The 72089-nt window shown below is 32.0% G+C and overlaps 3 protein-coding genes and 1 long non-coding RNA gene across 7 annotated transcripts; 1 reads left to right on the forward strand and 3 right to left on the reverse strand.

Moving 5' to 3' along the window:
• The first annotated feature begins 963 nt into the window (after nucleotides 1–963).
• On the forward strand, nucleotides 964–6437 carry LOC149495530 (uncharacterized). Of its 2 annotated transcripts, XR_016321125.1 has the most exons (3): nucleotides 964–1442; nucleotides 3003–3260; nucleotides 3506–6437. It is a non-coding gene; the product is annotated as an uncharacterized LOC149495530 (long non-coding RNA). The 2 variants fall into 2 exon arrangements; XR_016321124.1 differs by having other exon boundaries at nucleotides 3003–6437.
• Nucleotides 6438–8289: 1852 nt separating this feature from the next.
• On the reverse strand, nucleotides 8290–14277 carry LOC105629855 (peptide methionine sulfoxide reductase (Protein of unknown function DUF829, transmembrane 53)). Of its 2 annotated transcripts, XM_020677679.3 has the most exons (8): nucleotides 13972–14277; nucleotides 12431–12488; nucleotides 12304–12339; nucleotides 12074–12154; nucleotides 11645–11683; nucleotides 11299–11538; nucleotides 11060–11201; nucleotides 8290–9216 (listed from the first exon to the last, which is right to left on the reverse strand). In XM_020677679.3, the coding sequence occupies exons 1-8, from the start codon at nucleotides 14151–14153 to the stop codon at nucleotides 8735–8737; spliced, it is 1260 nt and encodes a 419-aa protein (XP_020533338.1). In that variant the 5' UTR covers nucleotides 14154–14277; the 3' UTR covers nucleotides 8290–8734. The 2 variants fall into 2 exon arrangements, with proteins under 2 accessions (XP_020533338.1, XP_012066893.1); XM_012211503.4 differs by lacking the exon at nucleotides 12304–12339 and having other exon boundaries at nucleotides 13972–14276.
• A 7129-nt stretch (nucleotides 14278–21406) lies between these two features.
• Nucleotides 21407–23815, reverse strand: EXO70C1 (exocyst subunit exo70 family protein C1). The gene has a single exon (XM_012211525.3). The coding sequence runs from the start codon at nucleotides 23596–23598 to the stop codon at nucleotides 21604–21606; it is 1995 nt and encodes a 664-aa protein (XP_012066915.1). The 5' UTR covers nucleotides 23599–23815; the 3' UTR covers nucleotides 21407–21603.
• Nucleotides 23816–46902: 23087 nt separating this feature from the next.
• Nucleotides 46903–48416, reverse strand: LOC105629856 (cyclin-dependent kinase inhibitor 7). Of its 2 annotated transcripts, none has more exons than XM_020677670.3 (4): nucleotides 48007–48416; nucleotides 47540–47589; nucleotides 47262–47435; nucleotides 46903–47155 (listed from the first exon to the last, which is right to left on the reverse strand). In XM_020677670.3, exons 1-4 carry the CDS (start codon nucleotides 48322–48324, stop codon nucleotides 47086–47088), a joined length of 612 nt encoding a protein of 203 aa, XP_020533329.1. In that variant the 5' UTR covers nucleotides 48325–48416; the 3' UTR covers nucleotides 46903–47085. The 2 variants fall into 2 exon arrangements, with proteins under 2 accessions (XP_020533329.1, XP_012066894.1); XM_012211504.4 differs by having other exon boundaries at nucleotides 47262–47438; nucleotides 48007–48415.
• Between the last annotated feature and the right edge of the window lie 23673 nt (nucleotides 48417–72089).

Raw genomic sequence — 72089 nt, forward strand, 5'->3', positions numbered from 1 at the left:
TATTAATTACTTTTATTTTATCTATGTGGAAATATTAAAATAAAATCTATCTTTATGGGACAATAAGAGTATTAATTAATGCCAATATAAATAAATTAATTATTAATACCAATTACTCATTAAATAAAAAGCATTACTAGAATGATAAAAATATAACCAGAACATAAAAAAAAATGGTCAAGATGATAATGCTTTTATACAACGTAGTCATACTTAAAAAAAAAAAAAAGATGTGGCTTGTTGCCATTCATTAAGCATAAATTTTTTTGTGAATTAAATCAAAACCAGACCTTTGATTTACCCAAACCAATTGTTTGTTAAAAAGATTATTGAAGCCTAATAACCTCGGTAAGGAAAGACTTTTAGGTAAAAAAAAGCATGTACAGTTATTGGGTTTAAAAGTGTTTGGATCAGGTTCGTTGGGTCTTGCGTCTATTAGGTTCCTTTTTAGTATGCAAGGGGTTAGTATATGATAGTAAGCAGATTAACGGGTCACGGGCAATTAGTCCAAAAAAGAAAGCGAAAGAGGTAGAGAGAGACAGGAGAGAGAAAACAACTAGGAGAAGAGGCAGAGAAAAAAAAAACATAAAGAAATGGGGGTTGGAAAAGAAAAGAGAGAAAGATAGAGTAAATGCTAGTGCATTTAAATTTTCATGTCTTGAATTTCGTATCATTTATAATAGTGTCACCCTTATTTATAGGAGTTTTAGGAGAGCACTCCATGTAAAGTGAATATTCTAGAATATCTATAGTATTATGTCATATTTATAGTTGTAAACACCTATTTTTTTACTCTCATGTCATGGTAAATCAGTTACAATAGGTTTTGTTCAAACTGGTAGCAAATCAATTAAGAATTGAAGGTTAACATATAAGTCAAAGATGACCTTTATTCACTCTTATAATCATAATTCTTTCCATATCAGTACCATCAGAAGCTAGACAGAAAGAGGTTTGTAACAGTATATGGCATGTTGAAATTCAAGTTGAAATGGCTATGAACTAGATACAAAAGTCTTTTTGAATTATTGCTCCTTGCAAAGTACACTCTAGAAGTCTTAGTTGAAATGTTCCTTTGTCTTTCTAGCTCTCTTCTCATCTCTTCCACTCTTCTTGAGTGTATAAAGTGAGTGGGCAATATTTCCTCTGAACTCACTTTCTCCCTAAACTCTTTTCTTAGCCTAGATTTTAGGTTTTCCTCCATTTAGTTTAGAGCCTCCTTGGTTTACTAAACCATCACAAAAAGCCTTGGCGAATTTGAAGCTTTATTGTTCATCCAAACCTCTAACCTTGGCTTATTTCTCCTTGAAATATAAATCAAGCTAAAGCTGAGAGACGGTAAAGCTCTCACCTTGACCGTCTTCCTAAGAAGAAGGTGCTGAAATAGTCAACTTTTCGGTCCACCTTATGGTCAACCTCGTGGTACATGCCCAAAGGCTAAGGTAAGTCCATTATGGCTTTTATGATTCCATATCGATTCTCTTCTTCTAAATAGGCGATTGAAGCATTTCTTTTTTCTTTTTTAAAAATTAGCAAATTGAAGCCAAAATCCATTTTGAACTCCGAAACTCGCAAATTAACTCAAAATTCAACCTTTTTCCATGAAACTAACCAATTAATGTCTAAAACATGATAATTGAAAGTTAATAATGCACCTTTCAAAAAATAAAATTAACTAACCCCCATCTTAACAATGTAAAAGAACTGTTTGGTCTTGATTTTAATTCAAAAGGATAAGCAGGTAGCCTTTACTCTTTAAATTGGTTTTCGACCTAAAAAACTAATCCAATAATCTTTGGTGGCATTCCTAGTGAGACGCTATAGTGCATCCCTATAATCTTTCTCTTGAGTTTTAAGAGGAGTCCATCATGCCTCATAAAGCTTATTCTATTGTTAAAAATAAAATTGCTAATTAGTCTCTATATTCAAAAGGAGAATCTATGTAAGTAAGCAATGTAAGTCTTGAAAGAGGATCCACTCCTTGATTCTTTTTGCAATCAAGAGTTGATTCTTCATCAGATTCTTTTTTTATCGGCTTAGTAAACTAAAACCATACATGATGTCAAGTCTAAAAGTTAGATACATTAGACTTCCAACCACCAGCTTGTAAAAAGTAACATTTATCTTCTTTCCTCCATTATCTTTGATCAACTTTAGATACATCAAACTTCTAACCACCTGTTTTGTTATCTGGTATAAGAGAGTGGGGTGATAATAATCCTGCTTTCTGATATAACCATAGTCTCTCCTCTTGACTTGGACACTTTCCCTAAGGAAGATGACCAACTTCAACACAGTGTTCATAAAAAGAGAAAGGATGTTTCTATTTCTGATGATGTTGTTGTTAAACATGAAATTTCTTTTAGGGATACCTTAGTTGGTGGTGCTTTAAGAGATGTGGAGATGTTTGAGGTTAGTGAGTCTGACTCTTCTTTTGAAATCAGATAGTGATGAGTCTGATCTTGATTTAGAGGAGAAGGATATGGATGACCCTTATCATAACATCCATGTGACTAAGGATGAAAAAAAGACATCTTTGAAGTCCATGGCGGTAATCTCTTTTTGCCAAGCTTATTGAAAGTCTATTGGATATAACTTTCTAGTTAAGTGCATTAAGGAATTAAGGCATCTTGTTTCACCTATTGAAACCCTTGCTTTGGAGAATAACATTTTTCTAATTAAATTCAATTCTGTTAATGACTGTGATCATGCACTTTATGAGGGTCCTCCAATGATATTTAAACATTATTTGTCTGTGCGTTAATGCTATATAAATTTTGACCCCCTATACTGCTACATTTGAATGCCTAACAATTTGGGTATATTTTCCTTGTCTCTTAATTGAGTATTATGATGAAAAGTTTCTTATGAGGATTGGAGCCAAGTTAGGATGTTCTATTTGTGTTGATCACAATACGAGTCTTGCTAGTAGGGGTAAGTTTGCCCACATGTATATCAAGGTTAATCTTAATAAGCCTTTAATTGTAAAATTTTGGTTGCAGAGGAAGATTAGATGAGTTGAATATGAGGGACTGTATCTGTTTTATTTTTCCTGCGGCCGTTATGGTTATGCCATAGACAAATGTCCTTCGTCAGTCTTTGAGTAGCAAATTATGGCGGAGGAGGGCTTCAAATACCCATCCTATATGATGCAAAATTATTATGATTTTTCTTCGAATATTTTTTTTGATTAAGCTTGAGGTGGTTGAAGATTACAACGATTGGATGTCAACGAAGAAGGATGAGCATCATAATTCTAGGTAAGGAGATTGTGGAGGGAAATCCTTTAAATATTGGAAGGCTAAGGCTAACGGTGTTCATACTGGAAGTGGGGCCAAACAGGCTCATTTTGATATTTTGGCTTTTGAGGTTGTACGTCTAGAAGACAGTCTTGAGTCATCATCAGGGTGTTATTAATTAAGTGTTGCTTTGTTGCCTTTTCGACTTTTGGTTTTTTCTTTCCCTCGTCATATTTTTTATGATAATTTTTTCATGGAATTTTCAGGGAACAGAGTCCTTTAATTTTGATAGAGCTTTTAGAGAGTATAAAAGGACATTTCCGCTGAATATTGTTTGTCTACTTGAACCTAGAACTAATGGTGCTCAAGCTAGTAAGATTTGTCCTCGTTGGGGTATGATTATTGGGTTCATGTTGAAGCTTTTGGATTTAGCAGCGGCATCTGGTTACTTTTTTGAGATAGTAGCTTCTATGTCCAAATCATTCAAACTCATGCCGAGTTCATTATATGTCGCGTTGTTGAAGCCTAGGGTCTTGTTTGGAACTTGTTTATCAAGGGATGGAGAATCTTTGTCGCAACTCCATTTGATCTCAGGATGAGAGCCACAAAATGTAGACCTTGTTAATTGGGAATGTTTGCAGCATTCGAAAGAGGAAACTGGCCTTGGTATCCATAATCTGCGTTTGATGAATCGTGCTTTATTGGGCAAGTTATGTTAAAGGATGATGTATAATTAGGATTTTCTTTGGGCTAAATGCCTTATTAACAAATACATGGCTGGGTATTTTACTTGGAAACATTCAATTAAGGCTCGCTCTTCCCATATTTGGCGTGCTCTGGCTGTGGGTTTGGAGGTAATTAAGAAGGGTATCAAGTTTAATGTTAGTAATGGTAGAGTTACTAGATCCTGGTTAGAAAGCTGGCTTTCTTGTGTACCTCTTTGGAGTCATGTTCAGGTGGGTAACAACGAGTTATTTAAGTCTGTTGTGGATTATTGGATGCCTTTGCAAGGATGGGACTAGTCTCACCTTCAAGGAGTTCTTTCTCGTCTAGCATTGAATATGTTAGGCTCCTACTTTCTCACTTCAAGTATGGATGATTGAGATTCTTTGATAGAAAATTATAATCGTAACCCTATATTTTATAAAAAAAAAAAAAAAAAATTATACTTGTCTTTTTAAACATGGATTGTTATACTCTCGCATTTTAAACCTGTTATACTATATTATCATTTCGTCTAATATTTGTGATTTTAGAATATAAGTAAAAAAAAAAAAAAACTTTGACGGTCTAAGGAGAGAGAATGAAATTTTTCATCAAAATACCCTTTTCCTTTTCTTCTCTTTTTCTTTTTGTCTAATTGCGTTAAAAAAAATCCTTTGAACATCAATCTTGTACTTGTAGCCACATGGACATCAAATGAAGAACCCATCTATTTCATAAAGCAATCCTCGACTATTACCTCCATCAATTATTTTTACCCTAGGAAGGACTTCTGCAAGGCTCTTTGCATCCAATATCTTAGCGAATGAAGCATAATGATGAACATCCTGCAACTTAATGAAGAAATTAGTATAAAATCAAGTTATGAAAAGAAACATTGCAAGTTCCAATGGAAGTATTATCACCTAAACTTGAAGCATGAGACATTTATTAAAAGGAAGCCATGCTCTTGATCCAATTTTGAGAGAAAAAAAGAGAATACATAAAAGAAACTAATTAAAAAATAAAAGCAAAACAAATAATAGATCATACCGATTATAATCACCAACAGCACACCAATTGGATCTTGATGATTTTGTGGATTTAATGAAGAGCCAATTGAGATTTAGGGTTTTGAGGAAGTTTTGAAGGAGAAGAGAAATTAAAGATTTAAATAGATGGAATTGGGGCTAATCATATCATTTTACACATATTTAACATCTAAAATTGCAAATATTGGGTGGAAACAAATTCAAAATACGATAGTATAACAATCTATTTTTAAAAAGACAAAGATAAAGTATTCTTTTTTTTTACAAGATTATAATTTTGCCTTTTTTGATTTGGGTCCTTCTAAATCTGGTGAATATATTGTGGCTTCGACTTATGGTTTTCTTAAAGGCCATATCTCTAGTCAAATGTCTTCTTTATGGAAGTTGATTTGGAAACTTCAGGTGCCCCAAAAGTTTCATTTGTTTTTGTGGCAGGTAGTTCATGATAGATATATCCAATGCGGATAAAGGTCGAGCTTTGCAGATAATATCTTCTGCAATTTCTTGCCCTAATATCGTTGAGACATCTATACATATTCTATCTGATTGTTGCTTTATTAGAGCAAAATTTGGTTTCCATATTTGCTCCATGGTGCTCAGTTTTATATTTTGGATATTAATAGTTGGCTCAGGGCTAATCTCTTTCGGTGTGTAATTACTGACTAGGGTCGTCAGTGGAATATGCTCGTTTTAGTCACAAGTTGGTGGTTATGGAGGACTAAAAATAATAGGATTTTTGAAGTTGAGAATGGTCCTACTCAGCTCTCTCTTCTATTTTTGAGAATCGAAGTTGTTGAAATTCAACAGGCTTGGACTTGTTACCAGTTGCAAGGGCAAGGAAGTTTGAGGAAGCAATTCCATCTGATGTATTGGCAACATGCTTATGGGGATTGGATTACTATTAATTCCGATGGTAGTTCTCGAGGTAATCCAGGTCTTTCAAATTGTGGTGGATGCTTTCAAGATTCTAATGGTCTTTGGTTGCTTGACTTTATGTCAGCCTTAGAAATGTGGGAAGCTCTTGAAGTAGAGTTGTGGGGTGTTTTCTTTGCTTTAACAGTAGCTTGGGACAGAGGAGGGCATAAGGTGGAGCTGCAGGTTGATTCTCAAATTGTGGCTTATACGTTATGCAATAAAAGTACTCAAGCCTCGAAGTTCAAAAATCTAGTTCATGGCTGCCTTAATATGCTTTCTTGGTCCTGGGAAGTTAAGATTGTTCACGTCTTTCACGAAACCAACGACGTTATGAATGTTATTTCGTTTGAGGCTATTTTTGCAGTTAGAGGCCTTCAATTGCTAGATCTTCCTTCACCTAATGTACAATTGTTATTAACAGTTCATTTAATAGGTGCTGTTTGGCAAATGGTCTATTAGTTTTTTTTGGGTATCCCTCTTTTTTATTGAGAGAAAAAGATAATCATGCTTTCTTAATTGATGTTTTAAATTATGATTTGAGATTTCAATAAATTTTATTTAAAAACATGTAAGGGTTTCTAAACATAAACATATACTTTGAGATTATGTTTTAATTATTTTAAATATACTTAAAAAAATATCTTTTATTTTCTATGAAATATATGATTGTAAAAATTTATATTTTTCATTAACTTAAATAGATCATGAGTCATATATATATATATATATATATATATATATATATATATATATATATATATATATATATATATATATATATATATATATATATATATATATATAATCAAATTGAAATCAAAACCTCGAGCAATAGTCCTAGTTCCAATCTCTTAAACCAAATTAGAAACTAAATTGACAATTTAAACCATTAACTCCATTCCAAATTCTAGCTCTAATTAGGTTTCATCTTTAAAAAATTGAAAAGATCGATTTTTTAAATTTATACTTTTCCCTGAATTCCATTTAATGCAGAACTTATGGTTCTACCATAGTGAAAACCTAGCTCCCCATTATTAACGAGGCAGTGATGGAGCTAGGAATTAAAATTAGGAGACTAAATTAAATTTTAAGAGTTCAGGGAGGCAAAATTGAAAAATTAATATTATAGGGGTAAAAATAATTCAATATCTTATGGGTTTTTCTTTAAAAGAAATTTTTGTTGGGGAGATGGGGCCACCGCTGATCCCTAGCTCCGTCAGTGCAATGAGGGTTAGTCTAAGTAGAAAGGATTCGAGTATCTTAAGTAAGAGGATAAGTGTTTAATGTTTCGTTAAGCTAGGCATAAGAACTGGTTTGGTTTGAATTATAAATCAACCAAAATCAAACTGTGTTGTATATGAGTCAGAATTAGACCAAAATCGTCAGTTAAAAATTTCAAACTGAAATTGACAGTTTAAAGGCCAATTAAAATTCATGTTAATCTTAGAAAATGAACCTGAACCTGTCCAAAATCGGCTATTCTAGTTTTCGGTTCAAATCGAAAATTCTATTTTTATTTTGAAACATTTATAATCCCCTGTATATTCTATGCACCTCTAAAAACCTAAATAAATTTGATAATATGTTATACACTTGACTCAAAAAGTTATAAGTGTAAAGTAAATTTGAATACATACTCTAAAATTATATTGCCTGATACAAATAGGAACTTGACAATGTTCTTTTCCATCTAAATTTTTTACTTAATCCAAAATTACATTATTTCAAATATTTTTCTATTTTTTCTAATAATTTATTTAATAATAATATTTAAACAAGTTAAAATCAAATGTTTGATTATTTGTCTTTCTTGTAAGTCAATAAATTTTATTTCTTATATGAATATAAGCATTTTAAAAATTATTTAAAACAAATTTTACTAATATTTTTTAGATTCACATTAATTGTTTTCGAAAAAGACGTAATCTCCATTTTTTTGTGCAAAAAGAATGAGTCACGTGAACTATAAGAATAGTTAGTTTATTGGAACCATGTTGTGACTAAAATCAAACAGGAACATCGGTTCAAGAGTGAGATCAAATTCAACATTTTAAAAATTTCAAGAATCAATTCAAATTCAACATTTTAAAAATTTTAAACCGTTGCGAGAATTCAGGCAGTTCAACGAGCCAACCATGCCTCTGGCACAAATTGAATCAAGCCTAGTTCATGACTAAGGTCACCTATAAACACCCCACCCCACACCCCACCCCACCCCCCCCCCCCCCCCCCCGCACAAAAAAAAAAAAAAATACTTAGTACTCCTAGGAACCAATTCCGGCAAGTTTAATGTCCGGTTGGTTTCAGTTTCAAACCAATTCAGTTCCAATTTCGTATCAGTTCCAAACTGAAACCCTGGCCACCTCTACATGCATCTGATATATGATAATCCATTGTTCTACCATCAGAATCCCATACGAAAAGGATATGTTTCACATACATTCTGTATTTACATTTTGTGCAGAAAGCTCCTCGTAACCATTTTTATGAGATTATCTGTTAATACTCCACTAAGAAACCCCACTTCTAAGTGAGTACCCGACCACAATGGGCATTACATACGAAGCAAACTCTTGTCAAACGTGTGTTTCTCTATATACATGCCATCATCCACTTCTTCAACCTGTACACTATATGCCAAAGGAACGGGCAAGAAGCTTAAAGCAAAAGGTATACCTAGTTTTCACGTCAACTGTCAAAACCACCTCATCTTCACAACTCATTGCTCACCATTTGCACAGAATTCAGAGGAATCAATCTTCCTTTAGAACTCAAGGCTCTTGATGCAAATGGTAGAATTTCTGATTATATTTAATCAATATATAACTATAATTTTGAGCGACGAGTGAATTTGATAGGTGAATGCCTTCTAGCAGAGGCAATTGGTTGCCCATTCACAGAACCTGAAAATCTAATATCCCAACCTTCAACGTTCTTGGGAACACAAACGTCAAAGAGCATTTTCCCAAGAACACTATTTGCACTCATGCTGGGAGAGGTTGGTAGATAAATAGATGTTTCTTTCCTTTCATCTAGTAAAGGCTGTGACTCTCCAGTATTGCGATTTTCTCCTGAAGTCGGCACAAAGAAATGGTCACTTGGTTCAACCGCAACCCTTCTTAAGCTTTGGTTTGAGTTAACTGCTGCTTTCTGGAGGTTGCAGATCAGTTCAGGCATCTCATCATAAATACCATCCAGGCCAGCTCCCTCTCTAAGTTGTTGGATTCTTCGAGAATAAACTGAACCAGCCTTCTCAAGCAAATCAGTCACAGCAGCCCTATATTGGATTGGATAATGCTTGTAATGACCTGAATACCATAGTATGACAACAGTTCAGGTTTATAATGTCAAAAGACAAAGTAAAGTGTATGCAGAGCAGCTAGATGTAAAAAAGAAACTATGATTTATATCTAAATTTAGTGATGATACAAGAACAAAATCTAAAAGTAATTCATGATCGAGAATAAATTTTCTTAATCTTTTGTCATTGAAAATAACTGAGAATTCAAAGGTGACAACAGGGCAGGATTATGGAAATGCTTTGTATTTGTTCATTCTCAGCCAAATGCATGAATAGGAATGACTATGGTCATGGTCTATTTGTTGATCTTATTTCATTTTGTAAGAGTTCCCTTGTAAGAGTCCCCTCTTGATTGTTTCAGATTCTTGCAATTGACATAGATCAAACATAAGATAGCAGCCGTGTCAACCCTAATTCTAATAACTACTCAGTAATTCCTCTTTTTTAACTTCAAAAACACCCTACCCTGTCCATCCACAGGATTAAGAAAAACTAAAATAATTTTAAGAAACTAGTTAGTCAATAATAGAAAGAAACCATCAGATAGAATATCATAAAACACTTCAGATTTGACGACCCCAGAGGCCAAAAGTGTAGTAACTAACAAACAGATGCTAAGCCTCCTCTAGAATACTCTTACACTCATCATTCAGATTCATCAAACTTTGAACTAAATTAATCTTAAGGTGCAGCCCATAATTTTTCCAAGATAATATATAGCATGCAAATCCATACATCAACAGTAAAATAAAGGTACTAAATAGAGATCATCTGATTGGATTTGAAGATCCCATTAATTCTCATTCAGCAAATGTTAACATGTCCAGTTCTTGCCTGACAGCATGAGCTTTAGGTACACATCTATATTCAATAGCTCCATGACTATTATGGCCTTAACTTGGAACTGATAAGAAAACCTATTGCCCGCTATGATTCTAATAGAAATATATATATATATATATATATAAAGAGTATTCAAGCATTCTACTCCATTTACTAGTAGGGATATTTGTCTTCAAGTTTTTGAGGTACCATGTTAACTGAGAGTCAAAACATAATCATAAGATTTGCAAAATACTTGCTTTTAAAGAATAAGCAGAAATGCAACTAGATTTTCAAATGGATGGAACAGAAAAATTAAGGTGCACACATAACCAATAAAAATATTATAAAGAAAAAAAAAAACCCTATTTGCTAGAGCATTCTCCAATATGGTAAAATATTTTCAGATTTAAATAATCATTAACTACAATGTAATGTGAAAATATATTTTTCAGATTTGAAGTTATTATTTAGCTAAAATCATTAGTCTATACATCATACGTACTAGTTATTAAATTTAAAAATTCTGTTGTTTCAAAAAAAAAAAAAAATCAATATTTAACATCAAATTGGAGAATGCACAAACTATTAAATGATACGAACGCATCTAGTGGGGTGAATGAAAAGAAGAAGAAGAAGAAGAAGAACGAAAGAAAGATGATGTTTGATAGTCAAAAGAAAGTTGAAAAATCCAAATAAATAATGAAGCATAAGAATTTTGTATAAGAGAAAATTACACAACGAAAACATAACACTAAAAAATATCAATTGAATTCACTAATCTCTAATCTATAGAAAATTTGAATTTCTTATGAGAATATACTAATTTTTTTCTGCATTATCTATGAGTTTGCATTTTTCATCTATCATATATATACGAATTATATTAGTTAATATAAGGGGAAAAAATAAAGGGCGCAGTTGCATCCCCTTTTGATCTGACGACTTTGCCAGTTAGAATAAGCAGCAATTGTACTTTACATTAATACACAACAGTATTCAAACACAAAAATAGATCTGGTACGAACCAATATGAGGTGAAACATTCCACTTCACAAACTTAACATCTCCGCCAAGATCTTGTAGACGTTGAGCGAATCGGCAAATACTTTTACAAGGTGCAAGGTGATCACTTTCTGAGCATAAAATCAGATAAGGTGCCTCCAAGTCCTAAGTAAGAGAAAGCATTAGCAAAAAGATATCACATCAACTGGTTCAAAATAGCAATATTAGAAACAGGGGAACTAATGGCCACTTAGAAACTTACAACTGAAGAGTATAGAGTCTGCCAATACTCAACACGCTGGGATTCAAACCTGGTAAGATATAAACCATCTAGACCAGAAGCAACACCTTTTGCAAACCAAGATACAAGTTTTGATGGACCAGGCATCTTTCGAATAGTAGATGGTAGAGCAAATTGGGCACCCAAATCACTTGTAAAATCAACTGGGCTTGAGTCATAGATATGCCCAGAAACACAATTTCTGAGCAATCGACTCTCATACTTCACAACATAAAAGAAAACAGGAAGAGAAGTTAAAAAGTGTACAGTTTGATTGGCCAAAAAAAAAAAAAAAAAACACAGAAGAAGAAAAAGGGACAGCGCATACCACATTAATATGACTATCATATGATGATTCTTGAATAATCTGCATTGCAAATAATAAAATTAGCCTTATCGCCAGTATTGGAGAGAGGAATAAAAGAGAGAAAAGTTAGGTTTCTGGTGGAACTTGATGCTTCCAGCCTATCAGGCCTATGCAGGGGGAAAGAGAGGCGGAACAAGAAGCAGTTCCACTTCAATTTGTTTTCAACAAGTAAATTAGCCTTATTGCCAGTCCGTGTGTTCGTGTTTGTGTGTGCATGTGTGTGTCTGAGAGAGAGAGTTTAGTGTGGCGCCAGGGGTGGGGGCGAACCTGCTGCTTCCAGCCATCAGCGTTGCATTGGGGGGGGAGGGTGGGGGGGATAAGAAGTTGTTCCACTTCATTTTCTTTTCAGTAAGTTAGAATTGGCTCTCTAAAAGTTCATACAAAATTTACCTGTAAAACCTTGTACATGCAAGCTTTTGGAGCACCAGAAAAAGCACCAAAGACAATTGGACATGGTCTAGTCCTTAATTCCTGCATATAAAAAAAAAATAGGTATTTAACCCATGAATCAATTCAAACAATATTCAAAAATTATAATAGCCTGATGCACCTCACTGTGCTCACAATTATTTTGTATGGGATCCCACACGATATCAAGTAGATTTAGGATTTTAATGAACCTTAATTTGACCAATATGGGCACCCACACAAAGCCCCTGCATCAGATTGGAATTTCCACAAAATAAACAGAATTGTAAATTTAAATCAAGCTACACATTTGACATACAAAACATCAATGTAATTCACCTCAACAAGCTCATTGAGAAGAACAAATGCCAGTGACAAGGCCCTTTCAGGATCAAACCTGCAAAAATTTTTACCAATAAACAGAAAACATGGACAAAATCAAAATTCTGAAGAATATCAAATAAAGAATTTAACCACTAACACCCTCCCTACACCAAACAAAACTCAGGGAAAAAGATAAACACGAGCATCCTTTTATTTCTCCATTCATTATTTGTTGAGTTTCTCAAGCAATTAAAGATGACCCCAAAATGATTAACAACAATAGTAAATATTGGACTAGTCCCATTAAAAAAGCCTTTAGATACTCAATTCAATGAAATCTTTATCACTATTGTATATTCTTGAAGACCATTTGCTTCTTTTACATGATAAATCAGGGTTTTGTTTTTCATATCCTCAACTCAACAAATATACTTTCGGTCTTAATCTCTTTACCATCCAACCTGAACCAAATCACTCCTTGCAATGGTAATACATGCATTTCATCTTTTATTAAATTACACTCAATTCCTCAAGAATGCATTTTTCAATAATGTTAAACGTTTATATGGTCATCTCTAGTTGTCCTGCCACTTATCCAACTTCCCATCACCCAAATACATGGATATACCAGTTATTAAAATTTTTGCTTCATAAAGTAACATTTTTGATAGTTCTCTAAATTCAATCATATGGCTCCAGTCCAATTCATAAAAAAACAAAACTAAATAAGATGAGAAGATTATGTTATATTCAATCTCTCCTTTGAAGGTTGATATAACAAAAAGGGTAATAACATCTTAAAAACTCCATGTGTTATAATGTTAAATAAAGACCTTAAACCAAACCCCGCTTATAGGGGACTTATACTGCGACCTGAGTGCTAGCACCAGGTATTTATAAAAGATGGGAAACAACAAAAGCAGAAGGTACTTAATTGATGAAAGAAGGGGTAAGGGACTCAAAACCCACTCCCTTACCCAGAATATCCACCTTATAGCAGTGACTATAAATTCAAAACAGAACCATGCCAATGACTCAAGATATAGAAATGCATACTACATCAAGAGATAATAACATTAGAACAGCCGAAAGGGTATCCTTTGCAAGTAATATTTTAAGCATTCCACACTACAGAACTAGCATAATTCATCTCATTGTAACTCAAATTTGTGCTTCAAATATGCTTAACAAATACAATTTCCCAGTCTGTTCACTTAAATTGTACATACTTATCCAAAAATCATAAACCCTAAACGAAAGGAACACAAAAGAAATAAAAAGCCCCTAACCCTTAAAAAAGTAAAGAAAGCCAAAAAAAAAAAAGGGTTTACATCTCACAATCGCATTACTTAGGCATTTTACGAAATTAAGAAAGACATGTAAATTTCACTCCTACATGATTATTAAAACTCCTACAAAAGATACACCTGGTTCATCAAATTCCCAAAGAACAGAAAGTAACAATAATAATAAAAATAATAAACAAGAGTTCCTTTTTCTTTTTCTCATTTCCTTCATTTTCTAAGGAAACAAACGGAGAGAGATGTGTTACTCACGCGCTGAGGAAATCGGCATGAGAAACAATGGAATTCCATCCAAGAGAGGAGTACAAATCCACATAGTTTTTCAAGTGGTTCTCAGGAATTGAAATCCAAGCGAAAATAACGACAATTCCCTTGAATCCGTTTTGCTTCCTTCCCCAATAGACACTACCTCCTCCTCCACCAGTACCAAACATTTTTGCTAGACTGAAACTGGAGAGTAGTTCTGGTCGACAATCGAAATCCAGAGAAAACAAAAAAATTGCTGTATGTGGACCGTGATTTTCTTTCTAGCTGAATTCAATTTTTTTTTTTTTTTCTTTTTTAAGCCACCAATCGGTAGTGGATATTTATTTATTTATTTTTAGGAAGTCCACGTCAGATTTTGACGCTTCAGGCGCATTATTTGGATAAGTTTCTTACTTTGTAAAGGATATCAGATTCATTGAAATTGCATGAAACGGCATCGTATTTGTATTGCTTATCGTAACAAAACATATAACGACTGGCATGCAACTTTCATTAATGTATTAAAAGGAGAAAATTAAAATAACCTTAAAATCTCTTTATTTCGACTCATTTATGAATTTAGGTTGGATTTGATAAGTAATAACTGAATGCAATGTAGTATAATAAAATTAAAGATACTTTTAATATAATTATGACAACATATAACTGGCAGAAAATTGAAAATAAATTAAGTTATTTTAATTTGTCCTTAGTTAACACACTTAATCACATTTGAAATTAAAGCCCATTTAGAACAAATGAATTTCATAAACTTTTGTGAAATTCATTTGAAAATCTAAAATATTGTGTTTGAAATGAAAAAAAATACAGATTTGCATTATACGAATTGAATTCTGTGCGATTGAATATATCTAACTCATTCTACTAAAATTGATGAAATTTCTAAATGAATTCCACAAAATTAACCATTGAAATTTTTGTTGACAAAATTACTCTCCACTGTAAACTCAACTATTTTTATCTTTTTTTCCTTTTTATTTATTGTCTTTGAAAAATTTCAAACTATAACAATGTTATATTTTTTTTAATCTTTTTTAATACAATAATGACGTTAGTTTATATTTTTATTTTTTTTCTTTTTACTTTTATTTTTAAAAATTTCAAATAATGATGTTTTTTTTTTTAAGTCTGGTAATAATACTATTAAACTATAAAACTGAGCACCAACAATTGTTTTCAAATACAATTAAAAACAGCAGTAACATTCTTAATATATTTTTTTAATTTTCAAATTAATTACTGAAATCAACAACATCAATTAAAAATAATTATTATGATGAATGTTAATACTTATATAATTAATTAATTAGTGTGGAATATTAGTGTACTATTTCTATGAAATTTAATATTTATATTCTAATAAAAAAAAGACAAGTTATTATATTGTACATAATAAAAATAATTGGATTTTGTTATTTATTTTTTATTAAATTATTATGTCAAGAGTGTTATAAGAAATAAAGACAAATGAATTTTTATTTAAGAATTTATTCAAAACATAATTTTGTGGAATTCAATTGAATTTTTTTATTTTAAATTGTAGCATACTAAACATGATAAATTCATTTACAAATGAATTCTACAACCATGATTCATTTGTTCCAAACGGGCTATAAGTAAAATCAAGACACCTGAATTAAAATTACATTAAGTAATTATTGATTAAGTTACACTGGAAACTAAATTTGATTAAGCTGCATTTGTAATTTTATTAAAGTGAGATGTCCTAATTAAATTAAATTTCATTGAGTCACACTTAAAACTTTATTAAATTGCAACAACCTAATTGAAATTAAATAATTTTAATATATATGTTAAGCGCGCGCACTAAATTAAATTAAAATTAAAACCAAATTACATCACATTTTATTAATGCACACTTGATATTTTATTAACTTGAAATAATACTCATTGAAATTAATTTAAATCAAATTTGATTATATTTGAAATTTTATTAAATTGCTACACTCTAATTAAAATTAAATTATATTAAATTTAATATATATATATATATATATATATATATATATATATATATATGTATGTGTGTGTGTGTGTGTGTTTGTTAAACTTTGAATCCTAATATTTCTATCTTATTGAGCTGAGATTAAGAAATGATATTAATGATTAAGATTATTTGGTAAAAAAGATAGCTGAATTATCATAATAAATACACTTTTACATTTTTTACCTTCTATTTAAACTAAACTTATTTAAATTAAATTTATTTCAACTATTTTTTTTGAAAATTATTTTGTTTAATTTATTTATATTAAAATTTAATCACTTAATTAAATAAGTGGCAAATTAAATCTTGGGTTACATCTAAAGGCCATGGTTAATAAATTAATTCGATCCCCACTAAATGCATTTGCAGGGAGGGGCAAGGAACTTTAACTATAACTAAATCCCGAATCAGATTAAGTGGTATCTGGCAATGAATTCGAATACCGATGGTTTATAAAAAAAATTAATAATTAATTTAATTTGTTATGAGTAAATTATGCAATCAACTAGCCTATTGTCACACTGGTGCTAGTTGTTTTGGAAACCACCGTCATTAAAACCATCGGATACGGCGGCAAGATGAACAGTTTCCAATCAAAATGAACAGTTTGTAAGTCTCCATAAAGTGAGTGTGCTTATTTGGATGTGAAAAAGTTTTCTTTTATGACAAAACATCTTGAGGATAAAATTGTATTTCTAACTAAACCCTAAAGTGATTTTCAATCAAAATGATGGATTTGATTCATATCATAATGATCCATTTAGCACTATCCTATTTGTTAAACCATCTAATAATAAAGTAATATTGATCGTCATAATTAGTACTTATTAGTCATTATTTATTTAATATGCGAGTACTACATTAATTATGTTAGTTGGTTAGTTTCTCGGTCATTGATTAACCATTTGATATTACTGTTTTCAGCAATATCATTAATCGAACTATAATAATCTAATATAGATATATATACTTGTCTCATCGACAGTTTGTCTTGTTCCCTTAACAAGTGTTTCCTTTTCGACAATATACAATAATAAAATATAAAAAAGATAACATGAAAATATATTAAATTTCTAAATAAATTTTAACTAACAAATAATATAGGATTCTCACAATTTTTATCTTAATACAATTATCTTTATTGCAATATACATATCCTGAGTAATCTAAAAAAGGGACTAATTCACAATTCTCCTATTTTCTCAACTCCTGAAAGTTTAACGATTAGTGCGGTTAGGGTGTAACGCACATTCAATACCCATTAACCTTAATCTCTTTCACCTTGACTACCATGGCTAATGAATTGGTTGAACACGAGGATCTGGATGACAACCACGATGAGGCGATTGAACATGTCGTAATACCTCCTCCACAAACAACCGACTTCAAGTGGCGGCGACACTAGCTCAAGTATACTTGCAGTTCGCCAATGTGCTGAAACACCTTCTTGAGGTCTCTCATCCGGATGGCGAACTGATACCCCCAGGTGGGCCAACGAACCAATGCCATAAAGAGCACGGTGCGCCTCCATTATCACTTAAGCGACAAACCAGCCAACATCTAAACAACTCCATGAGCCAGAGTCGGAAGCGAATCTCAGCATGACCAGTTCCTATAGTCAAGAATCGAGGCACACATAACCAGTTAAGGATAGTGCTAATCTCCGAAACATTGTCAAGGAACTGGTTGGGGAGTGCAGAGAAAGAGGAGAGGCAGGGAACTACGGCCTTATAGAGGACTCCCCTTATCAGCCAATATCCTGGATGTGACTTTTCCCCAAATTCAAAATTTTGACTCTCATTCTTCTGATTCCCAAAAAGATAAAAAAAAAAAAAAAATCTGCAGTTCATGCCCAACCTTCGACCTATCTCTTTATGCAACATGCTTTATATAAGGTGATAACAAAAGTCTTGGCAAACTGTCTCAAGGAGCTACTATCAGACATTAAATCTCCTTTTTATAGTGCCTTTGTCCTTGGTTATCTTATATCGAATAATGTAATAACAGCTTATGAAGTCATCCATTATCTAAAATGGAAACGTTAAGGTAAAGTGGGTATGGCAGCCATGACAATTGACATGAGCCAGGCGTAGGACCGTATTGAGTGGGATTTAAAAAGGATGATGGTTCCCATCGAGATGGATTGATATGGTTTTATTTTGTGTTTTCTATATAATTCAATATAAAATCTGACATGATGGAAGAGAGTTAGGTCCAATTAATCCATGTAGAGGCTTATGCTAAGGATGTCCCCTTTCTCCATATCTGTTCATATTATGTGCCAAAGGATTTTTTGTTACTGTTACAAGATAGAGAGAGAAGGCACCTAATCCATGGTTGTAGCATTTGCAGGGGAGCACCATTTATTAACGATTTTTTTTATTGGATGATAGTCTTTTATTTTTTAATGCCGAAGTTATTGAAAGTTTTCAGATTAAGGAGTATTTAAATTGTATGAAAAAGCTTTGGGTCAGATTACTAATTGGCAAAAGTTGACTATTGCTTTTAGCTTAAACACTGGCACAATAATGAAGAATCGAGTCTCTGCATCCTTTCGGTGGGTGAGATAGCCGAATTGGGTTTTATCTAAGCCTCTAGGCTATGGTGGGGCGTAATAGACGAGATGTCTTTGATTTTCTCAGAGAGAAAATATGGAAGAGACTTCAGAGTTGGAAAAAGCTCTTGTTGTCTAGCGCTGGCATGGAGATTTTATTAAAATCAGTGATACAAGTGATTCTAGCCTAGACTATGAGTGTTTTTCTACTTCGTTGAAATTTTTTTCAGCAAATCCAACGTCTTATGAATGGTTTCTGGTGGGGACAGAGTTCTAATCAAAATGGTGGTATTCGGTGGAGAAGTTGGGAGGCAATGTGCTGTTCTAAATTAAGGGGCAGTTTAAATTTTAGAAGATTGTATGAGTTCAATATCGCCTTATTAGGGAAGCAGGTTTGGCATTTCCTTAAATTTCTGAACTCCTTGGTTGCTAAATTGTGTAAAGCACGCACATCCCTTCGACCTCTCTATTTGATGCAGTGAGGGGCTCAAATCTGAGTTTTATTTGGAGAGCGGCGAAGCCTATATCCATCTGTTAAAAAAGTTGGAGCTTGTTTGCATGTGGAAAGGAGAGATTCCATCTCGATCTGGAACGATCCACAACTGCTTGACCCCGTAAACCCTCAAGTTAGTTCGATTATGCCTACTCCATGTAATTTCCATTTTGTTTTCTCTCTTATTGATGAGGATGGCTTATATTGGAAGAGGGATATTATCAAGAGTCTTTTTACAGAAAGCGATAGGAATCTTATTTTGTTTATCCTTCTCAGTTTGTAAAGAAGACTAGATGATTGGGGATGGAGTTTTGAGCGAAGCTGCGACTATTCGGGTAAAAAGTGCCTACAGATTTCTTATCTTCGATTTTGATCCTCTCACATCAGAAGTGATGCGCCATTTCGAGTAAAATGATGGGCTCTAGAAATTCCACCGAATATAAAGAACCTAATCTAGCGAATTTGTAATGGGCTTATTCCAATTAAGGAAAAGTTGTTTTTGCGTGGGTTGGAAATTGATGTTCTATGTCCTGTTTGCGGCAATTCCATTGAAACTTTGTTACATGTCTTCACTGAATGCAATTTTGCTAGGGAATGTTGGAATTGGGTTTTAGCAGATGTGTTAGACATTTATGAAGTTGGGCAATTTTCAGATATTCTATAATTATTTCTGAAGGTTTTCCTTGACCACTCCCTAGATTACATTCAACATTTCTATCTGATTTTGTGGGTAATATGAGACCATTGAAACTCTGTTCTCTAGAGAGGAGAAGATCAGCCTCAAGCGCATTTGTTACAGTCGGCAAATGCTTGGTTTTTCTCATGGAAATCAGCACAGAATAGTCAGCAGATCCCCACCCAGCATAAACCAGGTAATATACATTGGTGCAAGTCACCATTAGGTTTTTTCAAATGCAACACAGATGCATCTTTTCATTATTCTTCTTCAATGGTGGGTGCTGGTTGGATATTGAGGAATGACATGACCAAATTAATGAATGCATGTCAAATATCTCTTGATGGTGGCGCTAATCCTCCTACAACAGAAGCCTTGTCTTTCCGAGAAGCTTTGAGCTGGGTCAAGGGGCATAATCTACATCATGTTGTATTTGAATCTGACTGTTTACAGCTGGTCCAAGCCCTTTTAAAGATGAAAGCAGATAGCTCTTATGTTGGGAATATTGTTTTAGATTAGCAATCAATTTTAAAGGAACTTTCTCGTCATTCTTTTTGGTTTATTAAAAGGTTAGTGAATAGAGTGGCTCATAAAAAAAAAAACTATCCCCTCTCTCTCTCCCTCTTTCTCTGAAAATTTAAAACCTCTTTTCTCTTCTTCCATGGGCGGCCACCGGTGAGCTCTCACTGGTGGTCACCTCTTTCCCTTTTTTGTTTGATTTTTTTCAAATAATCCTTGAACCTATTTACAGATCTGAGTTATTATCGCCTATATATTGAGATTTATTATTGTCATATATTGAGATTTTGTCATCAGATCTAGTTCTGAGTTATTGTTATCACCATTATGATGATTTTATCTAGCGTCTTTTATTATTTGGATAGTTATGCAGAAAGAAGTGCAGATTTCCTTTCCAATTGAATGAAGAAATTTGAAGGAAACCAGATCGGACTTGTAGAAAGATCATAGAGTCGAACAGTGGCCATGAAAAGCCACTAAGTGGAGCAAGTGATCGCCTATAGCACAAATATTATGCTCTATCAATTCGATCAAATACTTCAAATCAAGATGGTGTTTTTTTATTTTTTGTATAAGTGGTTTATTATTAGACTTCTTATACAAAAATATAGAAACATATTGATCTGTATCTCATATCTGTATACAGTTTCCAATTAACAAAATTAAAGTTTGATTTTTTCTAAAAATTAATTTTTTCTAAAAAAAAAAAAAAAAAAAAAAAAAAGAGAATCGCTCAGCTTTTAGCAACGACCGCCTATTCTATGCCTGATCTTAGGGAGTGGAGCCTGTCCAACCCTATTTCTCTTGTTGTATTGAATGATTTAAGTTAATAATAATTTTGATATTTACCTTAATATATATATAAAATATCAAACTACCCTATAACTACTTTATATACAACAGGGATTGTTGTATATAAAAATAGTTAGCAAAGAAATACATATAGGTAAAATTACCCAAATCCTCTTGACCGATCGGATAATCATCTTAGCTATAGATGAATTACCACATGACCCAATTATATAGTTCATACATGATTATATACTGCTTTAGAAATTGAAAGGAGTTATCAGTACCATGTTTTAAATGAATAATAAACCATTTCTAATGTTATCAATACCCAAGCAAAAGCTCGGACATACAATAATTAATTATTAGTATATTCCCTTATTTGATTATTTAGTTCATGTATACCTCAATACCTAGATCTAACTATTAGAAATACAGTACAAAATAAATTACTTCACATTCAAACAAATGAAACAATAAAATGCAGAAAAATATGGAAAAAAAAATGAATTAATGGAACAAAAAAAAAAAAAAAAAAAAAGACAATTCTTTTCTTCAAATTTACTTTCATTCAAAAATTATTTCCTCCTTGTCATGGAAGTAGGGTTTCCATCAAATAAACCATCAATCGCATTCTCAATATCTTCCGGCTGATACTTTATATACTTCTCTGATTGTCTACCAGGCGAAAAATATTGTTGAAACCTTCCTAGAAACGACCGGTAGGCCGGAATAACCACTGCTGATATCGAAACACGAAGCTCCGATTGAAGTTGCTCATCGCTAACAACCCATGTACTCTGCGTTTTATGTATTTCATCAAACATAGAATTAAACATCTTAAACCTCTCTTTCAAAACAGGTTTCGACACCTTCCCATTAACCTGCAACCCTTCATGGCTTAAACACTGCAACAATCTGCCCCAGGTTTCTCTCGTATACCCTTTATGGTATTGTCTTAAATCATAAGATCGTTTTCGACACCACTGAGCGCCCATTATGTCATTAATGTCATTAGATCCTTTAATCTTTTGAAGTATATATCTTCCATTGTTCATCAAGAACACATTTCGCAAAGCAGGATCTCTATACAATTTCGATTTCATTTCAAGATTCTCATCTAGCAAATCCATTATTTTATTAAGCTGAACAGCAAACGGTGACGTCTTTGGTGTTCCATCCTCGTTTCCGCCTTTATTAATCTCTGCATCCCACTTTTTAATATCTGACTCACCTTCGGTGGAAGTTCCTTTTGTTTTCAGTTGCTCTCGAAAGACCTGCTCTAATGTGTCTTTATATTCACATGCATATTCTAAATAATTCATGGTATAGCGTGTCAAAGGATGAACTGCACCGCTTGGAACTGGAGTTCTACCATTGTCTCTCTTTATAGAATTTTCAAGATCGCCGAAAATAGAAACAGCTGCTTCCCTAAGCCGGCCTTTAGCAGCATAGATTTCTGATTTTAAATCTTGGGAATGGATATTTTCAATTGCGGGAATCATATCTCTTAATGCTTCGTACATATCTAAGAATTTGAATAATTTCTCTGCTGATCTTTTTGATAAGGCAACAGCTTCTGCAAAATTTAGAAATCTTACAGTTACCGCTAATGCAAAATCGCCGAACAATCTTTGAGCGATTGATGGGTGATCTGTAAAGATATTGTTACAAAGCTTTTGCTCTATAGGGAAAAGGATAGAGGAGCACTGGTTAAGAATTTCAATCCATAAAGAAATTTCTCCTTCTACGGTTTCCCATTGCATTCTCTGCACATCTTCAATGCTTATATTGTGGAATCCTAACCTGTCCAATTCGCTATTGAATGCATTTCTCCTTACCATGTTATAAGCCATGCAACATTCACTTTCATAACCTAAAGAGATCATTGAAGAAGCGAGTCTGCTCATTTTGTATATGGCTTGTTGTGTATAAGCAGGGAATTCTTCTTCTTCAGGTGATTCTGATTCAGATTGGACTTTTGGATCAAATTCTTGATTATGGGAACTAAAGGATGATTGCTTCGATGCTTTGGGAGTTGTTTTGGATTCTATGTTACTGTTATTGCTTTGGTTGCAACTCTCTAGAACTTTTCGAAATTCATTATCTAATAATGACACGACGAGATGCGTAATAGTGCTTGCTCTATTTAGAGAAGATGCAATTGACGGATTGGCAGTGAATTCGTTGAATACATTCGTCAACTTTGAAACTCGAGTTAAACATTGGCAAAATAATGATTGTGCTTCTTGATTTTGGCCAACCTTTTTGTAATCAAAATTGGCCATCTCTTTTTCAAGCATTTTCAACAATGAATCCACAGAGCTTGGAATTTCCGGTGGATTAGACTTATCATTTGTTTTTGACAATGTCTCGACATATCGATCAACGTCTTCCATTGCTTGATCAATATTAAATTTTGTAAATGAGAAAACATCTTTAATGCTTTGTTCGATGTGATCGGTTTCCTCCATTTCTGGTTTTCCATCCGTGGATACTTGTTCTTGTGCTGCAGTATCGCCATTAGCGCTTCTTGGAAAGTTAGAGGATTTTCGGGATGGGTTTTTGTCCATGGAGAGATTAAAGTTAATGTTAATTGGTATTTTTGTGTAATTATCAGAGAATGTATACGGAGATTGAACAGGAAAAGAAAGCAATAGATGAAGAATCAAAGCATGACAAAGGAAGAAGAAGAAGGAAGGTTCTCCATTATTGTTTTGTTTGTTTTTGTTCTTTTTAGTTTTTGATTTTTTTTACTAAAATTTGTTTGGATGAAAAGAGGAAAAAACAAAGGATATTGTTGTTGTTGGACAGATTGTGTTTTTTTTAAAGTTCTTTTGACCATGAATTTTCGGGGGAGGTGGATATTGCTTATTGACCGTTGACCTCCGTAAGAAGGTCCTGTCTACAACAACCTATCTTGTGCACTTGAGTTTTAGCCGTCATTCACCTATGTAATATTGGGAAAAATTTCCCTATACGGTTCATGAGTCCACGTGTGTAAATTAAATTAATAAAATTAAATATTTTAATTGAAATGAGAGTATTTTTAATTATATTTAAAAATTAAAAAATTTTAATTTCATTTATTTTGGTTCATAAATGGAGCAATGAATCCAATTTGATAAATTTTTTTGATAATATATTAACTAATATACAGTGGATTAACACCAATGTGTCAATTAAAATAAGAAAATATTAATCAAGTCACAAATAGGATCACTTTTTGTGATTAATGGGTAATTCTGATGGACAAGAGACAGATTTGACAAATTTAATTTAGCTAAGCTTCGTTTGTTTTCGTAAAATAATTTGTAGGAAAATATTTTTTAAAATATTTCATTATTTTGGGGGTGTTCAGAAAAATAAGTTAACAAAAAATATTTTTCTAATCAAAAGAAAATTCTAAGTCATTTTCATTCAAAATCGTAAAACACTTTCCAGATTTTGACAAACTTATTATAACCTTATGAATATATATTTTGTTAATTTATTAATCATCGGTAGTCACTACCACCACTCACTGTTCACCACCATTGGCCACTATCAACCATCACTACTGGCCGCCACCACCACCACCGGTCACTGGCGACTTTCGTAATTTACCTTTTTTTTTTTTGCATTATTCTCATATTTGACAATAAAATTTTTAAAATACGAAAATTATATTATTATTATTTTTATTTTTATGGTCTTATGAGTTAAAAATTGTTATATTTTTAACTCGTTTTTAAATTGAAACCAAACAAAGAAAAAATAAGTCATTTCGAAAATATTTTCAAGGAAAATATTTTCCAAATATAAGTTATTTTCTGGAAACAAACAAAGCTTAAATAATATGTTAATTTTAGAGAAATTTAATTATTGCCTGAAAAGACAATTCATTTCATTAACTTTTGTATTACTAAGGTACCGTTTGTTTCCGTAAAATAACTTGTAGGAAACTATCTTCCATAATTTTTAATTGTTTGGGGCGTTCAAGAAAATAAGTCTTACTGGTCAAAGAAAAATTAAGTCATTTTTTAAGGAAAATAACTTCCTATTTTCAAAAGAGTAAAATATTTTTCGGATATTGACAAACCTTATAAATCCATACTTTTGTAATTTATTAATCATCATAGTCACTATTACCAGTCACCATTTACTACTAACCACCACCACCGACTACCACCACTTGCCACCGCAGACTTTCATGATTTATATATATATTTTTTTTATTCTTCTCATATTTAACAATAAAATTTTTAAATTATAAAATTTCTATTATTATTAATATTTTTTATGGTCTTTTGAAATAAAAACTTTAATATTTGTAACTAATTTTCAAAATTATAACCAAACAAAGGAAAATAAGTCATTTAGAAAATATTTTTCAGCAACTTATTTTTCTGCAAGTTATTTTACGGAATTAAAACGAGTATAAATCAACAACTATGACAAATATGTTGCCTAATGAAATCATACCTTATACTATTACTATAATAATAATCCCAATGAGTATTATATGGGAGTATAATATTATACTCTCATATAAATTTTTGAGTGTGATAATAATTAATAATAATAAACTGATTATAAATATAAATAAATCATAAACAATGTCTGTATATTAATTGATAACTAGGCAATAATAATAAATAATTAATAACTAGATATTAATTTGAAGTCCTTAACCTAATGAATGACTTCAGCTGTGTTGAGCATGAACGTTCTGTTGGGCAACAACGTTTTGAATAGTGTTTAGTGTTTGGACTGGATTAAAACATTATTTTAATTAATTATCATATTCAGTAATGCTAAATCTATCCTAACGTTTAAAGTTTGAAGTAGTATTTTATGAAACGTTATTCTCATTAACGTTTAGCGTTTCCTAAATCTTTTATGACGTTTGTGCTCATTCACTTATCTTTGTATTGTTTTCTATGACCTTACATTTTTTTTTTTTTTGTCGTTTTATATTGAACAACTAATCAAACACTTATTTTTACTAAACATTTTTATTTTAAACTGCTATATAAACAATTAATCACTAGTAAAATCACTGATAGCTACTATAACTGCTAAAATTATCGAACATAGCCTTCAAATTAATGCCATATAGATAGCTCACAAATTAACCCGTTAACTAACAATATATTAACTACTATTGAAGATATTTCTATATGAACTCAACCTATTTTTCAAAAAAAAAAAAAAAAAAAAAAAACCTATTTGATATATTCATTTTAACCAATAAACTGTTATTACAGCTTAATCAAAGTATGTAATATTTTTTATGTGATTATATTATCCATGTTAGTGATCATGAATAATATCTGCTGATCACAGTGATCAGCATATATTATTTTTAATTCATAGTAAAATAATAGAATTTATTTTTTTAAAAAAAATTTACATGCTGATTTCTATTTCTATAAGTCTATTCATACGAATATTCCTCAAACTATGCTAATATCATAGTTTGGGATACAATATTGTAAAAATGGCTATAATATTTCAATATTTATTCATTATGTACTTTTATTCTAATATCCCGGTATAATCGTTGCCATTAGCAATAATATGATCTCATCAATTTAAAATATTATTAATCGTATATGCATAAATATAACAATTTAAACATGATGTTGTTAATACCAAATATAGATTACATTAATATAACATTGTTGCTAATCAAGTGTGATTTGATTGGTCTTTTTATCTCTCGTAAAAGATATAGAGAGCATTCGAGTCCTCTCCACCACAAAGATAATCACCAATTTGCTGAATGTTATTCAAAGGGGAGAGCTGCCTCTGCTCTGTAGCTCGCAATATTATTCCGGCCCATTGAGCTTTCCTATGTACAAAAAAACATTATATGACACATATAATCATCCATAAGCTATAATTGTCATTATAATTCAATAATCAGTTATAGTCATAAATATTTTAATTGATTAAACAGTCATTTGCCAATGAATTAGGTGTCCCCTATGATGAATAGATAATTGGTAGCAAAATATTATTTTTTTTTGGCTATTATTATCCATAAGCATTATATATTACAGTAATTATTGGATTATTGTATGTGACATGCTTTTTTTTTTTTCGTAAGTGCATGAAATCGCAAACAATTAATAAAGAACGAGTAAAGCATCATCTAACAAGAATTATATATCAAGTACTAAAATTGTGTAAATCTATTATTATTTAAACAATAATAAGGAGAATGTATTTGAAAATAAAAAAAATAAAGGAAAACAAAAAGAATGAGATCAAGTAAGAAATTATTGTAAAGAATCAAGGTTAAAAGATACTAGGGATTTTGACTTCATTTAATTGTATCCAGTTTATTCTATTAGTTTGATAATCAATTTTAATTATTCAAGAAGGAGAAATAACCCTAAAGCCGCTAATAAGCCCTCTCGATCTTTTATTAGCTATTTAAACAAATTCAATTACTCATCTCTCAATGGCACAACTAAACATAGATCAAATCATTAAGTTCTTGTGATTATTCAGGAATCCACAAATCAAGGCCTTTAATTTTATGAAAACCTCCCACGAACCAAACCATCTAGCTCATCCATCAAGTTGTCATTCCCATGAAATTTATTACCCTATTCATATAAAAAACCTTTCTCTCGACAATGATTAATGAAATAAATCAATTTAGGAGAGAAACTCTATTTGGAAGCATTAAGATCAATAACAAATTTTACTTGAATAATGAAAATCAAATCTAATATTGTAAACTAAAATTGAATTTAAGCTACATCATATCCCTAGTAAAGAGATTTAATTCGACATAGTAAAAAAATCAAACTCAATAATATTTGTAAATTATATCATAAAGAATAATAAACAAAAGAGAGTTTAAAAGTAAAAACTAGTTAACGATTGGCTTGAATGACTTCCTTGAAACTTCACATCAACTTGAGTACTTAAAATCTTAAAGAGGGAGAAAACTAACTAGAGAACAAGAGAATCCGAGATCAAAAGATACCCCATAACGTAGCTAAGCTCTCTCTTTATATAGACTCATTGGGAAATCTCCGACTTTGTTTAGGAAATAGAATATTTAATAAGGAAGAAATTGTTTGGAGGTATGAGACTGATTAGACTTTGTATTTTTTTTTAAATTAAGATTCTCCCAGCGGCTTGATAGGTTTTAAGTTTGATTGGCACGTCAAAAAGCATTTCGTGCAAGTCCATGCAAGTGGCATGAGCTAGGACTGATGTTCTCAGCCTAATGCAAAATTTGGTCTTCGACACAGGCGTGCTAGCGTCTGAGTCTTCAAGGTAGTTGCAGCATGGGTCATGCTTAGGTGAGCATGCTCAGAGATCAACAGCTCCTTGTAGCACGGGTGTGCTCTCTGGCATGGTTGGAGGTAGGCATGGTCGGTTCAGTGAACCGCTGGTTCCGGTTCACTGAACCGCCGGTTCAAAATATTTAAAATTTTGAACCGGAACCGACCCTTGAATCTCCGGTTCCAGTTCCGGCACGGTTCGACACGGTTCCGGCGAACCGACGGTTTGAATTATTGTTCCAATTCAGTTCCGGCATTACGCAAATTTTTAAAAAAATAATAAAATTTTGATTTCGAATTCATAATAAATAATAATTTTAAAATGTTTCAATTTTATTAACTAAATAAATTATTATAAAATTTTAAAAGAAAAACTTCTATTAACTAACTTAGAACTATTATTACATTAAATTTACAAATTTTGCTAATTCACTAATATAGAAAACTATAAATGGAATATAAAATTATTATTTTATAATACTAAGAAAATTATTAAAAAAATTAAATGAAGTAAATTTATGAACGGAAAAAATTGAGATTAGAGAAAAAATTTGGAATTGGATGTAAGAAAATAAAAAATAAATAATAGATCATTCCAATATTAAGGAAAATAAAGCAATAGAAAAAATAATGAACTATGGAAATTTGAGAGAATTTTGATTGAGAATAAGAGAAGAGTTAGGATATAATTGGTTGTGAAATAAAAAGTCATCAACTCATCATATTTATACATGTTTTTCATTTATTAGTTTTCCAAATTGTCCCTTATAACAGAAAAATAACAGTTATATTTTTGGATAATTTAGTAAATTACAGTAAATAAATGATTAAAAAATGAATAAAATTTATTTACCAATAAATAAATAAAAACCACCTATCATATCAAAAACTATCCGTTACACTCTTTTTTTATACACTTGAAAGTATTTTTTTTTCACCACTTTTTATAACTTATGTACCATTGTACTTCTTTTCACCATAAATCAAATCAACTATAATCAAATCAAGTGATATAAATTTTTTTATAAAAATTTTAAGCTACAATTTTTGTGTGCATCCGGTTCGAACCGGACCGGAACCGTCAGTTAACCGCCGATTCTGGGCCGGTTCCGGTTCATATTTTAACATTGACATGAACCTTAACCGGCCCTTGAACCACCGGTTCTGGTTCAAAATTATGAATCGCTGATTTCGGTCTGGTTTCGATTCGTCTATAGTACGGTTCGGTTCCAGTTCGATTCCGGTTAGAACTGAACCGGTGGCCATGCCTAGTTGGAGGTGTGTTAATCTCTGAACCTTAGTTGAATTTATCTTGAATACAGCACGGGGATGCTAGATCACACGCCTTGGACATGCCAGCTTTTTTGCTTAAGTACACTCTTTTCTGTATTTTTGGTTGGTTTCCTATAAAAATCCAATAAAATTCCTTAAGATCAAGCGGAATGTGATTGAAGAAAGCTTTTAAACAAAAACATAAATAAAACTAAATAAAAACTAATTAAAGTAATTAAAAATACTAAAAAATCTTAATAAAAACTATATTTAAAATACTATAAAAATAACACCTATCAGTATGATTTAATTGCAAGACTACTTATAATATCATATTAAAAATGAATTAATATCCATTGAAATATTAATGCAATTAATATTTAATGAATAATATAACTTTAAAATTTAGCTTATAAATAATATATTTTATGTTATTTCCTGTTAACAGCATAATAAGTTAATAGCAAAAGCTAAAACTGAATATTAAATCAATGTTATTGATAAATGAAATAACATTGATTTAGTATTGACACTATATTTTGGCATTATAATAACTAATACTCACTAATGAACTAAATATGATAATACTAATGTTACAATATATTATTTATTTGGCCTTGGGTTGGTTATATTATTTCCAACACAAGTCCTTCTGAACATCATCTAGAGAGAAAATTTTCTCTCAATTCATATAAACTGGTTTGAAAATACTTTTTATTAAAAGTGAAAAAAAGAGCATGCAGCTTCCACATTAATTTCCTCTTCATCTAAAATTATAAAACACTAAAAGGGGAGGGTGAGCTGTTCAAGTTTCCATCACTGCAAATTTATGTAATGGTAGTTTTGCAATTTTAACTGAAATAGGTTGTCAATGGGTTAGTTAGTATATTGATTTTGTTGCGGAGAGGTGACAGTTCGAGTAAAATGATGTGCTTTTTAGAGTTTTTTTTTTTTCAGTGTTTTTTGGGTCTTTGCGATGCGTGGATGATTCATCTGGTTGATTGCATGTGAGCAAGCCTTTTCATTTTTCATTTTTTTGTTTACTAAAATGCAAACTTTTTATTTAATTATTGAGAACAATTGAAAACAAAACAAATAAAGTTTTTTTTAGTAATTTTTTTATTTTCTTAATTAAGGAAAGAAGAAATGGTGAATCATGTGATGTAAAAAGTGAACTCACGTGCAGGTTATATTTATAACTTGAGTAATTCTGATTTGATAGCTAATTAATTAATCACAATAACTTGGTTTCCTTAGTATTTTTTTTAGTTTTATTAATTAAGAAAAGTAAAAATGGTGAATATTGTTGCAATTTGAAGCAAAATTTGGTAGAAGTATCATGTGATATTATAACCCATGTGCAAGTTATATATATAATTGAATTAGCTAATTTTGCAATTGTTAAGCTAGAAAAAAGCAGTTCAAGAGCTAATTAATTAATCATTTTATTACTGTTTATTTACATTTTACATTTCAAAATATGTTTTGGAACATATAAAGAAGATGTTTATTCATTGTGATATTTTGAATTTGTGTGCTATCAACTAAGTGGAGAAGCTACTTATAGATATGTTTTGTATTTTCTATTTCCTTTAAGGTTTTTCCTACTATACAGAAACACTTATTTCTGTATCGATACAGAATTTACAATTTAATGACATGTGACAAGTATATAAACCTACTATATCAGGTTGATTATCTCTTTTTTTTTTTTTTTAAGTATTTTTTTTCTTCCAAATTTTTCTGGATAGACTATCCTTTTTAAATGGTACAAAATTTATTTTTTCTTTCACAGTATAAAAGAAATGGTTCAAAAACTTTTCTTTTTATTAACAAAAATATTATATGTTAAAAAATATAGAAATAACAGTATATACTATAGGAAGGGCTATGAAATTAAAAAATCTATAAAAATAATAAAAATTCATAGCATATTTCTACTAACAAAAATTATATTTCATGTATAACTATATTTTTTTAGAGAATAACTGTATTTTTTTAATTGATAATGATATAAAATTTGAAATAATTTTGATGCCCATAATTATATCTTAGTTAAAAATAATTATAAATTTAATAATAACAATATTTAAAATAAATCTAATTGTGAAAAGCATATTGACATAAAATAAATTGTCAATGCATAGTTTTTCCTAATATAAGAGTTTAAGTTACAAAATAATTTAGATCGTATTATTTTAATAGTGGTACTATTAGATTGTTTTTAATAATAGTTAGCTTATTTATGAAATTAAAGAGAAGAAAAAATTAAATCTTTTATTTGATAGGAGAACAAATGTTTTATTTTGGTGTTCGTAGAAAGACTCAAATTGAAAACTTTATTATATTTATAAAAATAATAATAAAATAAAATACTATTAGTATATTGTTAACCTAATCTACAAGTAGTAAGTAATCTTCTTTTAATCAAATCTAATGGTTTATATAGAAGTTATTGAAATCTAATGGTATAAATATACTTCTTCATAGATACAAAAATTTCCTATTATGTACTGTAGTTTTACCCTTCCTTTAATTATTGAACATAATAAACACTTGAAGCTCAACTTACTTCAAGGAAGTGGAAATTACAACTCAGTTCTATTATTTGCAAATTTTTCATTTCTATTATTTGAAAATTATGATTGTTGTTCTGTTTATGGAATTTGAACTTAATTAGCAGGTTTTGCTAGAGAGTTGAAGGATGATACAAGCATATCCTATGAGGAAAAACATGTAACATCTGCTCTTATTGTTACTGCTAAATCAACCGTAGAACACCAAATAATAGGACAATAGGAATTTAATAATGAGCATGTAACATGTTGAGGTGTAGACTGAATTTCAAATTTTAAACGTTATTTAGTTACTAACGTGAGACTCTTCTTACTGAAATAAGCCTCATTAATTAGTTATTATATTAGTGTAAGTTTAGATTTACCACATGTTGATAGGTGTTATTTTTATAGCATTTTTAATATAGTTTTTATTATGCTTTTTAGTATTTTTAATTACTTTAATTAGTTTTTATTTAGTTTTATTTATGTTTTTATTCAAAGCTTCCATGAATCATATTTCACTTGATCTTGAAAAATTTTGCAGGATTTTTTTATAAAAAAACCAGCCAAAAATCCAAAAAAGACTGTACCCAAGCCGTGCCAAATAGCAAGCTCGTGCTGAAGACCAGATTTTGCATTGGCCGAGAATGTCACTTCCAGCCCATACCGCTTGCATGGATCCGCATGAGATGTTTTTCTTATGTACCAATCAAGTTTAAATCTTATTTAGACGCTAGGAGAATCCTAATTGGGAAGAAATACAAAGCCTAAACAGTTTCCTATCTCCAAAAGATTTCTTACTTAATAAAAATTCACTTTCCTAAATGAACTCGAAGATATTCCAGAAAGTCTATATAAATAGAGAAACTAGCCATAGTCAAAGGGAGCGATTCATTGTATATATCATCTTTTGTTCTATTGTTTTCTCTCTCTCTCCAAGACTTCAAGTGTTCAAAATTTGTGTCAAGATTCAAGGAAGCCGTCCACGTTATTTGTTGACTAGTTTTTATCTCTAAACTCTTAATCTTATTTTTACTTTTCATTATTCACATTGATTATGGAATTATTTTCAAGTTTAATTGAGTTTTATTTAATTACTATGTCGAACTAAATTCTCATACTAGGGATTTGATGTAACTTAATTTCTGTTCCAATTTATAATATTAGATTTGTTTTTCCTTGTTTATGATATAATTTATTATTGAGTTTAATGCCTATAAGCATTAAATTCAAAAAGGAAATTTAGAAGAGGTAAACAAGGAAAAACAAATCTAAATTTAATTTATTTACAACTGCGTATTCAGATGTATGCATTTCTTAATAGGGGTAGTCTAAAAAGTGCCTGATTGCAATACGACATTGACAGTATACTTTAATTCTTTATGAAGAGATTAAATATTCTATTGTAAATGTATTATATAAATTTTACATTGTATAAACTATTGTAAATATATTGTAAATCTATATAATCATTTATTGCACATATATATTAACTTTGAAACGCATGCGTAAACAATAAGGCGACTGAAGATTTTCTTTTCTTACGATTAAATAATAAACTATTATTATTGTAAATGTATGTTTTTCTATAAGGCAAAGTTGGCAGCTTGCATTTAATTGGCAGATGTTAGACATTCAGGTTTGAGATACATGTGCTCGGTTGTAGACTGGCATGGCTTGGATTACCTTACGTGTGTGCAAATGTATCTTAATAATGCACTGTAAATCATTATAAATTTAATGTAAATTGCACTGTATAAATTATTGTAAATTTAGTGTAAATTTATAAAATTATTTATTATATAAATTTATTCACTGCAAAAAAGATCACCAGCAGAGGAGCCATAAACCTAGTACAATCTAAATTTTATCATTTATTGACCATTTTTATCAATAGAGCTGGCTTTGCTCTTGTATATAGCTTAATATTTTTTATTATTTCTTTTTTAATTTTATTTTGTTGTTTAATGTATAACTTTTCTACATGTCCCTATTACTTTTATTTTTTTTTAATATGTATATATACCAATATTATCAAGTTAACTATGAACATAATATGTAATGTATATGACAAGTAATTCATATAATGCATAGTAATATTCATTATACTGAATTAATAATGTACGGTATCTTAATTATATTGCTATATTACAATATAATTTATCTTTGATATCCTTTGTATTTTGACATAATTCCCATAATTAGGATCATTCAACTGTACTAAATCTTCCTATGAATTATGTTTATTAATTTTGGAGTGAGAGTTAAATTAATGGTTAGATAATACAGAAATCTTTTAATTTAATTCAGTTATTAATTTAACATCCTCAACGGGTGAGGATATTAGGATGTTAAATTTAGTATTCCTTATATACTAAATTTGACTAAGATTGTGATAGGCAAATTTTTGTTCATTTTGGCATATGTTTCTTAAATTCAGAAACAACTTCGTAGTAACACGATAATCGAAATTAGAAACTTATTAGAAACGAAATTCTTCTAAAATTAGTTCCTTATCTGATAGATTATAAAATAACAGATTGTATTTTAAATATATTTTGTATCAATGTATAGATAAGATTCCTAATCTATACAGCTAAGCTAGGATTGCATTGTATCACTATAAATAGGTATTCTTTGTAAAGCAAACACTCACGCAATATATCAGAAAGATATTTGCTTTCATGGTATCAGAGCCCTAATCTATACCCTCTTTTGTTTTCTTTTCTGCTGTTTCTCATCTCTTCTTTCAATTTCCTTCCTTTTCTTCTTCTCTCTCTTCAAATGGCTGAAAAGATTCATCCTGCTACAACTATTACCAATATCAAATTGGCTATACCTTTAACCTTGGATTATGAATCTGCCCAGTATAACAATTGGGCTACCTTATTTACGATTCATACTCAAGCTACTCTTACTCATGATCATATCACTCCGATCACGAGTTCGGTTACAAGATCAGCTGAAGAACAAGCTCAATGGGTTCGAATTGACAATATTGTCAGACAATGGATTTATGGCACGATTTCTAATGATCTTCTTAATACCATAATTAATCCAACCGATACTGCACTTGATGCCTGGAATCACCTAGCAGATTTGTTTCAGGACAACAAGACTGCCCGAGTTATTCATCTTGAAACCAAGTTTGCAAACACCCATCTACAAGATTTTCCAGATGCTAAGGCGCACACTCGTCGTCTTAAAGTGTTGGCTGACCAACTTGCTAATGTTGGTGAAAAAGTGTATGACCAAAGAATGGTTTTGCGCCTTCTAACAGGTCTTACAGATGTGTATGAAGGTTTTGTTACAGTTGTACAAAACAAGGTTCCCCTGCCAACGTTTTCTCAAGCTCGTTTGATGCTCCTTTTGGAGGAAACAACCAAAGCAGAACATGCTAAATCAGAGGCAACATCTAATTCTGCGATGCTCATGAAAGCTAACTTTACATCTGAATCCTTTGAGCAACCGAAAGTGACTGCTTCATCTCAGTTTACTGGGCACAAGGGAAAACGACACCAAGGGAAGCAGAAAGGGGTTAATTATCAACGTGGAAATCAGAATCATGGTGGCGGTAGAGGTCAGTCTCGAACCCAGCAACAACCATCCTTTTCGCAGCAACAGTCATATATGCAGCAGCCTGGTTGGAATTTTTCCCCATGGAATGGCTGGTACTCTCCTCAGCCATGGATGGCACCACCGTGTCCTTATCCCACAAATTCCTGGGCACCATGTCCACAACAAACAGCAAGGCAACAAGGAGTTTTGGGACCCCATCCAACGCAGTAATCCTTTTATACTGCTACAACTCCTTCACAGTCTACAGACTATGCCCCTACAGATATTGAACAAGCAATGCACACTATGTCCTTGAAGCAACCAGAGGAGCAGTGGTATATGGACTCAGCCGCCACATCCCACATGATTGCAAATCAAGGTACGCTCACTTCTTATTCTAATTTGAGCCAAAAACATGGTATTGTTGTGGGTAATGGAAGCATCATTCCAATTCATGGTCAAGGTAGTGTTCGTCTCCCTCATACCAACCCTCCGTTACATCTTCGTAGTGTGCTATATGCTCCTCATATGATTAAAAATCTTATATCTATTCGAAAGTTTACCACTGACAATTGGGTATCTGTTGAGTTTGATCCTTTTGGGTTTTCTGTGAAGGCTTATTCGACGGGGAACAAAATACTAAGATGTGAGAGTTCTGGGGTATTCTATCCACTCACCGTTCCTAAGTCTGCTTTAAAGTCTTCTATTCAATCCGTTTTTGCTGCTGTTTCGTTTGATCTCTGGCACACTCGCTTGGGTCATCCTAGCAAATTGGTTCTTCATTCTCTTAGGAGTAATAAACTGAATGATTGTAATCAAGACAAATTGTCATTTTGCAATTCATGCCCTCTTGGGAAGTCTATTAAGTTGCCTTTTCATGATTCTCTTAACGCTACTTCTATGCCTTTTGAGATTGTTCATAGTGATGTGTGGACCTCACCAATTTTGAGTTCTTGTGGACACAAATATTATGTTTTATTCCTAGATGATTATTCCAATTTCTTTCCATTGTCACGAAAATCTGAGGTTTTCCATGTCTTTACCAAGTTTCATACATTCATTACAAATCAATTTCATGCTTCAATCAAACAACTACAATGTGATCATGGCAAAGAATATGATAATCATCGGCTTCTTAGTTTTTGTAGTCAACAAGGAATTACAATCAGATTTTTGTGTCCCTATACATCTGCTCAAAATGGCAAAGCAGAGAGAAAAATAAGAACCATCAATAACATTGTTCGCACTCTCTTAACTCATTCTTCTGTACCAAATTATTTTTGGCATCACGCCCTTGACATGGCCACTTATATTCAGAATATTTTACCCACTAAGATCCTAGAATATAAGTCCCCAACTCATGTACTATATCACAAGATTCCATCTTACTCCAATCTATGAGTTTTTGGCTGCCTTTGCTTTCCATTACTTCCAGCCGATACGATTCATAAATTGCAGAATCGGTCGGTCCCTTGTGTTTTCTTAGGGTATCCATTAAGTCATCGGGGCTTTAAGTGTTATGATATGACATCTAAGAAAATAATCATTAGTTGCCATGTTCAATTTGATGAAACACAATTTCCATTTTCTCAACATACTACATCGAATTCACAATCCTATGATTTCTTAGATGAATCTTTATCTCCATTAGACATTCATCATTTATACTCTCAACAACTTAATCATGTCTCCCCACCTTCTCCTTTAGGGATGCAGCCACCACCCTCCCCTCCACCAAATCCACCTTCTCCTTCTATACATCGAATGGTCACTAAGAGTAGACATGGGATAGTTAAGCCTAATCCAAAATACCAACAGTCCTATCATGTTAACCATTCCACCATTTCTCCTATAGCTTGTAGTCCCATCCAAGCACTTAATGACTTGAATTGGAAAAATGCTATGATTGATGAATATGAGGCTCTAATTAAGAATAAAACGTGGGTACTAGTACCTCGCCTGCAAATGTTCGTATTATTCGGTCGATGTGGATTTTTACACATAAATTGCATTCTGATGGTTCTATTGAAAGGTACAAAGCTCGTCTTGTAGGTGATGGCCGGTCTCAAAGAGAAGGAATTGATTGCTCCGAAAAATTCAGCCCGATAGTCAAACCGGCCACCATACGGACTGTCCTCAACCTTGCTTTATCTAAATCATGGTCAATTCATCAATTAGACGTCAAGAATGCTTTCCTCCATGGTAACTTGTCCGAAACTGTGTATATGCATCAACCACTAGGATTTCGAGACACTAGAAAACCTGATCATGTGTGTTTGCTAAAGAAATCATTATATGGGCTTAAGCAAGCACCACGAGCCTGGTTCCAACGGTTTGCGAATTATGTCACTACTCTTGGCTTTTCTCATAGCAAAGTTGATCATTCTTTGTTCATTTATTGCAACAATCAAGACATTGCTTATTTATTGTTATATGTCGATGACATTATTTTGACCACATCTTCAGTAGCTCTTCGGCATCATATTTCTTCTCTCTTAAGCAAGGAGTTTGAAATGAAGGATTTAGGTCCTCTACATTATTTCCTGGGCGTTGCAGTAACCCATTCCAAGGAAGGTCTTTTCCTTTCACAAAAGAAATATGTAGAGGATATCTTAGCGAGAGTCGGCATGTCTGATTGCAAACCCAGCCTTACTCCAGTTGATACCAAAGGTAAATTAAGTGGCAAAACAGGCTCCCCATGTCACGATTCCAAGCTTTACCGACAATTGGCTGGTGCACTCCAATGTCTGACCTTCACAACACCAGACATCTCTTATGTTGTTCAACAAGTCTGCTTGTTTATGCATTCTCCAACCGAGGAGCACATGAACTCTTTGAAACGAATTCTACGTTATATTAAAGGTACGGTTGATTTTGGATTGCATTTACACCGTTCTTCCTCCCATTCCCTTATCGCATATACAGACGCTGATTGGGGTGGCTGTCTGGATACTAGGCGTTCAACATCTGGGTATTGTATTTTTCTAGGAGATAATTTGGTTTCTTGGTCCTCCAAACGGAAACCCACCATTTCAAAATCAAGTGCTGAAGCCGAGTATAGGGATGTTGCCAACGTTGTCTCTGAATCCTGTTGGCTACGAAATTTGTTACTAGAACTCAACTGTCCAATGCAAAAGGCCACTTTGGTTCATTATGATAATGTGAGTGCAGTGTGTTTAACAGGAAATCCGGTACAGCATCAACAAACAAAACATATTGAGTTAGACATTCATTTTGTTTGAGAGAAAGTCTAGAAAGGAGAAGTAAGAGTTCGACATCTGTCCTCCAAGTTTCAAATAGCTGATATTTTTACCAAAGGTTTGCCAAAGATTCTTTTTGATGATTTCAGAGCCAGTCTTAGTGTTCGCCCTTCGACCCTAGGACTGCGGGGGAGTGATAGATTATAAAATAACAGATTGTATTTTAAATATATTTTGTATCAATGTGTAGATAAGATTCCTAATCTGTACAGCTAAGCTAGGATTGCATTGTATCACTATAAATAGGTATTCTTTGTAAAGCAAACACTCACACAATATATCAGAAAGATATTTGCTTTCATTATCAATAGCTTTTTTTAAAAAGATTTCTTTCTTATTCTACCTTAAGGAATGAATTTATTTTAAATCATCAAATATTTGAAAATAGATTAAAATTAACATCAGACAATGAGAATACTTCTAAAATATAACTTTTATAGAAGTTAGACATAGAGATTAGAATACAATATCTTAAAATAGCTTTAGAAATGAATCAATACAGAATTTGAAAAGGGATTTCACATTGGAAATAAAAAAACTTTCCTTATTAGATTGAAAACTAGAAATGAAAATAAAATTCTTTAGAAACGAAATTTTCATTTTCTAAATTAGCAACGAAAATGAAACCATTTCTAAACCCATTTAGAACTCATCATATGACTATAGATATTTTTTGTTTGTTTATCTGTATTTAAAGGGAGTTAGCAAGAAATTTTCTTCATTTAGAAATGAAAAATCATTGTTAATCAACAATTTTTTCTTGTAGTTGAATTAAGATTTTTGTGTGAAAAGGAGAATGGACCGTGGCGAATTTTTTATGGGCATATGAGTTTGAGGGGCAAATCCTTTCATGTTAAAAAAAGGATATAAACAAATCTTTTTTTTAGCATGGAAATGTTCGTCTATTATTATATAATCAAATAGTTATTAATATAATCAAATAATTTATTGTATGCAAATATACAATGTAATTTGAAAAACTTATGATGGATGTGCAAATAGTATGAATATAATATGATATTTTCACATTATACCACTATTATTAAATAATACTTGAAGACGATGGGGGGTTCTTATCTTTATTTTCATTTTTCGAAATTGATTTATTTTATTTTGAAAACTCATTATCTTTAGAAAGACCAAGTTTTATAAAATGATGTTTTTAAAATTGATCGAGGGTCTCTTTTAGAAAATGGTTTCTTACTTTGGTAAGAGTTTTAAAAGAGTCACCATTCACTTTTTAGGACAAATATTTTGTTTCTTAGCACAATGAATTGAATCCCTCGTGAAAGGAAAGTGACCCATAAATCAGAGTCTAGGAAAGGAAGTAAGGTACGACCTCAGGAAGGTTTTAGGCACTTGGATAGCCCGGCTTAGGATCGACCTTTATAGTTTGTCTAGTTAACCATTTTAAAGTATTAATATTGACTTAATTGAGATAAATATGATTTTAATGCCACTTTGATTCGAACGTGACATTTATAAGGCATCATTATTCAATCATATCATATAATAAAAAATTCATCTAATGAAGGGATAGGAGAAAAGAGTTACAAACCATAGGATTCTAGTTACATTCTACCCAAATAACCTGTATTAATACCCGATAACCTATAATCAATTACATCCATAATAAGAGTTCATTATGAATTCATGGAAACCAAACAATAATAATAGTATAAAAAGCATAAAATAAAACCTTACAACATCACCATTAATGATGATAGCTCAAAGAATAAAGAATCACAACAACAATCCCATCACAAATAAACACAATCGATAGTAAATGCGTTAAAGAATAAGAGCATAAAGCACTATAAATGAAAGCATAGGAAATTAAAGCTTAAGTAAAGATTTAAAACATTAAACATAAATGATTTTAAAGCAATGAGTAATGAATCTAAATATAATGAGAAAGCATAATAGATTGAATATTGAACAAACATAGATTAAGGTTCAAGTCTTCCATATTCTTCCTTTGAAAGGTTGAATAAATGTGACTGTTACCACCAAAATCCATATTCTTATTCATTCAAATGATTCATCATTAAGGCCTTAAGACTCGATGTTAGACCCAAAAGAACCAACAGAATTAAATTAAAGCATGAAAATTTAATATATGAGTTCTTAGATAGAAACCTCGCACGCCATTACTTTGTGGAGTGCCTAGTTTCACAGACCAAGAACTCAAAATAGAGCACAAGGACCTAGAAGCTTGTTTGCCTGAGGAAAAATGGCGTGCACCATTGAGACATGGCGTGTGCCATTAAGAAACAAAGCGACATTTCTCAATAGCCAAACAGCCTTCGATGATTCTAGGTTTTTCTCACATTCAGCCTTTTAAATATTGGATTTTATCCATTGAGATAAAGAGAAATGAATGAAAAGCAAAGCTAATTTTTGAGATCTTATCTTTCTTGAAGATAAACTCAAATCTTAAGTGAGCATGCTCAAGAACACGAAATGAGCATTTCGATATTGTTCAGCAGATTGAACCTAGCGCTCGAGTTAGGGCCTCACAATCATCCAATCTCACTTTTATTCCAAATACGTTTCATTAACACTATCATATAAACCTAACGATTATCCTTTACTTTCTTGTAAAGTTTCAATTTCTTATAAGAGATTTTTGCAATTAATTTCTTTATAAAAAGCATCTCTTGAAAGACCACACTCAGTTTTTAGCTTTCTGAAAGCTTTTCTCAAACGAATATTTTTTTCGAACAAATTTTTAAAATTTGCATAAAACACCTTAAAAGTATTTTCAAGTTCTTCATAACTCATGTTTTTACATCACTTTCATTTGCTTTACGACGTTCACCTTCTTTAGCTGAAATTAGCTTACTCTTTCACTTATTTTTACATCACTTATTCAAGGGGACTTTTATTCTTCTGTAGAAGTTCTAAAGTTGCTAGATTAGAAAATGTTTGATATTAGAACTTCTACTTTGCTAGACTGCATAAACTTATGGGAAGCACTTATTCTTGCTTATGATAAATTTATTGGTTTTGTTATTGGTTTTGTCATCATTGGAAAAGGGAGATTGTTGGTTCAAAGTCAATTATTCTAAAGATTTTGATGATTAACAAACCAAATAAATTTAATATTTTGTATGTGCTAAAGTGTTTTTCTGCAGTATTTTTAATGAAGAATTCATGTTCTTACAACTCAAAGAATATCATTAAAGACCATGAAGACAAAGTGAAGATTTTTATCGATTAGTGTTTATAAGCTCTAGGAATAAAGGAAGATAAAGAGATAATATTATTATAAGCACAAAATTATCTTTATCTTTCAAAATTAATTTTGAAATATTTTGATTAAAAATTTTAGAGAGAAAGAGTCTTTAATCATTGTGTTTCACAAAAATCCAAATGAAAAGGTTTTTGGGAAAATATTTTGGACGCTGTTGAATGCACTTTCTGCAAAAAGCAATTTTGTTCTGACAAAGCTAACATATTCTGATAAAAAAGCAATCTGGTTTTCTAAAACTGTCTACCCACCTACCCAGTCTTGCGTGTGTGGACAAAAAGGAAATCTGACAACTTTTTCAAATCTATCCCATGTTAGAAGCTCACCTTGCCTTTTGAAGATATACCCAATATTTATAACGGGAATATCATTCCCTTTTGTATAAAATGTCTCTCTCTCTCAAAAACGTTTTGCAAGAGTAAGAGATAATATTTTTAAATATTCAAAAACATTCAAGCTCTTCTCTTCAGCCCCCTTATTTCTTTTTTTCACTATTCTTTCAGAAATATGTTTTAGAGAAAAGAAATGTTATCACAACTCTTTTGAAGAACAGTTCTGATCTCATTTTCTGTTTTGAAATCTGTTTTGTCTTGTGCTTATAATTGCATTTCTGTCTGTCTATATGGATTTGTTGAATCTGTTATAGGCTAAAAATTTTTAATGAAAAACACATGTATAGCTTAGTAGGCGGATTAGTACCAAAACACTATAGATACTTGTGTTAATCTTCTTTTAATTTCTAAGAACTTGGTTGATTATACTTATCCAAATTGCACATCTTTTTATGTTTTCTTAAATGCAAAGTTGTCCATAATTTTCTAATTCTGAAAGTGTACAAGCTTCATCTTTATGGATTAATAGAATTCTGGATTTCAGTACTATGATTTCTTCAAGTTCTAATTTACCCTAACACATTACGAAGAAATTAAAATCTGAGTTATAATCAGTATTTTAATCTTCTGTAAGTTTTATGAGAAAGTTTTAATTGTAATAACTGACTCTCATATAATGACTTTCTATCTCCGTTGCTTTAAAATTTTGACTTGAGTTTTAAAATTTAAATTTTATAAAGTCGAATTAACCTCTTCTTGGATTGTGTCATATAAAATGGGACCTACAATATTGTTAATCATTAAAATACAAAGATAGATAACTGTTAGCCAACACCAAAGAAGGGTATAGGCTAAAAATTTTGGCTAATGAAAAAACTAACTAACAAGTCGATAATGCATGGATTAGATGAGGTAATTTTAAAAACTTCGGTCTTTACTAATATATTTGACTAAACTTTGGAGACGGTATAGTAATTACCCCTGCTATAGTAATTACCCCTTTCTTTTTTAACCTTTAACTAAAGCAGTTGGACTCTCTATGTAAAGATATGATTGCTTAAGTTGAATTTTACTGGATTTTAATAGTCACAAATCCAATCTTCAACTGCGCTTCTGAATCTATTTCATACTCCCTTTTAACTAGTATTAAAGTTCAATGCAATATTGTCCCTAGTAAAAAAACAAAATTACAATGCAGTAGCATGCAATTGGGTTTATACGCCCACATGTCTTTTAAATCGAAATTAAAAAATTAATTTGAAAAATTTGAAACCCAAATCTAATCCCGAAATAAAAAATTTAAATAACACAAATTCAAATCTCATAAAATTAAAAACTAAACCCAAAAAGTAAAAATTATTTTGCATATGTTTATTTTATTTGAAAGAAAATTGCCAAAAATGTTTAGCATAAATTTACATGTGATATTCTTAACATAAAACACATCTATCTTTATTTTAATGTGTTATAAATATCCAAAGAAAAATCATAAGAAATACTAATTTTAATATAAATTTTTATTAACTGTCTCATTTTATTGGTATTTTGATTATGATAGTTATCTTATACCTATCGCATTTGGAATTTCGCGTCTCTTAAGAAAACTATTAAATTTATTTAAGTTACAATAAATTATTGAGTAAATTGATTATATTACTCTTAATTTAGTACATCCAAACACCAAATTTTGAAGTTTTGAAGCAATAATTGTTGGTCATAGACAAAGGGTAAATATTAAAAAAAATTTATTACTCATTAAACTACAAATATGATAAATATGTTGAAATATAATATTTTCTCAAATATGAGAAGTATTTAGGAAGGGAGGTAGTATTAGTTTGCTATATGGATTGTTCCATAGAGAATACAACACTAACATGAAAATATAAGTACCAATCAAAATTTTATTCTTATTATTTCATTGGTTTCTAAATACTTATCACATTTATGTTTTCACGTTCTTTAAGAAAATCATCAATTTGTCTAAATTACAATAAATTATTGAGTGAATTGACTATAGTACCCTTAATTTGTCTAAATTATACTCTTTCTGTTTCACTTTATTAGTAACAAATTAGTATTCTAATTTGTTCCACTTTAAATGCTCATTTAGGATTTTGAGAGTGTATTAATTATTTTTTTCAATTTTATCAATATTATTAGGAGTTTTCTAGCAAAATTAATAGAAAGTTTTTAATTTTTTAAAAAATTAATGTGTTCCAATCAAATTATGCTATTAAAGTGGAACAGAGGTAATAATAAATTATTAAAAAAGTGAAGCAATCACTATTGGTCGAATATTAAAAGCGTAAAAATGAAAAAAATAATTTATTATTTATAAAATCTACAAATATAACAAGTATTCAAATATTTGGAAACAGTAGGAGTATTATATTTTCACAAACATTTTTCATTAATAATTAAAAACTCAAAAATGTTAAAGTTGGATTCGAAAGAAGGAAACAAGAAATGTCCACTTTAAATTCCCAGCAGTACAATACAGCAAATACTGACAACTTTTGTAGAGACAAATATACAACAATTCAGAAGCATGTTTTTTACTAGTTGCGAGAAGTTAAATTAAATTATCTGGACATGAAACATACTATAGCAGATTCAACGTTACATGGAAACAGTAGAGTTATTTTGCTGAAATCTCACATTCATATGAGTTTTTTCCCATATAATTTTTGCAACCAAACACTTCACAAAAGTTGTGTGTACTTTGTTTGATGTATGTAATGCATAGGATTGATAAAATAGCAGAACAACTATTTTGTGTGATGCAGCTATTTTTATTTTTCAGTATCAATTTAGCTCAAGATATAAAAAAAAATTATATTCTTAGATTTTGATTAAAATTTTAAAAACATAGTACTTTTTATTTATAACAAGTATTTCCAAAAATTTATAAAATGCAATTTCAAAAAATGTAATATAATTAAATTAACCATAATGCATATTCAGATTTGACTGAAATAGGGCATGTAAAAGACTGGAGAATGGAGACTCTTTTGTGCTTGACCATATGTGCTAATTTGAAAATCCAGGTGCAAAACTGGAACTAGCAATTATAACTAATACTGTTCATAATATATGTGAAAGTGCAAGTTTCTCAAAACTTGATGGAAATCCATTTGGTTTGTATTTGTTGTTATTTGAAATATTAATAATTGATGCTCTCTCTTTAAATGGTCCCCATTAGGTACAGTCAAATACAAAAACGGATGGAATGCAATGGAAGGGTAATACAGTTTGTCTAAAACAATCATGACCTGATATTTGAGAGAATATTCCAAAACTGAAAAGTGAAGATAAAAAGCAAAGCATGTACATTTTGTAAGTGTAACAAACTGAAAAAAGTGACATAAGCAAAACAGCCAAAAGGCAACTCAAACAAAAACCACTTTTCAAATATATACAAAAACAAATCCCATCAATGCATTATTATGATAATCACTCCAAACAAAGCAAAATTGACACAGTTTCACTACCTGAACAGTGCATTATTATTATTATTATTATAAATTTTATTAAGATTCAATTTGTTTAGAAAAATAATTTATCGGGAAAAATATTTTTGAATTTTTAATATTTATAGAATTTTAAAAAAATAGTTGTTGAAAATACTTTTCTAGCCAAATTAAGTCATTTTAAATCAAAACATTTTTTTATATGCACATTTATAATTTCATATACACATTTAAAAAAAAATCATGGAACCGAAACCTAAAAAATGACAAATTTATTATAATTTTATATACACACTTATTTAATTTAATAATCACCACCAATTATTAGCCACCATCACACTGATCATTAATCATGTTATGATAATCGATATTTTTATTTTTTTTCATATTTAATAATAAAATTTTGAAATATGAAATTTATATAATTCTAAATATTTTTATAATCTTTGATATTTTTAACTAATTTTTAATCTTACAATATATTTTTTTGGTATAATCGAAGGTGTAAAAATAAAAATTTCTTTATCGTCTCAGTAAAATGAGATTCTTCACTGAAATTAGGGCCTCTTACTTGATGCACTTAATTCGGAAAGTCATTGTCATTCTTTAGACCGATGGTATGACACCCCCTTCCCATTGGTTATTGTTTTTGAAGGTAACAATTTACATATTATAACAGTAAACGAATGTTAAAAAAAAGTGATTATATGTATTACATAATAGGTAGTAAATTAGTTTTAGAAATAAATTAAATAGAAAGAATGAGAAAAAATATAAATGGAAAGAAAGAGTTGAACTTTCATATATATATATATAGAGAGAGAGAGAGAGAGAGAGAGAGAGAGAGAGAGAGAGAGGAAGGATAGGACGACATGGAGGGTATATATAAAATGGAATTTAATTTAGCTTCTTAAACAAATTGAGACAAATAAAAAGCTGTACTATACAAATAACAAACATCCATCCTTCTAAATTAGGAAATGTAGCATGCGTTCTAGATGTTACCTCGTGTAACTTTATCGATTCTCTTTCTCTCTCTCTCTTTCTCTTTCTTTCTCTTTCTTGCTATGGCTTCAAACGAACCCACTGGTAACGGCCTTCCAGTGGCACATCCTTCGCTACATCATAGTTATACCTAAAAATGCCAAAAAATTTGTTAGTTAGTTATCGTTCGATTCTCCGCACGCTAAAATGCGCCACCTAGTGACGTTGCATATCCTACGCATTCTTCTCCAACTTACTTCTCTGCAAATCGTTTTTGCTCTTTTTTCTCTGCTTCCGCGAAAAACTCATCGATCTCCGCCTGAGTCGGCATTTTCTCCGACTGAAAACATTTTCTACCAGACTTTCCCTTTGCCGCCGGTGCGTCCATCTCGTCTGTGTCTCCTTGAAACTCGCTTGAAGGAGTTGTCTCTCTGCTGCAAATTTATGTATATATGTAAAGATGAAGAGAGAGAATTAAAACGGTTCATTTTGGTGTATTTAGTAACTAGAAAAGAACACAATAAAGGAAATAAACCTGAATTTGCTGTGATCGAACGATGAGCTTTCAGTTTCAAAACTCTTGACCTGCAATATATGGAAACGTTCAATAAATTAATAAATAACTTTTAGGCTATGTTTGGATCGAGAGAAAAATGTAGAGGAAAGAAAATAATTAAAGAAAATAAATAAATGTGGGATTGGTTCGATTTTAAACATAAAAAACGGAAATTCAAAGAGTAAATTAGCGACTCCCTTTAATTTCTGCAAAAAAGCAAACAGTATTAAATGAAAAGCTTCACTTGAACTTATGCGTTTTCCAATTTCTTCTTAATTACGAGTTTAAAACTCTGTTTTCAGTTCATTTTCCTTCGTTATATCAGAAAACAAACAGAAGTAAATTGCAAAAATTATCATATCCTAAACTCAACCTTCGTTTGCTAACGTAGAAAACGAAAGAAAATTGTTATTAATAATATACTTAGGTTTGAAATTGGAATTCACCTTCAGATCTACAAAACTCGAGCTATCCTTCACAATCACGCTGGACTCAATGCAGAATGAGGAATGAGAAGCTTCAGAATCGACAGAGTATAAATCGTCGGCAAGAAATCCACCGGAATTGGACGAAGATAAGGTCGAAATAGTTTCATATGGAGATGATATTGAGTAAAAACGATTATCCTGAATTTCATAACTCCATGAAGGTAATTTGAATTCTTCAAAGCTAAATTCCGAATCTATTTTCATTTTCTTTGAGAAGTTTGTGGTCGAAGATTTCATAGCTTGTATCGCTGCTCTTCGCTTATTGCTGTCCCTCATTTTTCTTCTCTCTCTAATTCTTTTTCTTTCCTACCCTTTTTTTTTTTTTTCAAAAAACAAATTTCTGATTCTGTAGCTTTTGGTTTGACGAAGACTGCAGAGCAGAGAGGTTAAAAACTGAGTGGTCTGGTCTCTGGTGATGGATTGATAGCCGTGGATGTTACTTTAACGGCTGAGATTACATTCCTTGAAATTTATAAAATGGTCCCCACTCCGTCAACGGTGATCAGAAATTACAATTAGTTTGGTTTCGGAGTCCGGTGGTTGACTCTGCCTAAAAAAAGCATTGACAAATTTGTTAATTTATTTAAAAAAAAGTATAATTCATTATAAAATATATAATTAAGTTTCAAAATATTTATCTCTTCATTTTTGCAAAGTTAATGATACCATTGCCTTATATTTTGAAGATAATCGTTGTAATAAGATTTTTTTTTTTTTAAAAATATCGTTCATAAATGCTTGTTTGATAATAGGGAAAATAATTATTTCATTCTCAAGGTTTTATAAAATTAATTAACTCATCCTCGCACTTTTATATATTGGTTGTTTAGTCTTTGAGGTTTGATTCCATCACATAAAATAGTCATTCTGTCCGAAATGGTCCTTTTATCCGAAATCAATTAATTTTTCCGAGAATAAAAAATAAAAGAGATGTGAGAAAAATTTTTTAAAATAACATAAGCTATCCTTAATAAAATCCAAAGGACCCATCTTCAATAAACCATTTCACAAACAAATCATCGCGAGAATCACAAATGGCTGTAGCCACCATCGCAGCCGCCGCCACAGCCATTGCTGCCAACAAAAGAGACCTTGCAATCTTATGTGATATTAGTTTTGAGGGAAAAAAGAAAATATGAACACTGTAACACCCTCTGCACAGTCCCCTGAGACTTGACAGCGGATACCACATTCGGTGTCGGAGACACGTCTTAACTTAACATATAATATTTTTTTATAAATAATCATTTCATTTCGTTTTAATTTTTTTTTTTTGAAAAACAGATTGGGAAAAAATCCTACAGAAATACTGGAAGAATTTCCCTTTAAAAACTGAGCTTGCCAAATATGTGAATACAAAACACTCCCAATTAAATTCCAAACTCCCAACATCTCCAAATAATCATCATAACACGACAACACTTCTATATTTTCATAACTATATAAATCCTCAATAGCATTTTAATTATATCAAGTCTTAATAAATTAATCATACCAACTCTCTTCAAATATTTTATATTCAATCATTTAATGAATCTTATGCTTATCTCCAAATATATACACCAACATAATTAATAATTACATGCTTAAGTTGTAATTCAAATAACATAATCTCTGAAAATTTAATAATTATGCATGCCATAATTCTTAATTACATAAATCTTAATCTACTACTAGCACAATAGTCTCATTTAATGAATCTTATGCTTATCTCCAAATATATACACTAACACAATTGATAATTACATGTTTAAGTTGTAATTCAAATAACATAATCTCTGAAAATATAATAATTATGCATGCCATAATTCTTAATTACATAAATCTCAATCTACTACTAGCACAATAGTCTCTTTTGTTCTGATACTACTTTTCTAGTCTTTAAGCAGCAACCACGATCCTTAATCTTAAAATTCAGTAGTGCTCATAATTCACATACTTACTAAAGTTGCGATGACAATAAAACAGAAATTACATAAAATCATTTACAATTATAAAATCATTAAATTTCAACATACATTTACATTTATAGCAAAAAAAATATTAAATAAACTATTAATTAATAACATAAATAATTTAATTCTTTATACCATAAATCTTTTACTTAAACATTTAATCACCATAAATACGTTAGTTCTTTACTTAGAATATCAAATAAACTTATAATTAATAACATAAATAATTTAATTCTTTCAACTCATAAATTCATTACTTGCACATTTATTATACTAATACATATACTATTTATTTTTAAAATCATGTACCGAAATATCATGCTTTGAAATATTTGATAACATAATCATTAATTTCCAAAGTAAGGTTTACTAAAATAATATGATCTCATTCGTTTAATTGCCTTGTAAATATTTTCTAAGGGGCTCTCATACACTTAGGAGAAAGAGAAGCAGATAGGTTTTCATAACTTATTCATAATGGTCTTAGGTCGTCAACCTTTTTATAATGGCCTTAGGTCGCCATCTTATTCATAACATATAGAGCGCGTCCGCCCTAATATAAGACACCCATATACTTAGCATATGATCATAGCTTCTTATCATAATGGCATCAAATGCCGAACATGCTCATCATACATAATAAAATCAAATCTCACATCAAATTCACACCAAGTATATTAGAGCCCAAAGTCCTTGTTTTAATTCTTAATTCATAACACTTCTTATAAAACTTATTTTATTCTTTAGTCTTCTTAAATTTATAATGTAGGCTTACTTTAGAACGTAAGTAACTCATAAAAATTTCATACTTACACATAATTACTTAACATAAAAAATTTTTTATCATAGGAAATCATACATGTAAGCTTACTTTAGAATTTAAGTGACTCATGAAAAATTTATACTTAAACATAATTACTTAATATAAGAAATTTCTCATAAATTCCTTTTCTTTTACAACTTTCTTAAAGTCATAATGCAATTTATCATAAGAAATTTCTTATCATATAAAATCATATTTTCCTTATTCAAAATTCAAAGGACATACACCTTAAATACTCATTTTTTTTTTAAAAACTTTAAACATATGAAAGTTATCAAAATAATCATACTTATGTCATATATATATCTATAGCATAACATAAAAAAAAAAAAAAAAATTAAGCCTTATCACCCTAAAGTGGTTCAGCCTCTTATTGAAAACCAAGGGAAGGGATTTTCTTCTCCAATCAAGCATGCTAACATAACTCTTATGCATCAAAGTATCCATTTCAACCCTCATCATGCATTATCTAAACCAATTCCACACTTTTTCTCGAAATTTCCAACAAGTTTTCCCATTTATATCCATTTAAACATATCCACAATAACATTTTTCAAACTTGTCTTATTTTTTTTATCAAATAAATCCTAAAACATACAAATAATCAATAAAAACTTCCTCACACTTGATTCTTACATACTTTTATCTAAATAAACCTATGTTTCAAGACATAGAAATTTCTCAGCATTAGAATAAACTTGACCTTTGCTGCTGTGTTTTTAAGACATAACTTGAGTTATAGGTCTCCAAATTGAGTGATGTTAAATTCAGTAGAAAGTTAAGACAAAATGATACAAATGTTATGAGGGATCATAGCCCAGATCAATTTAAGATGATAAACAAATGCTAGGAACACAGCCCAATAGTCCAAACCTGATTCAGCAGAACCAAATCCAATGTTTATTAAATTGCTACTTATCCAAACACTCAAATTAAACCAATCCAAAACCAGAGAAGTCTTAAGATATAGGGCAAAAATTTTCATGAAGAACTCAGAATATAATCTTGCCATCATAGTGGTCAAAATGGGCACTCAATTCAAAGATGGATGTGGCCCAGCATAACAGAGTCAGTTTGGGTTTTTCAGCCATAAGTTGAGCTATATATATCCTAATTGGACACAAGATTATGAGTTGGAAAGCTAAGAAGTATACCTACAAATTTCATGAAGAGTTCAGACACAAATGGAAAACAAAAAGGATAAAAAAATAGTCCTTAATCTCACCCAATAACACAGTTTCACCAAATTTAGCTTACTTTAACCATGAAAGAGCATGAAAGGCAAAATTACATGGTAGAGATTTCTACCACATACTAAATACTCATCAAACATCACCTAAGAGCATGTTATTGCAACCAAAGTTCAACAAATCAATCATTTCATACAAAATTCCAAAATATATACATGATAGCATAAATGCACAAAATCAAAAATTAAAGTAAGGTAAGTGTGTTTATGAACACTAACCTTCAAAACAAGCTTTAATAAGCTTTAATCAAAGCTCCTTAAGCTTTGGTCTTGCCCTTAACCTTGGTAGAAGGCTCTCCACCCTTTGACCCAAGTAGAAAAATCACCAAATTCCTTAAAATTTGTCACCAAATAACACTTCTCTAGCTTCACTCTCTAAGATTAATTACTTAATCAAGATTTAATGGAGGTATTTGATGTGTTTAGTAAGTGAGAATTGAAGAAAATCAAGGAGAAGAAGAAGAAGAAGAAGAAGAAGAAGAAGAAGAAGAAGAACGCGCGTAAGGAGAAGAAGAAGAAGAAGAAGAAGAAGAAGAAGAAGAAGATGGTTGCTCAATAATTGAAGGTTGACATTTATAAAGCAACTAAAGGGTAGTTTGGTCTTTTCCCATTGGATGGCTAGGATTGAGTCAATATTAATTTAATCTAATGGCTACAAATATTCTCCAATTAAATTCCTTCAAAATATTATTTATCTCCATAAAATTCTCAAATTTACTCCATAAAAATAATTCCTCTAATTTCCTTAACTAATATAACATCATAATTCACTATTCACTAATTATACTTTCTACCCATAAAAATCATGCATACATACTTAAAAAATATTAAAGAAAATATAAAATATATATAGTAATTTTTTCGGACCAAAATAATACCGACTCCCGAATCGATAGTACTAGTCACAGATCGGTGGTACTATTCACAGATCGGTGGTACTATTCATAGACCGGTAAAAATCATTATCCATCTATAGTTAATTATATTCAAGATCTTCCTCGGATCTAAATAAAATATTATCGCTCTTTCTGTAGCACCATTCATGACCCGATGAAATAATACCATTTTAAGATTCGAAAATTTTTGGGCATTACAAACACAGACCTTGCAAATGAACATATAATCATGATAAATCTTGCAGTGTCCAATTCTTCCTCAAACTCTTTCAAAATAGATGAAATCATGATAAGTCTTGCGGTGTCCAATTTTTCCTCAAACTCTTTCAAAATAGATAATTTCTTCAATTTATCCACTAGCACTATTATACTCTTAAGCTCTGATTAAACAGCACAAATATCTGAGAGTTCAAAAGCTCATTTATTCAAGAATAGAAGCTATGGCTTTATACAAGTCTTACAAAAACAAATTGTAGAAAAAGAGCTACCATATAGCCCAGAGATATGGTAAACAGTTAAAGAAATGAATAAATCAAATCAAAACTAAAGTCCTACAAATCAGGACATTATTAATAGAAGCAATAACTAAGATGGACCAAGTCATAGCCACCAAGAAGTCAATGAACCCAAAAAACCCTCCCTTAATCTGGCTTGCAAATTTGCAATCAGTTTACCATTGGCGTTAAGCGAACTCCAAGTAATTCTCTTAATCTCATGAACACCTCAAGCCTCAAGGGCTTGGTCATAATATCTGCTAACTGATCCTTAGAACCACAATGCATTAATTTAACAACTCCATCTTTTGTTAAATCATGAAGAAAATGAAATCTAACTTCAACGTGTTTACTCCTACATGCATAATAGGATTCTTGCTCAATTTAATTGCGTAGCTATTGTCACAAAAAACATCAGTACACTTAACTTGTTCATGACTAAGTTTTTCAAGAATCCTATGCATCCATATACTTTGGCATACACAAGAGACAGCTGCTATGTACTCTGCTTCAGTTGTGGAGTGGGTGACTACTGGCTAATTTTTTATGACCATGCTACTGCACCTGAATTGAGTAAGAACACGTACCCTGATGTGCTTTTCCGATCTTCAACATCTCCAGCATAATCGCTATCTGAGTAGGCCACCAACTTCTCTTCTCCACCTCTTTCGTAAAAGATCCCTAACTCAATAGTTCCCTTTAAGTAACGAAGAACTCTTTTTACAACTTGTTGATGCAAACCGGTCAGCCTCTCCATTAATTTGCTAATTAAGCTCACCACATAAGCTAAGTCGGGTCTGGTGGCAGTCAAATACATGAGACTGCCCACCATTTGTTTGTAAGTAGTTGAATCAATACCAGCGCCACCTTCATCTTTCACAAGTTTAAAACCTGGTACAACTGGATTTTTCACTAGATTACAGTGCTTCATACCAATCCTTTTAAGAACTTCATTGGCTTATTTCCTTTGGTTGATGAAAATCCCTTTACTGCCTTGCGCCACTTTCACACCGAGAAAGTATTTCATCTTCCCATGATTAGACATGTCAAACTCTTGTTTCATAGAGTTCTTAAACTTTTTAAACATTACGTCATCATTCCCTCTAAAAATGAGATCATCAACATAACGACTTACCATAAGCAATTTTCCTCCTTCTTTTGCCTTTGTAAATAAGGTATGTTCATTCATACACCTTTCAAAACCTTCTTTCATGAAATAGGACTCAATTTTGATAAACCAAGCTCGCGAAGCTTGTTTAAGTCCGTATAGGGCTTTCTTGAGTTTGTAAACCTTGTCTTCTTCTCCCTTCACTTTATAGCCCTAAAGTTGCTCGATAAACACTGCCTTGTTCAAGTCTTTATTCAAGAAAGCACTCTGTACATCAAGTTGGTACACAGTCCAACCTTTAGAAGCAGCAAGAGCTAGAATCATTCGAATGGTGTCCCAACAAGAGACAGGTGCAAAAACTTCAGTGTAGTCTATCCTAAACTGCTGTGAGTACCCTTGGCCACAAGCCTTGCTTTGTATTTATCCACTTCTCCATTCTCATTTAGCTTGGTCTTAAATACCCATTTAACTCCTATCCTTTTTGCTCCAACTAGAAGTGTAGTTAATTCCCAAGTCCCATTCTTCTCAATGGCTTTGATTTCCAAGTCCATTACTTTTTTCCAATTTGGGCTCTTGATAGCTTCTTCGAAAGACATAGGATCACTAGAGGCAGTACACATCATCAAATTATTCTCTTCTTGTTTAGAAAATTCTGCCCCACTTACATATTCTTCCATCCAAGTTGGTGACCTTCTTATCCTCCCTTGAACAAACAGAACTTGTAGGGTTGTGTGTAGCTTCTTCACTTGAAGAAGAGCCATATGCAGTAGCAAGGTTATGTTCATCATCTTCACTTGATAACGAACTAGTAGCACCATCTTCAAACTAATCTTCTTCTTCTTCTTCTTCTTCATACCCTTGCAGCTTATCTTCATCTCCCCATTCAAGAGTCGCACAACCAGCTTTTTTAATTGTTTTATTCCAATCCCACGTCTTATCCTGTTTAAACACAACATTCTTGCTTATAATTATTTGTTTTAACATAGGATCATACATTCTATAGGCTTTATATTCCTTGCTTACGCCTAGGAAGACACATTGGATAATTTTATCATCAAGCTTCTGCCTCTTCTTATCTGAAATGTGCACATGTTTGATGCAACTAACACTTTAAAGTGCTTCACTGAGGGTTTGAAGCCACACCAAGCTTCCTTTAGGGTTTTATCCTTCACAGCAAGAGTAGGGCATCGATTGAGCAAGTGAACAGTCCAGTTGACTACTTCTGGCCAGAATTCTTTATGGTCATACTTCTCTGTCAACATGCATCATACGGACAAATGCTTTTGAACACAACAAATGCTTTTGACTTAAGATTCAAAGGATAAGTCTACAATTTTCTGCTACAATCATCAATTGATGTGATTATGTACCATTTATGATTGTTTGATTCGGGTGTGATGGGACCATAGATGTTGGCATGTACAAGTTGCAGCTTCTGATTAGCTCTCCATAAATTTTTCTTAGGAATAGTCTCCTGATGTTGCTTGCGTATCATACATATTGTGCATACTTTAGGGTAAGCATTAAGAGGAGGCATATCTTTTACCATCTGCTTGTAGGGTAAGGTTCTCGTGCCCTTGAAATTTAAGTGCCCAAATCTATAATGCTATCACTCTGTTTGATCTTCGGATGTGATCTTGAAGCATGCAGGAGCAGGGGCTTGAGCTTGCACTTGTGTTTTCATTTTAGTAAGGAGAATAAACATCCGATTAGCAGACATTTGAGTCTGCATAATTAATCCTCATTCATGATGATAAATCTTGCATACTCCATATTGTATTAGAATAGCTAGATTTCATTCTTGCAGCTGGCCAATGCTAAGTAAATTATTTTTAAGCTGAGGACAATAAAATACTTCAGTAATCACCTGACTTGATCCGTTGACTCGTAGCTTGATGCTTCCTTTCCTTGTTGCTGCCATTTTGTTGTTATTTCTCAGATTCATAACCTATCTGAAAGTCTAATCTAAATGGAGAAACCATTGCTGATTTCCAGTCACATGGTTGCTACAACCCGAGTCCAAGAACCACACTACTTCTCTCTTAGATTTGTGAAGATCCACATGAGCCATCAGCAACATCTCTTGTTCTTCATCTAATTCAGCATAATTAGCTTCCTTTCCCAAAGTAGGACACTTATATTGAAAATGCCCTAATTGATGACACTTATAACACTCAACAAGAGCCTTATTGAATGTTTGTCTTCCTCTTCCTCGGCCTCTTCCTCAAAAAATTCCACGAGCTCGACTGCCTCCTCTTCCTCCAATTCTAACATCATAGGTTAGCTTCAATGCTTGCTCGTCTTCTCTATGCTTATTCATCCTTTGCTCATGTATCAGTAAGCTGCTCTGTAACTCATCAATAGTTAAGGTGTCTAAGTTATTAGACTCCTATATTGAATACACAACATAGTCAAACTTTAAGGCATTGATCTCAGAATCTTTTTAATGATCACCACTTGCTGCATGTTTTCACCTTGAATCTTCATCTTGTTTGCTATTGTGAGTGTTCGAGCAAAGTAGACATCAACACTTTCACCCTCTTTCATATGCAGAACCTCAAACTCCTTCCAAAGAGCTTGGAGTTGTGCTCTTTTAACTCTTGTGGAACCCTAGTACTTTTGCTTCGTAGAGTCCCAAATGTGTTTAGTAGTGTCTCTATTGAGAATCGTCTCTATAATGGTTCGATCAATGGCTTGGAATAAATAATTGTTGACCTTCATGTCTTTCAGCTTTTGGTCTGCAATTGATTTCTGTTGTGCATTAGTAATCTTCACTCCTTCTGCTGCAGTCGGAACTCCAGTCTCTACTAAGCTCTAATACTCCTTTGAGCGAAGAAAATTTTCCAAAAGCATGGACCAATAATCATAATGGCCATCAAAGTTAGGTATTGTAGCTTGAACGAAGTTATTGTCAGCTCCCATATTTTAATTCTCTCTTCTCACTCTTTCTCTTCTTAAGAAACTGTGGTTTCCCTTTTTTTTTTCTCATAGTCAGGCCCTGTAATAGGGCTCTGATACTAATTTGTTATACTCTCAAGCTCTGATTAAACAGCACAAATAGACTGAGAGTTCAAAAGCTCATTTATTCAAGAATAGAAGCTATGGCTTTATACAATTCTTACAAAAACAAATTACAGAAAAATAGAGCTACCACATAGCCTAGAGATATGGTAATTAGTTAAAGAAATAAATAAATCAAATCAAAAATAAAGTCCTAGAAATTAAGACACTATTAACAGAAGCAACAACTGAGATGGACCAAGTCATAGCCACCAAGAAGTCAACGAACCCAACAAGGACGCCAGGCTTCTTAACAAATCCACTGGCCCTCTTAGTCTCATGGTTTACTTCAATCTCCATACCAAAAACCTTTTCTTCGGTAACAAAATTCTTCATGAATGGCTCCACCATAATTAATAAATTCCTTGTCACCACCACACGAACGGGTCATTGTTGTAGATATTGAACCCATTATTGAGACCTGTAGTGACGTAGCCGTAACATAGCTAGGTTCTGTGTCGAATCTTCGGTCGAGTTATGAAAATCTAGTAGAGGGGAGGGAGTAGTAGAGGTAGAGTCATTAGGTTCAGAATCGGAAACGGGTGGGATATGGTGGGTGGTGAAAGGTTGAGCTATGAAGCAACAAGGGTTTTGGGAGGAGGATACGGTGGTCATCCAAGGTTGAATAGAGGAGTGATGTGTACTTAGCTTTTTGTCTAATATTTGTTTTACTGATGGGTATGTTAGTCTTTTATGAGGATTTAACGGTAAAATGGCTAAAAATAGATGGAAGGGCTATTTTATTTGTCGGAATCAAAACTCAAAGACCAGATAACTACTATACAAAAATACAAGGACGACTTAACTAATTTTGTAAAACCTGAGCGACAAAATAATTATTTTCCCTTGAAAATATTAGCAGTAAACTATTCTAGAAGTTATCAGCTAATAAACACTATACATACACACGCATATTTACATGTTACTAATCTTTTACCACGTAAATTGCACCTTATCATTCATTTTTTACTTTTCATTTGTACTAGCTTGTTGTTACTACTTTTATAATGTGCATTACACAATAACTTTACTCGTTATATAATCATTTTTATACTCATTTAATTTTATTATTTATAAAATATTAAAGTATAAATTCTTATTTACATCAAAATAAATACAATGATTAATTTATATTTCACTTTATATATACAATTTATATATATGATGGTTTGTTTTTAAAATGTCTTATAATCTATCATCTAACTGAAAAGAAAATAATGTTTTCTTCTCCCTTTAATAAAAAAAATATAATTTTGTCATTAATTAATTATATAGAACAACTAAAAATTGACATTGATCATACTGTAAAATTTTTTATAATTTGGCGATACTATGTCATTAATCTAATAAATTAAAATTTTTTTGTGTTGCCACAATATAAAATACAATTTTGATTTTTATATCAACTATTTTTGTTATATGAAGTTAAGCTAAAATTTTGTCAACCACATGTAAATTTTAAAATCCATGTCCTTACACAGAATCCAAAACGAAATTGCTTAAAGTTATTAACTCCATATAGAGTGGAAGATTCTTTGTCATGTTTATTATAGATAGTTATAAATGAGATTAAATTCAAAAATTTTAAAGTCCTACAAATTTATTTAAAAAATATTTGAAAAAAAATTAAAATCTCAAAAGTTTAATTATCTTTATATATATTTCAAAAATTATTTTAAAAAGTATATATCTAATTAAATTATAGAAAAATTAAATAAAATTCGATAAATTTCAAGAAAAGAAGAATAAAATATTGAATAAAAGAGCTCTTGAATTTTCATTTTATTTTATCTTTAATATAGAAAAGCTGAAAATAAAAGTGATAGCAAATATGCCAATTAACTTTTTTTTTTCATTAATTCAAACTTCTATAGCCTATTTTTTTCAAAAAGATTTCATTAAACTAAAAAAGAAAAAACTTTCTTATTTGATATATTAGTCAAATATTATAATTTCATATTTCTATTATTTTTGTTAAATTAGAATGATAAAAAATTTTCAAATATAATAAATGTAAAATGATCCAAATAAGTATACACCATCATCTCCTAAAAATCAAAGAGAAAGAATATATGTAGTTAACTAATAGACTCTAATAGTAAAGTTTTTAACTATATTTTAAAAAATTTAGAACATAATAAATTAAAAATTTGAGTTTTATTTTCAATACTTGAATTAATGTTTTCAACGTGAAAACCTATAATTAAGAATATCAAAATCTAGTAATTACAAAAAATTATTGGATGCAAGATCAAATGGAGAATATAAATATACACTTTTTTCGAATTAAAATGCATATAAAATTTAACTAAAAGGATATTCAAAATGATAAATAGAATCTATTTTCTCAAATTAGAAGGCATAAAAAGATATAACTAAAAAGATTTTCAAAGGATAAACGGATCTATTTTCTCCAATTATAATACATAAAAATCTAATGAAGAGGATATATTAGGAATTCCAAATTAAACTAAAACTATTATAGAAAATCTTATTATTTTTCCCTCTTCCCATATTTATATACAGTATTGATATAGATAGATAGATAAAACTAAGTATATATAGATTATAATAAAACAAAATATAGAGGTAATATATTTCATTATCATATAATTTATTCGTTTGCTCTAATAAAACATAATGATGATATATACCTTGAATATATCTATGTATATATTATTATTACATAGAGTGAAGATTCTGTAAAGTAATAAACGTGAAGTAGTATTATACGTATAGTTGATGTGAAGTAATATTATTGTTTCTTAAAATTTTGAAATTTTCAATTTTTTTAATTGGTCATTATTAAGGTTGTTTTACAATATTTAAATTTCATTAAGAGCGCTACCGAAAACTTCATTATTTTTCATATTCCTGCATTTATCTATAGTATAGATATAGATTTTTGATAATATTAAGTGTTCTTATGATTTTCCTCCTGTATTATATAGATTTTATAATATTAGGACATATTTTGTATTCAGATTAATTTTGAATATAATAGCTAACTAATAGTATCAAAGTCAGATAATTATATTTATATTCAATTCAATTTATAATTATGCTCCAACTATGCACAATGCCACAAATATAACCTAATAAATACATTATAACTATTTCTGCCAAAAAATTTTGGTAAGTATGCACATATAGTTCAATGTAAATCCAAACTGAAGTAATCAAATCAAATTGAATTTTCAAATAAAAACTCACCCAAATTGAATAGAGTGAACCAAACTGGTTCAATCGGTTTATATGTACTTTTTAGGTTAAGGTTTTTTTTTTTTTAAATTAAAAAAAAAAAATTATCCGCAAACTAAACAACTTATTGAATGTTTTAACCGTTTTAAATTTAGGAAAGTGTATAAGCTCTCCTTCTTAAGGAGACCTTAGACCAAAATCCCAATTAAGTGTAATGTAGATTATTGATCTTGGCTTTAGACCACCTTTGCCGTAGGTCTTGTTGATCATCCATCTGCATCGATCACTTGCTATTTATACTATGTTTCTTTCTCTCTCTATTTTTACTTATCTAATGTTAGATAAAATGACTTAAAAGTTAAAAAATGTACATATAGTTATTTATAGAAATTTCACATAAATATTTCAAGATATATAAGAAAAATAAAGTTACTAATTTTCATATAAAGTTTCACATCAACTGTTAAATCAATTAAATAGCTACTATTTTTATTATTTTACAAATTTTTTTATTACATTTATTACTATAATATTAAGTTTTAAGAAGGTCACACATCTCCCAAAAAATAATTAAATAAAATTAAAAACAAAGAAGAAGGTGAATTTAAATGTTCATAAATTTGAGGTTAAGCATGTCTATTCCCTTTAAATGGGAATCAAAATCAATGCAGTTCAACTTCTGCTAATTGTATAGGCCACCTACGATTGAGTATAGGCCACCATGCGGTAAGCACAAGCCTGGTCAGTCAGTATACTTTGATTTGGTTCAATTCAATTTTTCTTTGGCCTAATTGGTTTCTAGCTCATTTTAAGTTGATTTTTGACATGTCAACTGTTGAAATACTCTTTTATTATAGTTTTCAGTGTCATTTGATGATTTGGAAATTCTATCTATAGCTAGAGTTATGTTCGAAAGAGTGTAGAAATGTCTGTCTATTTTGCACTAATTTTGGTTTGATCGGCTTGGCTTTGATTTGATCAGTTTAACATTTTAATCCATGTACTAAGGGTGAAATTTATTTATTCACAAAGGTTAATTTCTCACATGGCTAGAATCATGTGGGTGCTATAATGTGTTTTCCAAAAGAACCCATAAAACATTAAAGTGGTACTTAGGCCATGCTAGAAACAATTTATCTTAAGTCAGAAAGGGCATATATTATCTCACTTATAACATATCCAAGTTGATAAATGGAGGCCCAACAACTTTTCATCAAAGTCTCTATCTAAGATCAAGATTGGCAAAACCATGCATTTGAAAGATCAGTTCCACAGAGAAATTGTATCTTAGCTTTTATATCTCCAAATCTTTGAAATCCTTTACATTTGAAAACCTCTCATCCCACCTAATGGACCCAAGCTTGTAGTCAAGTAGAAAAGAAAGGCTTACATCTTCAGGCTCTGGTACCGGGAAACCCTAAGATCCCAAGGTTTCAACAAGTCAACCTATATCATTATTTACCATGTCTTTGAGCCGTGTCTAAATCAATACAGCCATTGGAAAAATCAAAAGAATGTCCAACCTTGAAACTAGACCTTTTGTTAAAAAGTATTTTAACATTACTAAATTCCCAAAATATGGGATAAACTATAGATAAAACCTGAAAGAATCCAATCAAATCTTTAGTAAATCTTTAACAAGGGGTGGTGTCATATTAGGTTGAATTAATTCTCTTGACCTTCTCAAGATTTCTAGACTAGAAATTCATATAGAGGATATTATAATAAAAAATAAAAAAAAAGGAGAGGCACACATGCATACAAGTTTTTCACATCCTCACATTAATACAAATCATTTGCAAGAGGTGCAGTTCAAATCGATAATGAATCGGTCAAAACCAGAGGTTAACCTAGTAAAAAAGGTTATCTTTTCCCACTTTTTTGGCCACAAATCTTTCCAAATATGGAATTTTGATACAAACTTGGTACCATTGGAAACTAGATAGGAATAGGCAATGACCACGGTTGGAAAACTGCCGATTCTAGTTATAAAAAAAATGGAACCAGAACCGAACAGCTTTTAGTCGGTTTCGAGATAGTCGGTTTTGACTTTTTTCAGTTTTGAACCGAAATTAAATAATATATTTTAAACTTTTTAAAATATTTTAAAAGATTTATAGCTTGAATAAATAACAATAATAAATATTACTGTTGAAAAGAACTAAATCAATTTCATAAAAATTTTTAAAAATTACTTTGAAAAACTATAATATAATAAAAATAAGCCGGGAGTTTCTTTAAGAATATATTTTTTACGGTTTCAAATCGAAACCGCTGGTTGTAAATCAAAACCGTCAGTTTCGGTTAAGATTTATGAATCAGATTGTTGACCACGGTTTAATGTCGATTTTGACTGGTTCGATTCCAATTTGAACCGAACTGTGATCATCCCTAGATAGGATGAGCTTTCTAACGGTATATATCACGTTAAAATATAAGTTGAAATGGGCCATGAATGAGCACAAAAACACTGCAAATCAAAAGAACTCGTAGATCATTTTAATTAATTCAAGTTGGATTAAAAACTAGATATCCACAGCTTTCTAATGGTATCATAAGCCAAAAATGAAGTTGAATCGAGCGACGAACCACTCGAAGCAAATTAGTTGAACATGACTAAAATGGGTTGACTAACCAAAGGAGGGCAATTGACCACCTGACCGGCGGTGACCGCTCAAGGGGGGCATCTGAGTGCCCTTGACCAGTGATGGCCGCCCTTAGGCTCCTTTTCTGCCCCTATCCTACATTAATTGTACCCTCAAATGAGCTCCACCCTCTTTCCCCATATATAGACCACCAAATTGCCTTTCCACACACAATGGGACATTTAATTGGGTACAAAACCCTAAAATTAAAATATAAAGGCTATGAACTCTACCAAGTGGCCATTTTGGAGATCTTCCTTTTGAAGGACTCCTAGTTTAAAGATTTTCCCCTTTCCCTTAGAGGCCCTTCTCGTTTGGGCTTCCACTCTTGGGTTAAATATTTTTACTCTGCCTTGGTTTGGCGAAATCGAGCCGATTAACCCAAGGAGGAGGAAGCGCGCCCACCATGAGAAGCACTCGTCGCGAGGTAGGGCTTCTTTTCCCCTCTTTTTTTTATTAAGCTTTAGTTTAATTAGATCCCATGCTTAAGTTTAGGAATTTAATTAGATATCATGCTTAGGTTTAGAAATTTAATTTAAATGACATGCTTAGAATTAATCACTATTAGCAGAATCTGCTATTAAGTATTTAATAATTTTGTGCCTGATTTTAAGCTTTGCATGATTTTTAGGCCTATAGCTGGTTATTTTAAAGCCTATGGATTTTATTCTATAAACATTTTATTATTGACTTAATTAATATGTAAACATAGCTATATAAAGCTATTTTAAGGGCTGAAAATTAGCTTGTAATTAGTATATATATATGTGGAATTGTCCATAAAAAAAAGACAGACTTTTTTCTCCGAAACTCTCTTACATTTGTCATGGTATTAGAGCCATAATTCTAAAATTTTTCGTGTCTCTTGTTCTCCTTAGTTCTATTTCATTGTTTGTCCTTAGTTATCTTGATCAGGTTCTTGCAACCTCATGTCCTAGACAAATATGAATCTTTCTTGATTCATTTTAATGGCAAAATTTATTTTGCCTAGGCATTCCATTTTGAGATATTTGTTAAAACGAAAGATTTATGGGGTCATGTTGATGGAAGCAACCCAGCTACCGATTAGAACAAGGACCAATGGGAGGTTAAGGATGCTCAAACCATTACATGGATTCTAAGATCTGTTGAACCCAACATATTTTGAATCTTCGACCTTTTAAAAATTGCAACTGGGATGTGGACTTACCTAAAGAAACTCTATAGTGAACATAATACTTGTATATTTCAGCTTGAACATGAATTAACCACTCTACAATAAGTCAATCTATCTATTTCTGATTTTTACTCTACTTTTATGAATCTTTGGGCTGAATATACTGATATCATCTATGCCACCTCAATTCTCCTGATAGCTCAGTTATTCATGTTTCTACCTTGGCCGAACACCATGACCGGAACGAGCCTCTCAGTTCTTAAAATGGCGACTCATGCGAGCTTGCTGCATTATAAGATTTTGCATTAGCTTTGCATATCATGCATACATATCTTGCATAGTTTTCCTTGTGGTGTTTTTATTTTAAAATTTGCAGGGTTAGGGGCATCCTCAATAGTTGCTCTTACGAGCATCACTCTTGCCATTTCTGGCTCAGCTCCTAAAGCTTTCTACCCAGATCTATGGAAGACAGTGGGTCTACAATACACCAAAATAAGTTTCAAAGAATAAAACTATGGAAAGGATCCCAAACAAAGAGGCAATAGAAGAACAAACTGGGGCAAAGCCCACGATAAGCAGCAATCGAAGAAAAGCCCGCAACAAGAAGCAATTCAGAATAAACTGGGGCAAGCCCACAGTAAGAAGAAATCAAAGAAAAATGGAGCAAAGTCTACAAGGAGAAGCAAGTGGAGAATGATTAGAGGCAGAGCCCATAAGTATAGTTCTCAAAATAAACTGGGACAAAACCCTATAAGAAGAGCTTCCAAGAATAAATAGGGGCAAACCCCATGAGAATAGCTTCTAAGAATAAATAAGGGCAAACCCCATGAGAAGAGCTTACAAGAATAAATAGGGGCAAACCCCATAATAAGAGCTTCTAAGAATAAACAGGGCCAAAGCTCGTAAAAAGGAAGCTCCAAAAAATAAATAATACCTTAGAGGTACGGGCCGAACTGCCTCCCATGAGTCACCGAATAAGAGAACCTCTCCCAATAATGACCCATGGACAAAGATCTCATAAGCATTGGCTACACAGCTAGCCCAAAAATAAAAGTGAAGCCTATAAGGTTTTTGAATCTATGGGTATGAGTTTTATGGGTCTGTTGGCCCCAGTTTAGAATTTTTAGCTCAACAGATGTGATCCAGCTCTTATGCTTAGCAGGCAATTCATCTTTGACTCACCACCGAAGCAGGGGCATTACCGCTGGTTGCAGGCTAGTAAGTAAGTTTTCTCGACTCTATTTATGCACAAGTCACATGTTTTACACATAAACACACAGTCACACACAATCACAATCACAATTACATGTTTCAAATTTTTTGCACAATTTTCAATAATTTCACAAAAAAACACACACAAATCCCCATAAGCTCATGCACACACAAGCTCACACAAATACACCCGAACTCATGCAAATTCATTTTTATGTAGAATAACATGTCACACATGCATGCTTTTCCGGGTCTAATCATGAAAATTTCAGACCATAACCAGCCGAAGTGCCTTTTCTCTTGTGTTGCAAGAATTACTTTGTAGGTACCTCCCGAAGTGGAGCATTCCCTAAGACGTCCAAAGTGGCACTCCTTCAAAGTGGAGCATTCTCAAAGCCATCCGAAGTGGTGCACATCCCAAAGTGGAGCATTCTCAAAGCCATCCAAAATGGCGCACTTAAGCCGTTCGAAGTGGCGCACCTCTTGAAGTGGAGCATTCTCAAAGTTGTCCAAAGTGGCGCACCTCTAGAAGTGGAGCATTCCCTAAGCCGTTTGAAGTGGCGCACCTCCCGAAGTGGAGCATCCTCAAAGTTATCCAAAGTGGTGCACTTAAGCCCTTCGAAGAAGGCACCTCCCAGAATGGAGCATTTCAGAAATCGGGTCGACTGAAATATCGTACTCATTCATCTGTTGAAGTTGTCCTAGTGGCACACCCCTGAAGTCGTCCAGTGTGGCGCATCTCATTTCGCCTTTCACCGTCCGAATGACAACCTCTCGAAGTGGAGCATTTCAAAAACGTGGTCGACTGAAGTGTTTGACTCATTCATCTGTTGAAGTCATCCTAGTGGCACACTCTTGAAGCCATCCCGTGTGGCGCATCTCATTTCACCTCTCACCGTCCGAAGGACAGCCTCCTGAAGTGGAGCATTTCAGAAACTGGGTCGAACAAAGTGTCATACTCATTCATCCGTTGAAGCCGTCATAGTGGCACATCCCTGAAGTCATCCTGTGTGGCACATCTCATTCTGCCTCTTACCGTCCGAAGGACAACCTCCTGAAGTGGAGCATTTTAAAAACTGGATCTACCGAAGTGTCGTACTCATTCATCCATTGAAGTCGTACTAGTGGCACACCCCTGAATCCATCCCATATGGTGCATCTCATTTTGCCTTTCACCGTCCGAAGGACAATCTCCTGAAGTGGAGCATTCTTAATCTAAAGCTGCCAATTGGCGCAAGATAGCCGCAGAAGTCACCAACAATCACCATGGCATAATCCGTCCACCCGTCAAATGTCTTAATGGTGCCATAAGTCCCTCGAGGGAGGTTTTCAAAGTCCCCTGGGGCACCGTCCGAAGGACAACCTTTCCAAGTAGAGCATTCTCAAACCAAAGCTGCCAACTGGCACAAGATCGCCGCAGAAGTCACTGACAATCACCATGGGAATCTGTCCGCCCATCAAATGATATAATGGTACTTTAAGTGTCCGAGGCAGGTTTTCAAAGTCCCTTGGGCAACGTCTGAAGGATAACCTCCCGAAGTAGAGCAGTCTCAAACAAAAGCCGGTAACTGGCGCAAAATAGCCACAGAAGTCACCGAAAATCACCATGGCGCAATCCATCCGCCCGTCAAATGCCATAATGGTACCATAAGTCCCCAAGGCAAGTTTTGAACTCAATATCAACAAAGCCGCCAGAATGGTGCACTTCATTCATCAAAGTCGTGCGTGTCACACAAATCAGGTAAGTATTTTCTTACGTACATGGCTACTTTACACTTTGATGACCATTTTCTTAGAAAGAAAAATATTATCAAAGTGGGAGCAAACTATAGACGCTCAAATTTTGCCCCTAAAAGGTTCAGTGATGATACATCATTTTTTCCGTAAAATTGGATCGGAGTTCCCAATAGCCCTAGTTTTTGAACCGATTGTCTGTGGCTGAGATTACCAATGTGTTTAACCATTTTTACTTTTTCAGGTTACCGGGCATTTCGAGGCAAAATCGGGCTCGAGAAGCACGTTGGGCCCATCTGACACATTTCCCGGTGCTCCGACTTGTTTCGGGTGCCATAAGGTCCGATTTAGTAAAAGTTGACCCAGTCCCATTACAATGCCCTATAGTGGCATTTTTGCCACGTCAGCCTTAAATGGGGCATCCCCACCCTCAAATGTCTATAAATAGGCATTGGGGGTAGGCTTTAAGAGGAGGAATTTATGGTTGCCTAGCCAAACTCTTGCAATTTTGACTCTCAAAAATCCCTCAATCCAAATCCTTAGCAAGTTTTATTGATTTGGCATTAAAGGAGGCTTTTTATACAATGAACTCCAGTGGGTTTAGCAATCAAACTTTCCCAAAAACACTAATCAATCAAACTAATCTCAAATCATTTATCAAAGATCAAGGCTTATTGGGTATCTCTTACCATTTTTAATGAAATCTTAAAGTTTTCTTCAAAACAACATAAACTGAGAGTCTAAACCCTTTCTCTTCTTCTTTTCCTTTTTATTTTGGTGTTAAATCACCATTCTTAAGACTAGTTATGAAGGAAACCCGTGATCAACCAAAAAGGAAGCATTCTGGGTGTTAGTGGTGCAAGCCACACGTTGTTGCGCACGCCATAACACTTATATCACAAGGCACTGTGTAGTGGCGCACGCCAAAAGCATGGGCCTTGCGCCACTTCTTCCCAGAAGGCTCTAGAATGCCTATTTGTGGGTATTCTGATCAGGGTAAGATCTGTGCGCCATTACATTTGGCGTGCGCCACTTACAATGGTGCATGGACCTTTATTCAGAAGCCAAACAACATAAAATCAATAGTCATGGTTTGATTCCATGATCAAATCAAGTTAAGCCTTAGGCATCCTTGCTTAAAGAGCGCATAAAACTCTTTTTTGATCCGGATGAGCAAATAAATAATAAAAATGAGATTGAGAGTAATGATTGGTGTATTTGTTCATCTTTCAAGATGAACATCAAGGCCATGAGCTTGAGTCTTGTTTAAACCTTTAAATTCATGTCTCTTAATTATTGTTATTTAAATTCCAGCATTTTAAATTTCAATCCTTTATTTTATGCAGTTTACTTTTATGCTTTTTAGTTTATGTAAATCTAACCCATCTAATTTTACCTTAGCATATCCTAACACTAACATTCGTCATTTTGTCATTATGAATAATTGTGGTTGTTGATTGACTCTTGTGGATGTTTATTAATTTATGTGATTATTGTTCATGGATGTTAGTTATTGCTATTATTCTTATTAAACCAAATGTAAAGGGTCCATAAGGATTCCTATTAAAGCCTGTTTGTAATAGATAGATTGGGATTGGCAAATTTAGAGGGTTTAAAAGTAGATTGTATTTTAGGAGATGGCTTGTAATCTTTTCTTCTCCCCCCCCCCCTTCTTTATGGATGCCTGTTTTATGTTCTATGTTTGCAATAACTTGTATAAATGGCATGGTTTTCTAAAAATTGTATTAAACTGTTTTACACTTTAATTTTTAGTTAATTGTATTTACTAGATTATTGTGAAAGTTTGGATAACGTGGAGGCAGGTCTAACCGAGCGAAATGGGTGCCTAACACCTTCTCATTTCGTAATTAACTGCTGACCCCGTCTTTAGTTTAAAACTGGATTAGTCGATTCTAAAAAATCGACTAATTTGAGAATTTGTCCTAGACAAGAGCGGTGACTCAAGAATAAAACGCTTACCAAAGTAAGAGAACCTTTTACGAGGATTTAGTGGGTTTAATAAAAGAAAACCATTTTGATTAAAATCAATCAAGCCCGTTTCATACGATTCTTTCCAAATCCAATCTTTCGAAAAAAATTCGATATCCTCACAGTACTCCCAATCTTGCTTATTAATGTTTATTCGATCCATTTGTGGATAAAAATGCATCCTAGACCACTTAGGTTTGGAGCTTTGCCACTAGATGTCCAAATCGGGACCATTTTATTGATTATTAATGATCTGAACCTCTTAGTCGAGGGGCCTAGCGCCACAAGGGAAGTCACGTTCGCCACAAGGATGTGTCTTGCACCACATGTAGTGGCGCTAAGCCCTCCCCAAATCAGGAAGGTTTTAAGAAAGAATAGAGTCAAACAGGGGTTTTAGGTTAAGTGGCACACGCCACACGTAGTGCCTTGCGCTGCTACCATAAGTCGTGCACCACAGAGTCATAGAGAATCCTTCTTGGTTGATCACGACTTTTTCTCACAATCAAACTTAAAATAGGTGCTTAAAACACAAAAAGAAAAGGAAAAAGATGAATAAATGAGTTAAAGGCTCTCAAGTATTACCTTATGGTGATTTTCTCAAAGTTTTGTTAGAGAATGGATAAAGAGATCCAAATGCTAGGTTCTTGATCTAATAATCCAAGATTGAGGTTTAATGGATGTGTTTCTGGGATTTCTGATAGATCCTCGAGGGCTTGAGTGACTAAAAATCAATGAAATCTCAACTAAGAGCAAAGAGAAACACTTGTTTCCTTTGATTTCTAGATTGAGTTTTCAAAAATCAAGAGTTTTCCCAATGTTTAAAAAAATTCCCCTTTAGGCACACCCCCCCAATGCCTATTTATAGGCAAATGGGAGTAAGTGGCCCTATTTTAGGGCTGACATGGCAAAATGCCACTATCGGGCCTCGCAATAGGGTCGGGTCCATTTTTATCAAATCGTACTGGGCGACACGCAAAATGAGGTGATGCATCGAAAAGTGCGCTAGGCAAGCCCGACGTGCTTCTTGGGCCCGGTTTTATCACAAAACGCCTGATAATCCAAAAAAGTAAAAAGGTTAAACACATATTCCATCCGTCCCAAAATGTTTGTCCTATTGACTTTTGCACAAAGTTTAAGAAACATATTAATTATAGTGTCAGATCATATAAAATATCCATACTTTTTTGAAAATTGTTCTCCTTTAAAAAAAAAAAAAATAGGGTTATTCCTAGAACTTAAAACCATTTATAACGAGAGGTATAAAGGAAAAGTAAATATCTCTTAAATCAAGTGGAAAAACATTTTGGGACATCCAAAAATGAAAATATAGACAAACAATATGGGACGAAGAGAGTATATAATCTCAACCACAGACCGTTGATTCGAAAACCGGGGCGATCGAAAATCCCAATCCAAACTTATGTGAAAAATGGTTTATCAGCATTGAACCTTTAAAGGCAAAATTTGAGCATCTAGACGCACATTACGGTGTGCGCCATATTTTTTGTGGCGTATGGATCTTCAAGACTAGAGCCCAGAAATCAGCTTAAAAAGATGTTTGGCTGAAAAAAAATGGCGTGCACCATTGAGTAGTGGTGTGCGTCACTACATATGCAGACAAAACAATTTGATTGATCACAAGTTTTCCTCATAACCAAGATGAAACAAGTGATTTTAATCACCACAAAAATGAAAAAGAAGAAGAGTATTGAGACTCTCATATTTTACCTTGTTTTGATAAAATCCCAAGAGATTGATGAAAATTGCCCAAGAACACCTAAGAGCTTTCCTTTTTGAATAATAATCCGAGATTTGAAAATCAAATGAATGTTTGTTGATGATTGATTATGAAAACTCGGTGAAGTTTTGAAATCAATGAATAATCCTTTTGGTCCAAACTATAACACTTGTTATAGATTCAATTAAAGAGATGAGAAATAAGTTTTCAAGAGTTTTGATTAGATAATCAAAAATCAACACTTAAACCTTTGGATTCTTGGCCTATATATAGGCAAAAATATGATAAGGTGGCCCCAATTTTAGGGCCTAAGTGGCACGGACCAATGATGGGCTCGAAACAAACTAGATTCAATTTTCACGAAATCAGTCTGGGTACACAAAACGAGATAGTATGCTGGGAAGCATCACGGGCGCACTCGAGATGCTTCCTGGACTCTTATTTTGGTGTGAAATCCCTAAAAACCTGTAAATATGAAAAAGGCCCAATGAATCACTCTTCTTAAACTCAGAAAATTGGTTTGAGAATCAAATTCATCGGATATCTAGAATGTATTTTATGTCAAAAAGGTTATCATCACTGAGTCATATTGCCAGGGCAAAATTTAAGCGTTTACAATAATTATGTCATTAATTGATTAATTTATTTGGGCTGATCACTTTTATCTTATTTTAATTTAATTTACTCTTTGCAGGAGCTTGAGAGGGAGAAAGAAGAAGACTCAATATGTTGAAGTTAAATTTGAGTTATTGTTGTTTGAGCTAAATATGTAATTTGTTTT

This window comes from Jatropha curcas, chromosome 6 (assembly GCF_041381405.1).
Source record: "Jatropha curcas cultivar XTBG-Jc1 chromosome 6, XTBG_Jcur_1.0, whole genome shotgun sequence".
NCBI lineage: Eukaryota > Viridiplantae > Streptophyta > Magnoliopsida > Malpighiales > Euphorbiaceae > Jatropha > Jatropha curcas.

Bases quoted from the DNA above. Each gene is read 5' to 3' on its own strand.
- EXO70C1 (XM_012211525.3), bottom strand. From the start codon at position 23,598: ATGGACAAAAACCCATCCCGAAAATCCTCTAACTTTCCAAGAAGCGCT.
- LOC105629855 (XM_020677679.3), bottom strand. From the start codon at position 14,153: ATGTTTGGTACTGGTGGAGGAGGAGGTAGTGTCTATTGGGGAAGGAAG. The intron at 12,340-12,430 runs GTGAATTACATT...AATCTGATGCAG, and splicing joins TTCTCAATGAGCTTGTTGAG to GGGCTTTGTGTGGGTGCCCA. The intron at 9,217-11,059 runs GTTCGTACCAGA...TATGGTATTCAG, and splicing joins GAATGTTTCACCTCATATTG to GTCATTACAAGCATTATCCA.
- LOC105629856 (XM_012211504.4), bottom strand. From the start codon at position 48,324: ATGAGGGACAGCAATAAGCGAAGAGCAGCGATACAAGCTATGAAATCT. The intron at 47,590-48,006 runs GTGAATTCCAAT...CATATATTGCAG, and splicing joins CGAGTTTTGTAGATCTGAAG to GTCAAGAGTTTTGAAACTGA. The intron at 47,439-47,539 runs GTTTATTTCCTT...ATAAATTTGCAG, and splicing joins TTCGATCACAGCAAATTCAG to CAGAGAGACAACTCCTTCAA.